General features: G+C 39.4%; 2 protein-coding genes and 2 pseudogenes across 2 annotated transcripts; 3 read left to right on the top strand and 1 right to left on the bottom strand.

The window, feature by feature from the left end:
• Positions 1-9,610: 9,610 nt before the first annotated feature.
• Positions 9,611-11,232, bottom strand: LOC143440774 (cone-rod homeobox protein pseudogene; annotated as a pseudogene).
• A 5,035-nt stretch (positions 11,233-16,267) lies between these two features.
• On the top strand, positions 16,268-17,209 carry LOC143440571 (vomeronasal type-1 receptor 4-like). Its single transcript, XM_076927394.1, has one exon. The coding sequence runs from the start codon at positions 16,268-16,270 to the stop codon at positions 17,207-17,209; it is 942 nt and encodes a 313-aa protein (XP_076783509.1).
• Positions 17,210-22,643: 5,434 nt separating this feature from the next.
• On the top strand, positions 22,644-29,136 carry LOC143440570 (zinc finger protein 431-like; annotated as a pseudogene).
• A 188-nt stretch (positions 29,137-29,324) lies between these two features.
• On the top strand, positions 29,325-30,266 carry LOC143440569 (vomeronasal type-1 receptor 4-like). The gene has a single exon (XM_076927393.1). The coding sequence runs from the start codon at positions 29,325-29,327 to the stop codon at positions 30,264-30,266; it is 942 nt and encodes a 313-aa protein (XP_076783508.1).
• Positions 30,267-63,396: the final 33,130 nt, after the last annotated feature.

Genomic DNA, 63,396 nt, shown 5'->3' with positions numbered 1-63,396 from the left:
TCTGGGGGGGTCTGGTTGGTTGATAATATTTTTCTTCCTATGGGGTTGCAAACCCCTTCAGCTCCTTCAGTTCTTTCTTTAACTCCTCCACTGGGAAAGCCATTGGGTTAGTCCAATTTGGTTGTAAGCATCTGCGTCTGTATTTGTCAGGCTCTGGCAGAGCCTCTCAGGAGACAAGTATATCAGGTTGTCTGAGACCCACAGACAAGCAATGGATGGAGCTTTGGAACTCTTATGGAAGAGTTAGGGAAATTATAGCAGGCCTGAAATTAGATAGTAACTCCATGGGAAGAACAACAGTGTCAATTAACCTCAATCCTTCAGCGTTTCAGAGACTGAACCCACCACTGAAAATCATAGAGGGGCCAGACCTAGGCTCCCCTGTGCTTATACACTCGATGTACAGGTTGGATGTCATGTGAGTCTTGAACATCTGGAACCAAGGCTACCCTAAAAGCTGTTTCATGTCTGTAACATATTCTTCTAGTGTAGTGGGGCTGCCTTGACTGTCTTCAGTAGGAAAGGATTTGCCTATTCTCACAAAGAGTTGATGTTCCAGAGTGGGAAGATAGGCGGTGGTTACTCCCTTCTCAGAGGAGATAGGAAGTAGGGTGTGGGGAAAGATTGTGGGAGGGGCTGATTTGCAGGGGGGCAAAGAACAGAATGTAAAATGAATAAATAAAAATAAATAAATAATTAAATGTAAGAATTTGCCAAGCATAAAGAGACTGGAATATGATGGCAGGGTCCACCCTTCTACACACATCTGTAGGACTGTCTCACAGACACGCCTACCACCAGGAACAGATTTACTGTATTGCCTGGGGTAGACACTATGTCTGTTCTCCAGATTGCTACAGGTGGTGAGAGATGTGGTCCACTCCCCCAAGCATTGCGTCCAGTGATGTGTAGGGCCTGTTAAACACAGACCCTGTACATCTCTGTGGTGCCCAGACAGTGATAACACCATATTCTCTAGTGGTACTAGGAGCCATAAACATTGATTGACACTGACTCCTGGTGCTTTGTAGCCCTGACTTCAGACATGGCTTTCAGTGGTAGCTCAGACTGGGACTTACCATGGCCCCAGATGGTGGGGTTTGACTCTCACCTCATGTTTCTCCTTTCCATCCTTCAATCTCCAGTTCCATGTTTCTTCATAATTCTCAGGCTGCTCATGTTTTTCTCTCTCATCTGACCATATTTGAATATTGCAGTGGTTCCTGTTGCAGGCTTGCCATGATGTTACATGCTGGTGCCATCCTCTATCCATGGCCCATGTATACCATATACTTAAATATGGCATTTTTAAAAATTTAATTTGGAGTATTCCAGTTAGGCTAGACTTTATATTCAGGAAGCTGCTGTGATATCTTTTCTCTGACACCCCAAAATAGGGTTATATGTACACATTTCCTCCGTGACTGGTGTGTAACTTGTGTGTGTTGAAGATTCCAACTGATATCCTCTTGCTTATATAGCCAACACTAAGTACAAAGAGCCACCTTATTTGTAAACGGGATTTTCAAACCATGAAGTACATTTACTGTGTAGCTCTGGCCACCCTGTAATTTGCTGTGTATACCAAGCTTCATCCCAGCCCCAACTTACAGAAATCCACTCGGATCTACATCCTGAATGCTGAGATTCAAGGCTGGTGTTACCACAAGTGAATTCAATAAGATTTAAGTAGAACAAGTGTCAGTTAAATTTGACAAAGACAGATAATAAAGAATCACAGTGTATTGGATTGAATGAATTGATAATATCCCCAAATTACCCAAATGTGTCAGGGTCACATTAAAGAAAAGCAATTAAGAATCACATTCCTTGTGTATTTAACCAAGAGTAAGCACAGATTTGAATTGTGCTGCATCTCTCTCCATGTGGGGATTAAGTCACTGACTCCAACTGTTCCCCAAGTGACCCAGACAACATGTTGCAAACATCACTACACATAGATTTATCAACTCCTTATAATTTTTCCTCAAAAATTATGGTGAAATTTTGTTTAAAAAGCTGGGTACCAAAATACTTGCTGTTTTAGGTTTGATTACCAGAAAACTCACAGACACCTGAACTAGACATTTATCAGGGGCATGGAAGACTACATATTTTAGCATGAAAACATGCCTTAGGTTAGACCATAAAAGCTGATGACATCAGAAATCTAAGGCCAGTATGTTTGGTTGTTACACTGTTTGCTTGAAAGTGAGTTGAACAAGCAGGATGAGTGTACACAGTAGGACAGCAGTCTTGAATCTGAAATACCTACAAGGTGCATTAATTATGCCTGTGAGGTCCATCAACACTTCCAGTCTGTTAGAATGTAAGAGATATTTTTCTAGTGATGCAGCCCCCAGTAGAGTAGATTGGCAACTCTACCCTCTGGTATCAGTCTCTGTTCCATAAAATGTAGTCTCTGTCTGGTTCTCCTAACTGGATTCTCAGCTTCTGACACCACAAGAGAAAAGAGTTCTATTAATTTCCAGCTTGTCCCTCTGTGATGCTCACTATTCAATTAAAAGTTTTCCTTTCTTATTAGTGGGAAGAAGTTTTGTTTTTGTTTTTTAGAGATGCCAACATCCTTGTTAAATTGTCATTTTCCTTTCTGTGACATGACCACGCCATCCTCTTGTGGTCTGAGCTTTGAGAACATTCAGTCTTCATCTTGGGGATTGCTGTTAACTTCATAGCTATGTGAGGGTTGAAAGCCCCACTGGCCACTGAGTCTCCATCTAGTAGCCAGCATCACAACTGCATCCTACCTGCACAGGTGAGTTGCCCTCCTTCAGGTCACTCGTGTGCAGAGGGCAGGCTGTCATCTGGAAGATGTGTGAGTGCAGCTCTCTGAAATGGTTCTCCTCTTTCAGGGAAAGCCTGCACAGGTTGAATGCTCAGAGTGGGGAGATTCATCCAAAGACTTGAATCCAACCTGATTTGTCAAAGGCTTCAGAGAAAATGCTACTTTGAGTATTATGCTACTTTCAGTATTATGGGTTTCTGATGACTAAAACTGTTTGTGATTATTTCTCAGAATAAACTTGCACTTATTTTTTTCCTGGGAACCTAAGATTGTTTTCACTCGGGTGGTAAAATCTCTTGCAGAATTATTGTGTTGCAAGAGTTATTTGAGATGTGTTTGATGACCTCTTCATACTTACAACTCAATTTATGATTTGCACAGTTTCTCATGTAGATGTAAACTATTCCTTTCCATTTACAGAAAATATCCGTGTAGAGTGACATACTGAGAAGTTAATATCCTTCTGTGAGGCCTATATGATTGGGACTATGAAAAGATGATCAACCATTAATCAGATGCTTCAAAAATGGAAATTCCAAGTCCAATCATGTTTGACTAACTGAATAACTCCAACCTCATGTTACCCAAACATCAGAAGTCACATTCTGCTGTTTCAACTTCCTCAGACACAGAAGCCCATGAACAAGACCAAGAACCTCAGAGCTTATTTTTTGTTTGTTTTTATGAGATAGGTTTTCTTTATGTATTCCTGGCTGTCCTGGAGCTTGTTATGTAGACTAGATTAGCCTGAACCTGACAGTGGTTTCTGGCCTCTGTCTACCAGATGCCAGGATAAGAGACACGTTCCAATATTCTCTGCCCAGATATTGCTTTCAAATTGATCAGTGATATCAATTGTGGCATGCTTTATGTACCCGTCGCTGTGCCATGTCTTTAGTGCCTACTTGGTAAACCTTATGTCCCACAGAAAAGATGCTACTATTGCTAAATATTTCTATGCTGTATCTAATGTACTTTAATTTCATTACACAAAAGGTTAAGTATCACACCAGCAATCCTCTTATGGAATAAATACATTTCTTGGATACTGTTTTAAACACATTCACAACTACTTTGCTATTTCTCTTTTTGTAGACATAATTATCTGTGATAGAGTTATATTTTAAATACTGTTCACCAAAGTAAACATTAGAATGTGTTTGTGAAAACACTTAAACGTAAGATAAATACATTTATTTACTTGAGACATAAGTAACTAGATTTATATGTGATTGTAACGACACAGGAGAATTCAAATGTTTTTTTCTTGATATCTGATTGTCCCTATATTCTCACCTTACTTTTAATTACTCTTTGTTCTTATTCTCAGAATTTATTATGCTTTTATTATTCTTTATTATTTATTGTCATGGTTTACCTTTGAGAAATTCTAGTAATGTATTTTCATCATTTCCATGACTTCCCCACTTCTTCATCCACCCCCTCTACCTGATAAACTTTGTATGTTTTTGAGATTTTAACTCATATGACACAATTTGTATGGGCCATATGCTCTTGGGTGGGTGGACATCCACTGAAGAATTTTCAATCAACCTATTAGGAGCCATATATTTAAAGGAAGCTGACTTGCCCTCTCTGGTAGCTATACAATGTCAAGAGCATCTTAGTGGTTAGTATTTTCTCTGGAGACAGAGCGTGTCCTTACTGGTAAGTGCCTGCTTTTCCTAGTGGCAGGGACATTGGAAACCAGTTAGGACACTCTTCTGATTGTGGTTTCATCATTATACCCTCTCAACAGTGCACTTGTTGATATTAAACCAGCCATTAATTGTAAAGCATTTGAGAAATGACAACCCTTAATGTACTGGCTGGTTTTGTGTATCAACTTCATATAAGCTAGAGTTATTATAGAGAACAGAGCTTCCTTTGAGGAAATGTCTCAATGAGATCCTGCTGTAAGTCACTTTCTCAATTAATGACAAGCGGGGGGTGGGGGGCATTGTGGGTGGTGCCATCCCTGGCCTGGTATTCCTGGGTTCTATAAGAAAGCAAGCTAAGCAAGCCAGGAAAGCAATCCAGTAAGCAGCACCCCTTCATGGCCCTCTGTATCAGCTCCCGCCTTCAGGTTCCTGCCCTGTGTGAGTTCCAGTCCTGACTTCCTTTTTTGATGAACAAAATTTGGAAGTGTAAGTGGAATAACCCTATTTTCCCCCAGTTAGCTTCTTGGTCTTGATATTCTGTGTAGGAAAAGAACCCCTGACTAAGACTCTCATGAATCAATTAAAGTCAACTCCTTATTATAAGTCCATGTTAAATACCTCTATTAAACAGCAGGAAATCATGAAATTTAGTCCTTTCAAAGTGAAAGACTTTTAATATATGAACTTATGACATATGGTGATGAATTCAGGCAGTCCGTGGGGTCAGCATGAAGGACATAGCCTTCACTTAAAATTGTCCTGGAACTTATATGCATGTCTAGCCCTCTGAGGTTTGTCTTCCAGAGACTAGCCACAGAGATCTTCTTCCTGTTTATCCCAGATGCTGTTTACTGGGAATTCTGGGGAATTCAAACTTTGCTTGCTGGATTTATCATTCTGTTCACTTTTCAGGCAAAGCCCACAGGTTGAATGTTCAAAGTGGGGACCTCATCCCAGACATGGTTCTTCTCTTTCCAGAGGCATCCCTATTTAAATGCTGGTTTGGTCAAATATTTCTATTAGATCTTTATGTTTCTTTTTTTTATTTTGATAGATTTTGCCAGAGGTGTATCCCTTGGCTAAAACTTGACCTCCAGTTGAACCAGCACCATTTGCTGAAATGCTGTCCTTTTTCTATTGGCTGGTTTTAGCTTCCTTGTCAAAGATCCAGTGATCATAGGTGTGTGGGCTTATTTCTGGATCTTCAATTCTATTCCATTGATCTTCCTGCCTGTCTCTGTACCAATACCATGCAGTTTTCATTATTATTGCCCCTGTAGTACAGTTTGAGATTAGGGATGGTGTTTCCCCCAGAAGTTCTTTGTTGAGAATATTCCTCGTTATCCTGGGTTTTTTGTTATTCCAAATAAATTTGCAAATTGGCTCTTTCTATCCCTATGAAGGATTGGTTTGGAATTTTGATGGGGATTGCATGGAATCTATAGATTGCTTTTGGCAAGATGGCCATTTTTACTATGGCTAATCCTGCCAATCCAGGAGCATGGGAGATCTCTCCATCTTCTGAGATCTTCTTCTATTTCTTCTTCAGAGACTTGAAGTTGTTTGTCATACAGATCTTTCACTTGGTAGATTCACTCCAAGATATTTTATATTATTTGTAACTATTTTGAAGTGTGTCATTTCCCTAATTTCTATCTCAGCCTGTTTATCTTTTGAGTAGAGGAAGGCTACTGATTTGTTTTGAGTTGATTTTATATCCAGGCACTTTACTGAAGTCATTTATCAGGTTTAGGACGTTCTCTGGTGGAAGTTTTAGGGTCACTTAAGTATACTATCATATCATCTGGCAAATAGTAAAAATTTTGACTTCTTTCCTTTCCTATTTGTATCCCTTTGACTTCCTTTTGTTGTCTAATTGCTCTAGCTAGGACTTCCAGTACTATATTGAATAGGTAGGGTGAGAGTGGGCAGCCTTGTCTAGTCCCTGATCTTACTGGGATTGCTTCAAGTTTCTCTCCATTTAGTTTGATGTTGGCTACTGGCTTGCTGTATGTTGCTTTTACTATGTTTAGGTATGTGCCTTGAATTTCTGATCTTTTCAAGTCTTTTAAACATGAAGAGATGTTGAAATTTTGTCAAATGCTTTCTCAGCATCTAGTGAGATGATCATGTGGTTTTTTTTCTTTGAGTTTATTTATGTAGTGGATTACATTAATAGATTTCTGAATATTGAACCATCCCTGCATTCCTGGGACAAAGCCTACTTAATCATGATGGATGATTGTTTTGATGTGTTCTTGGATTTGGTTTTTGAGAATTTTATTGAGTATTTTTGCATCAGTATTCATAAGCGGATTGTTCTGTAGTTCTCTTTCTTTGTTGGGTCTTTGTGAGGCTTAGGTATGGGCATAATTGTAGCTTCATAGAACAAATTGAGTAGTGTTCCTTCTGTTTCTATTTTGTGGAATAGTTTGAAGAGAATTGGTATTAGGTCTTCCTGGAAGGTCTGATAGAATTCTGCACTAAAACCATCTGGTCCCGGACTTTTTTTGGTGAGAAGGTTTTTAATGACTGTTTCTATTTCTTTAGGGGTTATGGGACTGTTTAGATGGTTTATCTGCTCCTCGTTTAAATTTGGTACCTAGTATCTGTCTAGAAAATTGTCCATTTCATTCAGATTTTCCAATTTTGTTGAGTATAGGCCTTTGTAGTTGGATCTGACGATTTTTTAAAATTTCCTCTGTTTCTGTTGTTATGTCTTCCTTTTCAGTTCTGATTTTATTAATTTGAGTACTCTCTCTGCACCCTTTGGTTAGTCTGGCTAAGGGTTTGTCTATCTTGTTGATTTTCTCAAAGAACCAGCTCCTGGTTTTGTTGATATTTTGTATAGTTCTTTCTGTTTCAACTTGGTTGATTTCATCCCTGTGTTTGATTATTTCCTGCTGTCTACTCCTCTTGGGTGTATTAGCTTCTTTTTGTTCTAACTCTTTCAGGTGTGCTGTCAAGTTGTTAATGTATACTCTTTCCATTTACTTTTTGTGGGCACTTAGAGCTATGAGTTTTCCTCTTAGTACTGCTTTCATGGAGTCCCACAAGTTTTGATATGATGTGTCCTCATTTTCATTAAATTCTAAAAATCTTTAATTTCTTTCTTTATTTCTTCCTTAACCAAGTTATCATTGAGTAGAGCATTGTTCAGTTTCCAAGTGTATGTGGGCTTTCCGTTGTTTTTGTCCATATCAAAGATGAGTCTTAGTACATGATAGTCTGATAGGGTACAAGGGATTATTTCAATCTTTTTGTATCTGTTGAGGCCTGTTTTTTGACCAGTCATATGGTCTATTTTGGAGAAGGTACCATGAGGTGCTGAGAAAAAGGTATATTCTTTTGTTTTAGGATGGAATGTTCTATAGATGTCAGTTAAGTCCAGTTGGTTCATAACTTCTGTTAGTTTCATTGTGTCTCAGTTCAGTTTCTGTTTCCATGATCTGTCCATAGCTGAGAGTAGGGTGTTGAAATCTCCCACTATTATTGTGTGAGGTGCAATATATGCTTTAAGCTTCAGTAAAGTTTCTTTTATGTATGTGGGTGCCCTTGCATTTGGGGCATAGATGTTGAGAATTGCGAGTTTCTCTTGGTACATTTTTCCTTTGATGAATATGAAGTTTCCTTCTTTATCTTTTTTGATTACTTTTGGTTGAAAAACGATTTTATTTGATATTAGAATCGCTACTCCTGCTTGTTTCTTGGGGCCATTTGCTTGGAAGATTGTTTTCCAACCTTTTACTCTGAGGTAGTGTCTGTCTTTGTCACAGAGGTGCATTTCCTGTATGCAGCAGAATGTTGGGTCCTCTTTATGTAACCAGTCTGATAGTCTGCGTCTTTTTATTGGTGAATTGAGTCCATTGATATTAAGAGATATTAAGGAAAAATGATTGTTGCTTCCTGTTATTTTTGTTATTAGAGGTGGAATTATGTTTGTGTAGCTATCTTCTTTTGGGGTTGCTGGAAGACTACTTTCTTGCTCTTTCTTGGTTGTAGTTTCCCTCCTTGTGTTGGAGTTTTTCATCCATTATTCTTTGATGTGCTGGATTTGTGGGAAGATATTGTGTAAATTTGGTTTTGTCATGGAATATCTTGGTTTCTCCATCAATAGTGATTGAGAGTTTTGCTGGGATTTGTGATCCCTTAAGGTCTGTATAATATCATTCCTGGATCTTCTGGCTTTTATAGTCTCTGGTGAGAAATCTGGTGTAATTCTTATAGGCCTGCCTTTATATGGTACTTTGGTACTTTACCTTTTTCCCTTACTGCTTTTAGTATCTTCTTTTTTTTTTTTTTCAGATCCAACATTTTTAATCAGTTTCACTCTGGGTAGCCAGGGAAGGGAGACCTGCAAGGCTAGTAAGTAGGAAAGGAGAGAACAAAGATGCTAACATTAAACAAGGGGAACTCCTGGCCTTGTCATTCTATGTCCATTTGCCTTATCAGCCTTGTGGCTTGGCTAGTAAGATTTGCAGGGGTCAGAGTGCAACAGAGTTTTATGTAGCCCAGGCTGGCCTCAAATTTGCATTGTAGCCTAGAATGATCTTGAAGTCATAATCCTTCTGCCTCCACCTCCCTCGTGTTGAGATCACAAGCATGTGCCACCACTCCTGGCTTATGAAATAGAATATTGTCCATGAGCTGTCAAGATGGCTCAGCAGTTAAGAGCACTGACTACTCTTCCAGAGGTCCTGAGTTCAATTCCCAGCAACCACATGGAGGCTCACAACCATCTGTAACGGGATCCAATGCCCTTTCCTGGTGTGTCTGGAGATAGCTAATGTGCACTCATATAAATAAAATAAATCTTTTTTTAAAAAAAGAATATTGAACATAGTCTATGGATGTCTAAAAGACCTCTACCCAGGTTTGCCCATGAATAGGACTTCCAGCCTCTTGAGATTCAACTCCTATAGGCATCTGGAATTCCTTAATCTGACCCTAGGAACCTCTGCCTGGGGCACCTTATCTTTCAAGTCCTCCCCACTATTCACATCAAGCTTCTTTTAAAATTTTTAATACAAGCTGCAGCATCCCAGCTCAGTTTGGTGTCTCATGCCTGTAATACATACAGACACATAGATCATATATACATTTAAATCATATATACATGTTCAAATGAACAATCCCCTAAACCTACCAGGTAAACCTGATGATTATTAACTTTAACTGTATAAATTTTCCAAATGAATTTAGAGGTCTCACTTCACAGTCCAGATTTGAGGCCAGATTTGCTGGCCTCAAATTCCCAGCCATCCTCCTGCCTCAACTTCTTCCATGCTGGGATTATGAACATTGAGTCACCACACCTGGCTTAGCGCACCACGAGTTCTAACCCAAACATTCTCCAAGTCACTTGCAAGACAGATTTCCTTTCTCTCCAGAGCAAGTTCTCAGCACCTTTACTGAAGACTGGGGGGAAAGCATCAGATATGCACACCATGACACAACCATGGCTGCTGCTGGGCTGTCTTGAGAGAGGAAGAAGTCTCTTTCATTGCTTGGGGTAGACTATAAATGGGCTAAGCTCTCTCATGGAGCTGAGGGAGGACTACACCTGAAGCTGGATTGTTCACAGCCTTTGGCAGGACTGCTACTTGTTGTTGCCTGCTGAGGGCTGCTCTCCTGGAATCTAAGCTGGAGGAGGCAGCTGGAGTCCACAGAGGGTGATTCCACTGGAAGTGGGAGTATAAAGCCTCTTCTACAAGATCTGAAACTTCCAGGCACTCTGATCTTTGTAGTCCAGAGGGTCCATGGGATTGTAGGTAAATTTCCAGGTGCCTGTGGGGTCCTTGAATTCCAGGCTGTCCACAGGGCTGTAGGTGCTGTAGCTCTGGCCTGACAAGGAGGTCGGAGACTGGGCCAAGGATGGCCCTACAGAGGGGCCTGAGAGGGGGCTGAGAGCCGGACCACCTAGCTGGGGCACCATGGGAGAAAGGTAGGGATCCAACCCACTGAAGTAGGAACTTGGAGATGCATAAGCTGAAGGGGAAGAACAGAAAGCAGAGGCAGGGGCATAGGTCATGGCATAAGGGGCTGGGGTGAGAGAGGACCCTGAGGCCACTAGGCCAGCTCTCTGGGCCTCAGGCAAAGGAGACTCTGAAGCTGGACTCCAAATGGATACAAGTGGCTACTGCTGTGGTAGGTGAGCCTGAGGGGCCAGGCAGAGATGGGCTGTAGGCATCTGAGATGCCCAAAGGATCTGTACAAACATCTGTAGAGGGTCTGGGAGATGTGCCTGCCTTCCTTTTCGCAGGACGAGCCTTGGCCTGTCCCCCTGGAGGCTGCTGCTGCTGTTTCTGCTGTTGTCGCTGCTGCCTGCATTTTGCCCTGTGATTCTTGAACCAGACCTGGACCCTGGATTCAGGCAGGTTTATTTTGAGAGCAACCTCCTCACGTGCATACACATCTGGGTACTGGGTCTTGGCGAACATGGCCTCCAGCTCCTCCAGCTGGCTTCTGGTGAACGTGGTCCGCTCCCGACGCTGCTTCCTAGGGGCACTTGAGTATGGGACAGCCTGGTGCATCAGGTCCACACTGGGGCCACTCAGAGCCAAGGCATTGACAGAATAGTGAGGCCCCGGGTTCATATATGCCATCATGATCTTCAGAGACTGGGGCCCAGATGAGGGCACCTTTTTCAACGGCAGATTCCCCGCGGTGATCACCTTAGTTTCACTTCTGAATTTTCAGCAGATCCTTCTTCCAATAAGATCCCTCACTGGGTCTCTCGTTCTTGCTGCCCCACGTTAAGCGCCAAAGTGTCAAGGACCAAGGACCGTTCTTGCTGCCCCACGTTAAGAGCCAAAGTGTCAAGGACCAAGGACCAATATGCCAAATGTTGGAACCAGCACTGCCAAAAGCTTAAGGGCCAAAACTGTTAGAGCCCTAAGCTTTGGGGGCTAAATTGTCCCGGCTAGTACCAGTATCTTCTCTTTGTTTTGTATATTTGATGCTTTGATTATTATGTGACGGGAGGTATTTCTCTTTTGGTCTAGTCTATTTGGGGTTCTGTAGGCTTCTTGTATATTTAAGGACATCTCTTTCTTTAGGTTAGGGAAGTTTTCATCTATAATTATGTTGAAGATATTTATTGGCCCTTTAAGTTGGGAGTCTTCACCCTCATCTATACCTATTATCCTTAGGCTTGGTCTTCTCATTGTGTCCTGGATTTCCTGGATGTTTTGTGTTAGGAGCTTTTTGCATTTCGCATTTTCTTTGATTGTTTTGTCTATGTTTTCCATGGTATCTTCTGCACATAAAATTCTCTCTTCTATCTCTTGTATTCTGTTGGTGATGCTTGTGTCTATGACTCTTGATCTTTTTCCTAGGTTTTCTATCTCCAGGGTAGTGTCCCCCTTTGAGATTTCTTTATTGTTTCTATTTCCATTTTTAGATCCTGGACAGTTTTGTGTAATTCCTTCACCCGTTTGGTTGTGTTTTCTTGCATTTCTTTAAGGGCTTCTACATGCTTACCTGTGTTCTCCTCAAATTCTTTGTGAGTGTTGTTTATGTCCTTTTTAAAGTCCTCTATCATGATCATGAGTATGATTTTAATTCTGATTCCTGCTTTTCTGGTGTGATGTGGTGTTCAGGACTTGCTATGTTGGGGGGACTGGGTTCTGGAGATGCCAAGTAACTTTAGTTTTTGTTGTTTACATTCTTGTGCTTACCTTTTGCCATTTGGTTAGCTGTAGTGCAACTCGAACTTACTGGTTCTGACTGGAGTCTGCCTTTCCAGTTATCTTGGTTGTGTCAGAGCTCCTCCGGGTCCAGATGTCTGTATGATCCTGAGCTCCAGCTGTTCTGGGTACTGTGGCTCCTCTAGGTTATCTTAGGATATGGTGTCTCCATGGTAGTAGACCAGCTATTTGTTTGCTGCTCTGGATGTAGTCGATCCTCTAGGATGCTTTAGGATATGGTGTCCCCTGCTCTGCAGTTCCGTGGTCTGTGACCACTCTAGGATGCCTGCAGCTCTTTGTTTCATGACCTCTTTAGGATGCCTCCGGATGCAGTTCCCAAAGGGGAGCAGATCAGCTGTTTGACTGCTCCAGCCACCTGGATCCAGGAAAGAGCCGGAAGGGGAGTGGTTTTTCCGCAGGGGTGGGTTCTGGATGCCAGGTGCTCTCTGGGGGCTCCCTACTGCCAGTTGTGCTTCTGGGGCCTGGGGCAGTGTGCCTGTGCTCCTACCTGCAGCTCTGCTTTCCATCACCTCTCTAGGATGCCTCTGGGTGCAGTTTTTAAAGGGGAGCAGATCAGCTGTGTGACTGCTCCAGTCACTGGGATCCGGGCGAGGGAAATTTAATAAGATTTAAATAGAACAAGTGTCAGTTAAATTTGACAAAAACAGATAGTAAAGAATCACGGTGTATTGGATTGAATGAATCAATAATATCCCCAAATGACGCAAAATGTATCAGGGTCACATTAAAGAAAAGAAATTAAGAATCACATTCCTTGTGTATTTAACCAAGTGTAAGTACAGATTTGAATTGTGCTGCATCTCTCTCCCTGTGGGGATTAAGTCACTGACTCCAACTGCTCCCCAAGTGACCCAGGCAACATGTTGCAAACATCACTATACACATATTTATCAACTCATTATTATTTCTCCCCCAAACCTTATGGTAAAATTTTGTTTACAAAGATGGCTACCAAAATACTTGCTGTTTCAGGTTTGATTACCACAAAACTTACAGACACCTGAACTACACATTTATCAGGGGCATGGAAGACTACATATTTTAGGATGATACCATAGGCAAGGTTTTGACCATAAAAGCTGATGACATCAGAAACTAAAGCAAGTATGTTTGGTTGTAACACTGTTTGCTTGAAAGTGAGTTGAACATCTGGTATCAGTCTCTGTTCCATAGAATGTAGTCTCTGTCTGGTTCTCCTAACTGGATTCTCAGCTTCTGACACCACAAGAGAAAAGAGTTCCATTAATTTCCAGCTTGTCCCTCTGTGATGCTCACTATTCAATTATAAGTTTTCTTTTCTTATTAGTGGGAAGAAGTTTTGTTTTTGTTTTGTTTTTGTTTTGTTTTTTAGAGATGTCAGCTCCCTTGGTAAATTGTCATTTTCCTTTCTGTGACATGACCATGTCATCCTCTTGGGGTCTGAGCTCTGAGAACATTCAGCCTTCACTTGGGGATTGCTGCTAACTTCATAGCTATGTGAGGGTTGAAAGCCCCACTGGCCACTGAGTCCCCATCTAGTAGCCAGCATCACAACTGCATCCTACCTGCACAGGTGAGTTGCTCTCCTTCAGGTCACTCGTGTGCAGAGGGCAGGCTGTCATCTGGAAGATGTGTGAGTGCAGCTCTCTGAAATGGTTCTCCTCTTTCAGGGAAAGCCTGCACAGGTTGAATGCTCAGAGTGGGGAGGTTCATCCCAAGATGTGAATCCAACATGATTTGACAGAGGCTTTAGAGAAAATGCTACTTTGATTATTATATTACTAGTATTATTTTTTGTTGCTCTTTCCCAAGACAGTGACAGCATAATTGTTTCCAGCATTATGGGGTCCTGATGGCTAAAATTGTTTGTGATTATTTCTCAGAATAAACTTGCACTTATTTTTTCCCAGGGAACCTAAGGTTATTTTCACATGGGTGGTAAAATCTCTTCCAGAGTTTAGGGAGTTGCAAGCGTTATTTGAGATGTGTTTGATGACCGTTTCATACTTACAACTCAAATCATGATTTGTGCAGTTTCTCATGTAGATGCGAATTATTTCTTTCCATTTGCAGAAAATATCAGTGTAGAGTGTCATACTGAGAAGTTAATATCCTTCTGTGAGGCCTGTATGATTGGGACTATGAAAAGATGATCAACCAGTAACCAGATGCTTCAATATGGAAATTCCAAGTCCAATCATGTTTGACTAACTGAATAACTCCAACCTCATGTTACCCAAACATCAGAAGTCACATTCTGCTGTTTCAAGTTCCTCAGACACAGAAGCCCATGAACAAGACCAAGAACCTCAGAGCTTACTTTTTTGTTTGTTTTTATGAGATACTTTCTCTTTATGTATTCCTGGCTGTCCTGGAGATTGTTATGTAGACTAGATTAGCCTGAAACTGACAGGGATCTACCAGATGCCAGGATAAGATGAGTGTTCCAATATTCTCTGCCCAGATAATGCTTTCAAATTGATCAGTGATGTCAATTGTGCCATGTATTATGGTCTAGTCACTTTGCCATGTCTTTAGTGCCTACTTGGTAAACATTATGTCCCACAGAAAACATGCTACTATTGCTAAATATTTCTATGCTGTATCTAATGTACTTTAATTTCATTACACAAAAGGTTAAGTATCACACCAGCAATCCTCCTATAGAATAAATACATTTCTTGGATACTGTTTTAAACACATTCACAAGTACTTTGCTATTTCTCTTTTTTTGTAGACATAATTATTTGTGATAGAGTTATATTTTAAATACTGTTCACCAAAGTAAACATTAGAATGTGTTTGTGAAAACACTTAAAAGTAAGATAAATACATTTATTTACTTGAGACATAAGTAACTAGATTTACATGTGACTGTAACGACACAGGAGAATTCAAATGTTTTTTCTTGATATGTGATTGTCCCTATATTCCTTCCTTATTTTTAATTACTCTTTGTTCTTATTCTCAGAATTTATTATGTTTTTATTATTCTTTATTATTTATTGTCATGGTTTACCTTTGAGAAATTCTAGTAATGTGTTTTCATCATTTCCATGATTTCCCCACTTCTTCATCCACCCTTCTCTACCTGATAAACTTTGTATCTTTTTGAGATTTTTAACTCATATGACACAATTTGTATGGGCCATATGATCTTAGGTGGGTGGACATCCACTGAAGCATTGTCAATCAACGTATTAGGAGCCATATATTTAAAGGAAGCTGACTTGCCCTCTCTGGTAGCTATACAATGTCAAGAGCATCTTAGTGGTTAGTATTTTCTCTGGAGACAGAGCGTGTCCTTACTGGTAAGTGCCTGCTTTTCCTAGTTGCAGGGACATTGGAAACCAGTTAGGACACTCTTCTGAATGTGGCTTCATCATTATACCCTCTCTACAGTGCACTTGTTGATATTAAACCAGCAATTAGTTGTAAAGCATTTGAGAAATGAAAACCCTTAATGTACTGGCTGGTTTTGTGTGTCAACTACATATAAGCTAGAGTTATTACAGAGAATAGAGCCTCATTTGAGAAAATGTCTCAATGATATCCTGCTGTAAGTCACTTTCTCAATTAATGACAAGCGGGGGTGTTGTGGGTGGTGCCATTCCTAGCCTGATATTCCTGGGTTCTATAAGAAAGCAAGCTAAGCAAGCCAGGAAAAGCAATCCAGTAAGCAGCACCCCTTCATGGCCTCTGCATCAGCTCCCGCCTTCAGGTTCCTGCCCTGTGTGAGTTCCAGTCCTGACTTCCTTTGGTGATGAACAAAATTTGGAAGTGTAAATTGAATAACCCAATTTTCCCCAGTTAGCTTCTTGGTCTTAATGTTCTGTGCAGGAAAAGAACCCCTGACTAAGACTCTCACGAATGGCAATATAAAGTTCAACTCTTACTATAATGTCCAAGTTAATTACCTGTAATTAAAACAATAGGAAATCATTGAAATCTAGGAATCTCAAACTAGAAAGACATTTTAATATATGAACTTATGAACATATGGCGGTGAATTCTAGGCAGCACAGTGGTGGTCATGCTATGAAGGAGATAGTCTAATTTGCTTAACAAGTGTCCTCTGGACTTTATATGCACTGACCTAGGACAGTGATGGTATGGCTTCCAGAGACTTGGCCACAGGGATGTTCTTTCTGTTCCAGACTGCACTGGGAATTCTGGGGAATTCAACCTTGCTTTGCTGTTTTATCATTTCTAACTTCACTGGGATCAAGGCAAAGCCCACAGACCTGATTGTCAAACACCTGACCTGTTCCAGCATCATGGTTCTTCTCTTCAAAGGCATCCCTCAGACAATGACTGCATTTGGTCAGACATATTTTCTAGATGACTTTACATGTAAACTTGTGTTTTATTTTCATAGAGTTGCCAGAGGTGTATCCCTTGGCTCCACATCTCTGCTTAGTGTCTTTCAGTTCATCACCATCAGCCCTGGGAATTCCAAGTGGGCACAGCTCAAGGTCAGAATTCCCAGGATAGTTGGTCCTTCCCTGGGCCTGTGCTGGACAATCCAGCTGTTGGTATATGTCTTCATTCCTATATACACAACTGACATATGGAGTGTAAAAAATGTTACTGGTGTAAAAGAATTTGGATACTGCGCTTTTGTTAATTCCTGGAGAATCATCAGCATTCTTAATGTAATGTTTTTGACATTCAATGATGTCATGTTTTTGGGACTGATGATGTGGGCCAGTGGCTCCATGGTGTTTATTCTGATCAAACACAAGCAGAGGGTTGAACACATTCACAAATCTCTATCACCTAGGTCATCCCTTGAGACCAGAGCCACCCAAAGCATCCTCATCTTAGTGAGTACCTTTGTGGTGTTCTATGTAATCTCTATTGTCTTGACATTTTATCTGTCTGTGATAGATGTAACATTTATGTGGCTGTCAAATGCAAATTTAGCCATGAGTGCATGCTTTCCAGCATTCTGTCCCTTTCTGCTCCTAAGACACTACATCTCAGTTTTCAGGCTCTGCTGTTCCTGTTCTTACCAGACAACACACTGTGCTTGTGGAGCCAGAGAACACTAAATGCCATAATGTCTGTATCCTTCTTTCCCTTTCTTGTACTCTGTTGTTTTCTGTGAACACATGGCCAACATGAACCTTCAAAGTAGACACACAATATGTACAATGTTTCCTTCCAATACAGTTTGTAATTTAGCCTGGGAGAAGTGCAATTCATAGTATATGATGTGAGTGCTGAAACAATTGCTGTTCTTTTTTTCCATGGAGAGTGTCACAGTAGTAGAATCATTGAAGCCATTGGTCTCTATTGATTATAGTTTAAAATGATCTTCTACAAGGATGGTGATTTTAATCAACAGTCTCAGTTACAGAACAAAAGTTAATCGGGTCTCTCTCTGGATCCTGCTTGTGCATCAAGATATAAACTATCAGGTTGTAGTCCAGCCCTAGGTCTGCCTGCCTTAAGCCACAGTCCCTACTGAGATGGAAATGGACTAATCCTTTGAGACTGTAAGCTAGCCCTCAAATAGCTGTATTTGTTCCAAAATTTCTGTGCAAATTGTGTTACATCACACAAAACTAACTGTAACTAAATTTGTACTTGAGAATGGAGCCTTTCTCCAGGATAAACTATGCAACATGATCAGACTGAGATAGGTCTGAACATTCTATCATTTGGACCTTTGGACCAGATATGCAGTTGACAACCAGACTCGCCAGAGCTCCTAGAGACCAAACCACCAAACAAAGTATAAACATGGAGGGACCCATGGCTCCAGTTGCATATGTAGCAGAGGATGTCCTTATCTGGCATCAATGGGAGGGGAGACCCTTGTTCCTGTGATGGCTCAGTGCCCCAGAATAGGGGAATGTTAGGGCAGAAAGGCAGGAGTCGATGTGTGGGTGGGGGAGCATTCTCATAGAATCAGGGCTGCAGGCAGAATAGGATAGTGAGTTTATTTTGGGAAAATCGGGATGGGGTGCAACATTGAAAATATAAATAAATAAAACAACAAATAAAAATTAAAACAAAATAAATAATAGCAAAATTTTTGGGTCTTCAAATAGCCACATTCATGCAACCAGGCACATGTGTAGTTCGGGATGATGAAAGTTGTTATATCACCTGTTATATAAAATAAGATTGATTGGCTTTTCACTTAAAATTGAATTAGAGGTATTTGACTATCATAACTATTTTACAGTAAGTGATGAAATTTCAGGAATAATTGAAGAAATATATTAATATGATATAGTATTTAAAAAATTTTATCTGTTGGAAAAAAAGAAATGCAGTTGAACTGTATAAGTAGACCTTACCATGCACTCATTGTAGGAACTCAGACTACAGAAATGCTGAGTGCAGCGAGGACCATGGTGGCTCAAGAGATTCCAGAAGAAATAATCCTGAAGACAACTATTATGGTATTTTGGCAAAAATGTGGCTGCTCTTTGCCCTTGTCCTAAAACACCAGCCAGAGGCCAAACTGAAGAGTTTTGGATAAATGTAGTTGAGAGAGAAAAATTTCAGTACAGTGGTTATTAGTGATCACCTTTGTAGCAGCATATTTCCCTGCAAGTTGGGAGGAGCTGAGGTGGGAGAAGTAAGGAGAGTAAGAGGAGGAGTAAGGAGAGGAAGAGGGAAGGAGGAGGAGGAGCTGAGGAGAGAGATGTAGGAGCCATGGATGGCCACACACGTATTGGGAGAAGTCCTGGATAACAACTTATATCTAGGTCAGTTAATTGGTTAACACTTCCAATTGTGTGGGCTTCTTGTTATTTGAGCATTGCTAAATATATAAAGCTATTGGATAATCTTTAAACATCAGAGTCTTTTTTCTATTGGGTACCGAAAAATTGTGGGATGGTGTGTGCTCAGCCCAGCCTTGTGAAGACAGCATGGAAGATTGGTAGAGCCATCTCCCATGCTGGTGTCTCGTGGGTGACGGGCTGGTGTCTTTGTCCCTCCAGAGCCAGTGGGCTGAACCGAGCAGCAGTGTTGTATTTTCAGGCCTAGGCTAGTTAGGAAGATGATGGCTGACTAAGAACATGCACGACTGGGTGCTGCCCTAGGCTTCTTTTGGTTGGCTTCTTCTATTTCTTATTGAGATATGGGCTTGTTTAGATATTTTACCTGCTCTTGTTTTAACTTTGGTATGTTGTTGCTGTTTAGAAAACCATCCATTTCATCTAGACTCTCCAGTTTTGTTGAGTATAGTCTTTTGTAGTAAGATCTGATGATTTTCTTTTGAATTTCCTTGGTTTCTGTTGTTATGTCTTCTTTTCTTATTTTGTTAATTTGGATAATGCCTCTGGGCCCTTTTATTTAGTTTTACTAGGGGCTTTTTCTATCTTGTTGATTCACTCAAAGAATCAGCTTTTTGATTTGTTGCTTTTTTGTATTGTTCTCTTTATTTCTATTGGTTGATTTCTGCTCTGATTTTGATTATTTCCTGCCTACAACTCCTCTTACTTATGTTTTCTTTTTTTTTTTTGTTCTAGAGCTCCTGGTGTGTCATTATGTTTCTAGTGTAAGATGTCTCCAGTTTTTTAACCAGGGTGCTTAGTGCTATGAACTTTCCTCATAGGACTGCTTTCACTGTGTCCAATAAGTTTGGTATGATGTGTGAGCATTTTCATTAAATTCTAGTCATTAATTTCTTTCTTTATATCTTCTTTGACCTAGTTATCATTGAGTAGAGAGAGTTGTTCAGCTTCTATGTGTATGTTGGCTTTCTGTTGGTTTTGCTGTTATTGAAGACCAGCCATAGTCAGTGATGATCTGATAGGATGCATGGGATTATTTCAATCTTCTTGCATCTGTTGAGTGTTGTTTTGTGAAAAATTATATGATCAATTTTGGGGAAGGTACCATGATGTGCTGAGAAGAAGGTGTATTTTTTTTGTTGTTTTAGGATGAAATGTTCATAGATATCTTTTAAATCCTTTTGGTTCATAACCTCGATTAGTTTCCTTCTGTCTCTATTTAGTTTCTGTTTCAATGTCCTGTCCATTGGTGGGAGTAGGGTGTTACGTCTCCCACTCTTATCGTGTTTGTTAAGTGTGTGTTTTGTGCTTTAGTAAAGTTTCCTTTATGAATGTGGGTGCTTTTGCATTTGGGGCCTAGATGTTTAGAATTGAGACTTTGTCTTGGTCAGTTTTGCCTTGATGAACATGAAGCTCTTTCTCATCATGCTTGATAACTTTTAATTAAAAGTCTATTTTATCGGATATTAGGATGGCAACTCCAGCCTTTGTCTTATGACCAAATTCTTGAAAGACCTTTTTCCATTCTTTTACTCTGAAAGCAGTGTTGTTATTGAGGTGGGCTTCTTGCATGCAGAAAATGCTGGTTCTTGTTTGCATATCCAGTCTATTAGCTTATATCTTTTTTTGTCATAATAGAATTATCTTCTTTTTATCTTTTTTAATGTATATATTCTTTATTTACATTTCAAATGTTATCACCTTTTCATTTTCTTTGTTAATTCAGCTATCCCACCACCCATCTCCTGCTTCTATGAGGGTGTTCTTTTTCCAACCCCCCATTCTTGCCTCCCAGCCCTCAAAATCCCCTACATTGGGGAATGGAGCCATCACAGGACCAAGGGCCTTTCCTCCCATTGATGACCGACAAGCCTTCTTTTGGTACATATGGGGCTGGAGCTATGGGTCCCTCTATGTGTACTCCTTGATTGGTGGTTTAGTCTCTTGGGAGCTCTGGGGGGGGGTCTGGTTGGTTGATTCTATTTTTCTTCCTATGGGGTTGCAAACTGCTTCAGCTCCTTCAGTTTTTTCTGTAACTCCTCCACTAGGGACCCCATGCTCAGTCCAATTGTTGGCTGCCAGCATCTGCCTGTGTATTTGTCAGGCTCTTGCAGAGCCTCTCAGGAGACAGCTATATCAGGTTGTCTGAGACCCACAGACAAGCAATGGATTGAGCTTTGTAACTCTTATGGAAGAGTTAGGAAAATTATAGCAGGCCTCAAATTAGATAGTAACTCCACAGGAATCAACAGTGTCAATTAACCTCGACCCTTTAGAGTTTCAGAGACTGAACCTATCACTGAAAATCATAAGAGGGGCCAGACCTAGGCTCCCCCTGTGCTTATACACTCGATATACAGGTTGGAAGTCATGTGAGTCTTGAACAACTGGAGCCAAGGCTACCCCAAAAGCTGTCTCATGTCTGTAACATATGTTCTTCTATTGTAGTAGGGCTGCCTTGACTGGCTTCAGTAGGAGAAGTTGTGTCTTTTCCCACAAAGAGTTGATGTTCCAGAGTGGGAAGATAGGTGGGGCGTTACTCCCTTTTCAGAGGAAATAGGAAGTAGGGTGTGGGGAAAGATTGTGGGAGGGCTGATTTGGAGGGGGGCAAAGAACAGGATGTAAAATGAATAAATAAAAATAAATAAAAAATTAAATATAAGAATTTTCCAAACATAAGGAGACTGGAATATGATGGCAGGGTCCACTCTTCTACACACATCTCTATGGCTGTCTCACACACACCTACCACCAGGACCAGGTCTACTGTATTGCCTGGGGTAGGCACTATGTCTGTTCTCCAGATTGCTGCAGGTGGCGAGAGATGTGGTCAACTCCCCAGAGCATTGCGTCCAGTGATGGGTGGGGCCTGTTAAACACAGACCCTGTACATCCCTGTGATGCCCAGACAGTGATAACACCATATTCTCTAGTGGTACTAGGAGCCATGAACATTGATTGACACTGACTCCTGGTGTTTTGTAGCCCTGACTTCAGACATGGCTTTCAGTGGTAGGTCAGACTGGGACTTACCATGACCCCAGATGGTGGGGTTTGACATTTTACAGTGTCCAGTTCCATGTTTCTTCATAATTCTTAGGCTGCTCTTGTTTTTCTCTCTCATCTGACCATATTTGAATACTGCAGTGGCTCCTGTTGCAGGATTTCCATGATGTTACATGCTGGTGACATCCTCTATCCATGGTCCATGTATACCATATACTTAAATATGGCATTTTTAAAAATTTAATTTGGAGTATTCCCGTTAGGCTAGACTTTATATTTAGGAAGCCGCTGTGATATCTTTTCTCTGATACCCCATAATAGGGTTATATGTACACATTTCCTCTGTGACTTGTGTGTAACTTGTGTGTATTTAATATTCCAACTGATATCCTCTTGCTTATATAGCCAACACTAAGTATAAAGAGCTATCTCCTTTTTAATGTGATTTTTTAAACCATGAAGTACATTTACTGTGTAGCTCTAGCCACCCTGTAATTTGCTGTGTATACCAAGCTTCATCCCAGCCCCAACTCACAGAAATCCACTTGGATCTACATCCTGAATGCTGAGATTCAAGGCTTGTGCTACCACAAGTGAATTTAATAAGAATTAAGATTCTGAATGTTCACTGTGCCTGTGCAGGATTGAATGGTAATTTGTAACCTGCTCTGAGCTTTGTTTTGGATGTTGTGTGGAGACCTTAGGGAAGCTCTGAAATCGAGTTATGGATGCAGTAACTTGTGATGATTTGCATGTGAACTTCACTGCGGAAGAGTGGAATTTGCTGGATCCTTCCCAGAAAAATCTCTACAAAGATGTGGTGCTTGAGACCTACTGGAACCTTACTGCTATAGGCTATAATTTGGAAGTCCATCATACTGAATAACAACATCAAAATTCTAAAAGTCATGAATGGCATGAAAAAAGTTGTACTCCAGAGAAACCTTATGAATGTAACCAATGTGGTAAAGCCTTTTCAAGTCACAATCATCTCCAACATCATAGAAAAACACATATTGGAGAGAAACCTTATGAATGTAATCAATGTGGTAAAGGCTTTACACAACAAAGTTGTCTCCAAATCCATAAAAGAATCCATAGTGGAGAGAAACCTTATGAATGTAACCAATGTGGTAAAGCTTTTTCATATCACAATAATCTTCAATATCATAAAAGAACCCATACCAGAGAGAAACCTTAGTTATGTAATCAATGTGGAAAAACCCATTTATAAGTGAAAAGGTTCCAAAGACATAAATGATCAAATACTGGAGAGAAACTTTATGAATGTAATTAATATAGTAAAAGCCTTTTCACAAAGTTTTTGTCTCCAAAACCATAAATGAACCCATATTGGAAAGAAACCTATGAATGTAATCATTGTGGTAAAAGCCTTTCCATAAGGATTTTTCCCAACACATAAAAGAACCCATATTGGACAGAACTATGGATGTAATCAATGTGCTAAAGCCTTTGCATGTCCCACTAGTCTCAAAAACATAAAAGATCCCATATTGGAAGAAACTTTATGAATGTGATCAACGTGGTAAAGACTTTTCACAACTTTAGCATCTCCATTATTATAAAAGAACAGGTACAGGACAGAAACCTCATGAATGTAATCAGTGTTGTAAAGCATTTGCAAGTCACAGTCATCTGCAGTGACAGGAGAGATCACATACCAGAGAGAAACCTGCTTGAATATTAACAAGGTGGTAAAGCCTTTGCATGTCAGAGTTCTTTACACACACACAAAGAAATCACACTGGAGAGAAGCCTCATTAATGTAATCATTGTGGAAATACTGACAATTCACTTTTATCTGTGACTACATAATAGAACACATTCAAGAGAGTGACTCAGTGTCATCAAGGTGTTAAGCCCTTGCATGTCACAGGCATCGCCTGATACATAAAAGAACACATACTGTAGAGAAGCTGCATGAATGCCATGAATGAGGTAAAGTCTTTGCATGACAATGTACTCTCCAAATACTTCAAGTAACACACTTTTTAGAGAAACCTTACGAATGTAACAAACGTGGAGAAGCCTGCGCCTATCACTGTAGTCTCCAAAGACATAAAAGACCACAAATTGGACAGAAATCTTGTGAACGTACTCAAGTTGGAAAATCCTTTACATGTCACAGTATTCTCTGAATACAAAAATCAACACATACTAGAGAGAAACCTTCTGAAAGTAATCAATGTGGTAAAGCATCTGCATGTCCTAATTGTATTTAAATGCATGAAAGAATTTATAGTAGGAATAAACTGTGGTGATTTGAATAGTCTTGTGCCTAAGAAGTGATAACATTAATATGTTTGGCCTTGTGGGAGTAGATATTACTGTTTTGAAAGAGGTGAACTCCTAGGGTGGTGCTCTTTGGAGCTCAGGCCAGTAAAAAACAGACTCTTCTACCACTCAGCTGGAAGACAGTCTCTTCCTGACTGCCTTCTCATGAAAATGGAAAACCCTCAGCTCCTTCTCCAGCATCATGGCTGCCTGCATGCTGACATTCTTCCTGCTATGTTGGTCATGAACTAAACACTTGAAAGTGTAAGACAGACCGAATTAACTATTTGCCTTTAAAACAGTTGCCTTGGTCATAGCGTCTCTTCTTTTGTTTTTTTTTTTTGTTTATTTGTTTTTGTTTATTTGTTTGTTTGTTTTTGGTTTTTTGTTTGTTTGTTTGTTTGTTTTTGGTTTTTTGAGACAGGGTTTCTCTGTGTAGTTCTGGCTGTCCTGGAACTCACTCTGTAGACCAGGCTGGCCTCGAACTCAGAAATCCACCTGCCTCTGCCTCCCAAGTGCTGGGATTAAAGGTGTGTGCCACCATTGCCCGGCATAGCGTCTCTTCTTAGCAATGGAAATTCTAAGACAGAAGTTGGTACCCCAGACTTAAGTATTCTTATTGGTAGGCCTGATGCTTTTGTTGGAAGCAATGTGGATTTTTAGACTTTGGATTTGTACATGCATTAAGTGGAACTTCATGGGCCGTCCTAGTAGAACACGTATGTGCTAAGGGTGGTTTGAATTTTGTATATAATTTTTATAATGTTTTGCTGAAGAATGTTACTGTCATTTGCTCTCATCTGAAGGTAAAGAGGTTTATTTTGTTAACTGCATTGACAAAGAAAGTCTCAGGAAAGCCAAGCATAGCCTTTGGCCTGTGTTTACTCTCATGGTGATTGTTTTGATTATGCTTAGTAATCTTAGAAAGGAAAAATATGAAATGTTAGCTTCAAAGAGAAGGGGGGAGGCAGGGAGGCATACGTTCACATATCTCCACCTGTCAAACATAGTTGATATATCTAGGTTGGGTAGTGGGTTACACCTCTGATTGAGCATTACCAAACTTATAAAGCCTTTGATTAACATTTAAAAAAAAAGTGTATAAATGCAAAAAGGAAAGGGGGGCATGGGATAGGGGCTTTCTAAGGGGGGAGGGATAGGGAAAGGGAATGGCGTCTGAAGTGTAAATAAAATATCCAGTAAAAAAAAGAAATCTCACCTTGAAAAAAAAAGAAAATCTCACCAGGAAGTTGAATGAAGGTATATCCTGTGATCAAAGATACACAATGGTATTAAAGAAATGGTGATATGGCAAGATTCTATCCACCTAAAAAAAGATTTAAATAGAACAAGTGCCAGGTAATTTGACAAAGACAGATAATAAAGAATCATAGTGCATTGCGTTGAATGAATCAACAATATCCCCAAATTACCCAAAATGTGTCAGGGTCACATTAAAGAAATTTAATTAAGAATCACATTCCTTGTGTATTTAACCAAGAGTAAGTACAGATTTGAATTGTGCTGCATCTCTCTCCCTGTGGGGATTAAGTCACTGACTCCAACTGCTCCCCAAGTGACCCAGACAACATGTTGCAAACATCACTACACATAGATTTATCAACTCAGTATTATATCCTCTCCAAAACTTATGGTAAAATTTAGTTTATGAAGATGGCTACCAAAATACTTGCTGTTTCAGGTTTGATTACCATAAAATTCACAGACACCTGTACTACACATTTATCAGGGGCATGGAAGACTACATATTTTAGGATGAAACCATGCCTTAGGTTTGACCATAAAAGCTGATGAAATCAGAAATCTAAGGAAAGTATGTTTGGTTGTTATACTGTTTGCTTGAAAATGAATTGAACAAGCAGGATGAGTGCACAGTAGGACAGCAGTCTTGAATCTGAAATACCTACAAGGTGCATTAATTATGGCTGTGAGGTCCATCAACACTTCTAGTCTGTTAGAATGTAAGAGATATTTTTCTAGTGATGCAGCCCCCAGGAGAGTGGATTAGCAACTCTACCCTCTGGCATCAGTCTCTGTTCCACAGAATGCAGTCTTTATCTGGTTCTCCTAACTGGATTCTCAGCTTCTGACACCACAGGAGAAAAGAGTCCCATTAATTTTCAGCTTCTCCCTCTATGATACTTACTATTCAATTAAAAGTTTTCCTTTCTTATTAGTGGGAAGGAGTTTTGTTTTTTCGAGATGTCAACTACCTTGACAAATTGTCATTTTCATTTCTGTGAAATGACCAAGTCATCCTCTTGGGGTCTGAGCTCTGAGAACATTCAGCCTTCACTTGGGGATTGCTGTTAACTTCATAGCTATGTGAGGGTTGAAAGCCCCACTGGCCACTGAGTCCCCATCTAGTAGCCAGCATCACAACTGCATCCTACCTGCACAGGTGAGTTGCCCTCCTTCAGGTCACTCGTGTGCAGAGGGCAGGCTGTCATCTGGAAGATGTGTGAGTGCAGCTCTCTGAAATGGTTCTCCTCTTTCAGGGAAAGCCTGCACAGGTTGAATGCTCAGAGTGGGGAGGTTCATCCCAAGACGTGAATCCAACATGATTTGACAGAGGCTTCATAATTTAAATGCTATCCTGTATTATAATTATGTCTATTATTATCTTTTTGTTTCTCTTTACAAGACAGTGACTGTGTATTTCTGTCCAGTATTATGGGGTTCTGATGGCTAAAACAGTTTGTGACATTCTCAGAATTCACTTGCACTTATTTTTTCTTGGGAATCTAAGACTCTGTTCACATGGGTGGTAAAATCTCTTCTAGAATTTAATGAGTCACAAGAGTTGTGTCTGATGACCTCTGCATATTTACAATTCAAATTATGGTTCGCACAGTTTCTCATGTGTATGTGATCTATTTCTTTCCATTTGCAGAAAATATCTGTTTAGAGTGGCACATTGAGAAGGTAATATCCTTTTTTTTAATATCACATATAGTCATGTCTACAAAAAAGCAAAATAGAAAACAACTTGTATTTAAAACAGGGTCTAATAAATTCACTTATTCCATAAGAGGATTGCTGCTGAAATTCTTACCATTACTATATGTGATATTAAAAAAAGGCATGTATGATTGGAACTGTGAAATGTGGATCAAACAGTATAGAAATTGATATAGAAATTCCAAGTCCACTGATATTTGAGTAACTGAATAACTCCAATCTCATGTTATCCAAACATCAGAACTCACATTCTGCAGTTTCAACTCTCCCAGATGAAAAAGCCTATGAGTCCCATAGCTTACTCTTTGTTTTTTCTTTTTTTGTTTTTTCTTTGTTTTGTACATATAAGTGTTCTTTTTGTAGTCTTGGCTGTCCTGGAGCTTGTTTTGTAGATCAGGTTAACCTCAAATTACAGGAATCCTCTGGCCTCTGACTACCAGGTGTTGGGATTACAACTATGTGTCAAAATCCCCAGCCCAGATATTGCTTTTCAATCAAACATTGATGTCATTTGTGGTATGTATTATGTAGTGATTATTGTTCTATGTCTTAAATACCTATTTGTTAAACTCTATGTACCACAGTCTAGAAGGGATGCTACTCTTGTTAATTATTTTCATTCAGTGTCTAATGTGCTTTAATTTCATTATCAAAAATGGTAAGAATTTCAGCAGCAATCCTCTTATGGAATAAGTGAATTTATTAGACCCTGTTTTAAATACAAGTTGTTTTCTATTTTGCTTTTTTGTAGACATGACTATATGTGATATATTTTAAATACTGTTCACCAAATGAAAAGATTAGAGCGTATTTGTGAAAACACTTAAAAGCAAACATATAAATATTTATTTACACAAAGACTTAAGTAACTAAAAGTACATGTGACTGATGACAAAGGAGAAGTAAAATGTTTTTTCCTTGATATCTGATGTTCTGTATCTATATTCCTTCCTCATTTAAAATACTATTTATTCTTTCTCAAATTTTATTATGTTTTTATTAGTCTCTATTATTTATTCGCATGTTTTATCTTTGGGAAATTTGTGTAATGTGTTTTTATTATTTCTATGCCTTCCTGACTCCTATAGATTCATCACCCTTGTCTACCTGATAAACTTTGTATCTTTTCAAGATTTTAAGTCATATAGCACAATTTGTATGGCCCATATGATTTTGGGTGTGTAGACATCCTCTGAGCATGGTCAACCAACCTACTAGGAGCCATATATTTAAATGAAGCTGATACCCACTCTCTGGTAGCTGTAAGCTGTCAAAAGCATCTTAGTTAGTGGTTAGTATTTACTCCTTTCTGGTAAGTGTGTACTTTTCATAGTTGCTGGGATATTGGAAATAGGCAGTGTGTCTGCATGCAGGACACTCATCTGAATGTAGTTTGATCATTAGACCCTCTCAACAGTGCTGTTGTGAATATTAAACCAGCCATTAATTTTAACTCATTTGAAAAATAAAAACACTGAACAGGCTGGTTTTGTTGTCAACTTGATATAAGCTGTAGTTATCACAGAGAAGAAGTGTCCCTTGAGGAAGTGCCTCTGTGAGGAACCACTGTAGGACCTTTTCTCAATTAGTAATCAAGGAAGGGAGGTATACTGTGGGTGGTGCCATATCCAGGTTAGTAGTTCTGGTTTCTATAAGAAAGCAAGCTGATCAAGCCAGGAAAAGCAAATCAGTAAGAAGCACCACTTCATGGCCTCTGCATCCACTCTTGCCTCCAGGTTTTTGCCCTGTGTGAGTTCCAGTGATGACTTCCTTTGGTGATGAACAGAAATTTGGAAGTGTAAGCTGAATAAACCCTTTCCTTTCCAACTAGCTTCTTGGTCATGATGTTTTATGCAGGAAAAAGCCTCACCGAGACTCTTAAGAATGACAGTATAAAGTTCAGCTTTTACTACAATGTCATGGTATTTATCTGTAATTAAAACAATTGGAAATCAATGAACTTTAGAAAACTTCATACTAGAAAGACACATGTAAATATTTAAACTTATGAACATAAAGTGATGATTTCTAGGCAATACAGTGATGGACATGCTCTGAAGGAGATAGTCTAATTTGTTTGACAAGCATCTGCTGTACCTGATGTACACTGACCTAGGACCATTACCAAATGGCCTCTAGAGACATGGTCATGGGGATCTTCTTCCTGTTTCAGACTACACTGGGAATTCTGGGGAACTCAGCCTTGCTTTGCTGTTTTATCATTTCTGACTTCACTGGGATCAAGGCAAAGCCCACAGACCTGATTGTCAAACACCTGACCTGTTCCAGCTCTATGGTTCTTCTCTGCAGAGGCATCCCTCAGACAATGACTGCATTTGGTCAGACATATTTTCTAGATGACTTTACATGTAAACTTGTGTTTTATTTTCATAGAGTTGCCAGAGGTGTATCCCTTGGCTCCACGTCTCTGCTGAGTGTCTTTCAGTTCATCACTATCAGCCCTGGGAATTCCAAGTGGGCACAGCTCAAGGTCAGAATCCCCAGGATAGTTGGTCCTTCCTTGGGCCTGTGCTGGACAATCCAGCTGTTGGTATATGTCTTCATTCCTATATACACAACTGACATATGGAGTGTACAAAATGTTAGTGGTGTAAAAGAATTTGGATACTGTGCTGTTGTTAATCCTGGGAGAGTCATCAACATTCTTAATGTAATGTTTTTGACATTCAATGATGTCATGTTTTTGGGACTGATGATGTGGGCCAGTGGCTCCATGGTGTTTATACTGATCAAACACAAGCAGATGGTTGAATACATTCACAAATCTCTATCACCTAGGTCATCCCTTGAGACCAGAGCCACCCAAAGCATCCTCATCTTAGTGAGTACCTTTGTGGTGTTCTATGTAATCTCTATTGTCTTGACATTTTATCTGTCTGTGATAGATGTAACATTTATGTGGCTGTCAAATGCAAATTTAGCCATGAGTGCATGCTTTCCAGCATTCTGTCCCTTTCTGCTCCTAAGACACTACATTTCAGTTTTCAGGCTCTGCTGTGCCTGTTCTTACCAGACAACACACTGTGCTTGTGGAGTCAGAGAACACTAAATGCCATAATGTCTGTATCCTTCTTTCCCTTTCTTGTACTCTGTTGTTTTCTGTGAACACATGGCCAACATGAACCTTCAAAGTAGACACACAATATGTACAATGTTTCCTTCCAATACAGTTTGTAATTTAGCCTGGGTGAAGTACAATTCATAGTATATAATCTCAATGCTGAAAAATTTGTTGCCCTTTGTTTCCATGGCAAATATCACAATAGCAGAGATATGGGATTATATTGATTATTGTTTAAATTGGTATTTTGTGAGGATGGAAATTTTAATTAGCAATCTCTGCTACAGTCCAAAACTTAATCAGTTATTTCTTTGCCTCCTTCTTGTGCAGTAAGATATATGCTCTCAGCTACCACTCCAGTCACATGTCTGCCTGCTTGAACTTACAGTCCTTGCTGAGATTTAATTTTCCTACTTCTCTGAGACTTTAAGTAAGTTGTCAATTAAATTTACTCATAAATTTCTATGAACAAGGTGTTTCATCACTAAAATACTAAGTGTAACCCAGCTGGTACTGGAGACTCGGTTTTTTCCCCAGGATAAGGTGTACAACATGATCAGGATTAGACAGGCCTGAAAATGCTATTATTTATGTCTTTGGAACAGAATGCATTTAAATGCATTTAAATGCATTTAAACCCTCCAAGCATATCTTGCCAAATCAACATAGTAGGAACTTGGACAACAGAAATACTGAGAGTAGTAAGGACTATGGGAGCCCAGAAAATAATACTAGAGACCACTATCATGATAGTCTGGCAAAAATGTGGCTGCTCTTTGCTCATGTTCTAAAAACCAGCCAGAGGGCAAATTGATGAGTGTTGGATAAATGTAGTTGACAGAGAAAAAAGTCAAGATGGCGGTTATTAGTGATCACCTTTATGCAGATTTATTGAAAAACAGATGACAGAAAAAGAGATGTAGTTTGGAGAGAAATAGAGGTGCACAAGAAGGTAATGTTGGAGTCAAGTCCTGTTTCCAAAGAAATAAAAAACACAGAGAAAGACTTGTTGCTAAATGCAATAAAGAGATTGGTACTCTCTGTGTGAGACCCAAACCAGATAAGCCTTGAACCTCTGATAGAAAAAGGTTGAGGGATTTCCTTGTTCTAAAGAACAAGAGAAAGCTTATCCAGATGTAATACAAGGGAGGAGACAGTTTCCTGCTCCAGCAGGTGCGATTTCTTGGCAGCTTTAGTTATGTAGTTCTAGCTTTAGAGTCAAGAAGGATACAGGAGTAAGTGGGTTGTGTAATTTTCCTCTGAGATTAGGGAAAGGCCAAATGTGTGGTGTGGGAGGCTCTGCATGGAGCCCTGGAAAGCCAGGGCTTGAAACTATGAAGGCAAAGTCTGTATTGTGTTGGAAATCTCAAGATATTAGAGATGACAGAGGGGTTGGTTACCTGCTGAGAAAAGCTACAGACAAGTTGTAAAGTCAAGAGAGATGAATGTGCTTCCACCAGCAAAACTGTAAGGAGTAGGAAATATGAAAAGCCATATATAAAGGTTTGTGACATTGTGCATTGAGATAGAGAATTTAGATTTTGGCCTGATGGATTTTGTTCGTCCTTTGGTATAATATTTCCTTACTCTGTTTCTTTCCTTCCTGTTTTTAAAGGTAATATATACTCAGTGCCATTGTATGTTGGAATGGCATAATTTACTTATTTATTTATTATTTTTTATTTATTACAGTGGAATAATTTACTTTTTTTTTTTTATGTTAGAGGATGATCCAGCTCAGAGATGATTTGTATTTCAGAATACAGTTTGGACTTCTAAATAGCATTGAGATTCTGAAAGAGCACAGGGAGTTGAAATTTTACTGATCATATTTTATGTTATCATATGGCCTCAAACCTGGGAGGTGGCAGGGAGTAAAATCTGGTGGTTTTAATGAAAATGGCTCACATAACCTTATAGTTGAATAACTTGCTTTTACTTCTGTTGTGGAAATTCTTAGGAAAGATTAGGTCATGTGTTCTCGCTGTAGAAAGTATGTCAATGGTAGTGGGCTTTAAGATTTCAAAAGCTCATACCAGAGCTATGCATTCCTTGCTTCTGCCTGCTGCCTGTGCAGTTGGATCTAACCTCTTGTATACTGACATAGTTCTGTACCTGTTTGCTTAATGCTGAATTCCCTGTCCAAATGGAAATGTACTCCAATGCTCTGAAAGTATAAGCAAGTCCACAACTCAATGCTTTTTATGATTTAAAAAATAGTTCAGCTGGATAGATGGCTCAATGTTGAAGAGAATTGGATGACTTTCGGAGTACCAGGGTTCAGTACCCAGCACCCATATAGCAGCTCAGGACTGTGAGAACTACAGCTACATGGGATCTGACATCCATACACAGACATAGATGCAAGCAAACACTAATAAACATAAAGTCCCTTGAGAAGGCAAAGTAGAATAAATTTTGTGTGTAGATTGGAGGTTGATGGGATAGAAACAGGAGGGATCAGGGAGAAGGTAGGAGTACTTGGAGAAACAACTGGGTATTGGGCAGGTGTGTGATATAGAAACCTAGGTCAGTGGAATCTTTTTGAAATCTACCAAAGTGACTCTAGTGATGTCTCTTTACAATGTGGGGATATGAAACCCACAAATGAGTATCTCATATAGCAGGTATGAGCATGAGGCATTAACCTAATCACAGAATTTTAACCTACAATGTTTTCTTTGTAAGATGCACTGGGGTAGTGCTATCACAGAATCTGTGAGAGTGGCCAACCAACAACTGGTCCAACTCCAGGCCCACTCCACAAGATGGAAGTCATGCATGGCACTGCCTGAATGATAAGGAACCAGAGGCTGGCCAGTTCAGAGACTCAGGAGAGGATCAAACATGACTGAAAAAATTTAATGAAATGATACCAAAAGATGGCATGCAATACTCATATATTGGTGCCTAGTTCAATTGTCATCAAAGAGGCTTCACCTAGCAACTGATGGAAACTGTTGGAGAGACTCCCAGTCAAACACTAGGAAGCACTTGGAGGAATTCAGCAGAAGAGTGGAATAAAGGACTGTAGGAGTCAGAGTGATTAAGGACACTATAGCAAGACCCACAGAATCAACTAACCTGAGGTCATAGGGGTTCATAGAGGAGCTAGGTCCTCTGCATATAAGGTATTGTTATTAGCTTGGGGTTTATGTGGAACTCCTAATAGAGGGAGTGGGGAGCTCTCTGACTCCATGCTTTAGACCCTTTTCCTCCTAATGGGTTGTCATGCCCAGCCTTGATGTGAGGGTTTGTACTCAGGCTTATTTTAAATTTAATAAGAAGCAGTTGATATCCTTGGGAGGACAACTCTGTTTATTTGAAGAGAAGAGGACGAAGAGTAGATGTGAGTAAGAGGAAGTGTGTGTGTGTGTGGGGGGGGGGAGGGAAGGGTAGAAGTCAATAGAAGGGAAACTGTGTTCAAGGTGTAATATGTGGGAGAATAATATACATTAACCAGTGTGTGTCTGTGTGTAGATCACCCTAAGTTGAGGAATCAGGGTTTCTGGTTGTCAGCAAATAGCTAGAATTATAAAGATCCAAAGCCTGAGTGTGTTGCATAAGACTTAAAAACTATATGGCACTGTAGGGAATGGAGAGTAAGTAGGTATCATGTTTCTTAAGTCTCAAGTCTATTTCCCACCACGGGAAAGGTGAAACGTAGGAGTGACATATATTTTCAAAATCATCTTCAGACAAACTTTCAAATGACAATGTTCAGAATCGAACTGTAGAAACTGCATACAATATAATAATTTCTTCTTATTATTAATAATTAATTATTATCTGCATATAAGGTATTGTTATTAGCTTGGGGTTTATGTGGAGCTCCTAATACAGGGAGTGGGGAGCTCTCTGACTCCATGCTTTAGACCCTTTTCCTTTTAATGGATTGTCATGCCCAGCCTTGATGTGAGGGTTTGTACTCAGGCTTATTTTAAATTTAATAAGAAGCAGTTGATATCCTTGGGAGGACAACTCTGTTTATTTGAAGAGAAGAGGACGAAGAGTAGATGTGAGTAAGAGAAAGTGTGTGTGGGGGGGAGGGAAGGGTAGAAGTCAATAGAAGGGAAACTGTGTTCAAGGTGTAATGTGTGGGAGAATAATATACATTAACCATAATAATAATTAATATACATTAATTATTAATTATTAATAATTATTATTGTAATAATAATTATTATTACAATATAATAATTTCATTTGCACATGGAAGAATCTTTTTGAAAATTTAAACAAAATTCAGTGACAGATGGGAAAATACAAGTGAGTTTGTGGTTAGCACAAACCTGTAGTTCAAGATCTTGTCAGGTAGAGGTGGGAAGATAATGTGTTTGAGTAGAGCCTGGTTGACACAGTTAAACTCTTGTTTTGTGGAATATAATAAATCCCAGGCTGAGGCTTCCACTCTGCCTTAAGTATTTAAGTTCCTGCATGAGATACACAACCTTTATATTTATAACATGCCTTAAACTGCACAATACCTGGACAGATACTACTGTTCATATTATTAGAATTTACTTTCTTATCAATATCTCCAAGTTATTACTTACTATGCTTCATCTTAGCTGTTCTTTTTTTTTTTTCAACTGGCCACTTCCCAGGTCCATGTTTTCTTGATCCCTAACCCAGGGCAGCTTCTTTTTCCTCTTGACTTCAGTTAAGCCCTAAACTTTCTCAACAAATAAAGATGGGACAACAAATAATGCAGACTAGCTTTATTTTGTCTCAATCATTGTTTTCAATTTCTTTTTGCGATAACATTAATATAGATAGTTAAGCATCTCATTTATGTTACAAAATACAGACTAGGCTTTTAAAGTAATTTATACCTAAGCATTTTCATAATTCTGTCAAAGTAGTTCCTGCTATATATTTTTTGTTACTTTAAAAAGAGACATTTAATTAACCAAAAATATAAAGGCTATCCTATTTGCTCCTTATATTTTAATGCTAATATTACCCAAGAACTGAGAGAGTCCACACATAAGAGGCTAAATGACCTTGCTCCAAGTTATTTCTGACCAGTAAATAAAGATGCTAACAGCCAATAGTTGGGTCTAAGAGACACAGCTGTGTAGAAGAGACAGAGGCAGGGTTTAAGTTTCACAGACTTGGGTTCAGAGAAAGACCTTAAGAAAAAAAAAAGGTGGAGGAGAAGAAATAAAAGCTCCCATGGCATAGGAATAAAGGAAAAATGGCAGTATAGGCTGGCTGATTGGAGTTAAGAGCAGCCCAAATATAACATAGTAAATAACAATTTGGGGTTATGGATAAGAGCTCAGAATACCCAAGATACAATTCACAGACCACATGAGCTCAAGAAGAAAGAAGACCAAAGCGTGGAAGCTTCGGTCCTTCTTAGAAAGGGGAACAAAATACTTACAGGAGGAAATATGGAGACAAAGTGTGGAGCAGAGGCTGAAGAAAAGGCCATCTAGAGACTGGACCACCTGGGGCACCCCACCTGGGGATCCAACTCACATACAGTCACCAAACCCAGACACTATCGCAGATTCTAGGAAGTGCTTCCTGACAGGAGCTAGGTATAGCTGTCTCCTGAGAGGCTATGCTGGAGCCTGACAAATACAGAGACATATGCTCGCAGCCAACCATTGAACTGAGCACAGGGTCTCCAAATGGAGGAGTTAGAGAATAGACTGAAAAAAGCTGAAGTGGTTTGCAATGCCACAGGAAGAACAATAATATCAACCAAACAGAACCCCCCCCCCCCCCAGAGCTCTCAGGGACTAAACCACCAACCAAAGAGTACACATGAAGCAGCCACATATGTCTCAGAGGATGGCCTTGTGGGGCATCAGTGAGAGGAGAGGCTCTTGGTCCTGTGAAGGCTTGATGCCCCAGTGTAGGGGAATGCCAGGGCAGAGACTCAGGAGTGGGTGAGTTGGTGGGGGAACACTATCATAGAAGCAAGGGGAGTGGAGATAGGATAGGGGGGTCTCTGGAGGGGAAACCTGGAAAGAGGATGACATTTGAAATGTAAATAAAATATCCAATAAAAAAGAAAAGAAAGTAGATTCTTATAACTAGAGGGTAGGTATTATTTTATTTAAGACTTATTATAAACATAAAAGTTACATATGTGTTTTAATCTGAGATCTAAATGGTCTATTTTGGGGTAGAAACCTTGGGTCAGGATTAAATACTTGGACAACATCGTTGTCTCCAAAGAACAAAGATGGAGTGTTTGGAGTCATATCTGAGTGAAATTGTGATGTAGCATCTAAAGAGAATAGTTAAGTGAACTATTGTGCTACAAAATGTCTCTGAGGAGTAGCTTCACTTGCTTAATTTTGAAGTTGTTGTTTGCGTTACACATTAAATTTCAAACCCTCACGACTTAAAACCCTGACCTACTCTAAAAGAAAGGGAAATCTTCCAGCATATTGTATAGGGGCACAGAATGCAGTACTCATGCCTCCTGGGTCTCCAGGCTACAAGCCCATCGAACAGAAGTCGTACTTGCAGCCACAGTACAAATATAAATTGTCTTATTTGCCTCTGTTTGAATCCCCACTTTAAAAAGCGGTATGCACTTGCCCCTTCAAATATGTAATCTGTCATTCCACAATTCCTGTTTCAGTCTAAATTTGCATTTGAGTTCTATCAATATATGTGCATGTTTTGAATTAGGAAAGAGCCATGGTTGCCATGGTTTCAGTTCTGAAGGTGTGAGTTCATAGAGTTCAAAGCCGGCATCAGTAAACAGATAATACAGCAACCAGCAGGAAGGCAGTAAAGTACCTGATCAGGCAGATGCTCACAGCATCCAGTAGATGATGTCAGGCAAAGTTCAGCAAACTAGTCAGCAAGAGACACTGTGAGACACATAGGCTCTCAGATGATCTGTCCCTGGGAGAGCCTCCCCATGATCCCTTAAAAGCACAGGCCTGCTTACACTTCTGGATTCACAGTAGCTGAACCTTCTGCTTCTGTAAATGATTTAGGAATGTTTTACCTTCCACTCTGTTCCAGGACAAATTTGGTTTACTGTATCATTTCACTTCCATTCTCAAGGACATGGTGTGTACACCTTTGTGCTACTTTATTGTTCTGTTTTCCTTGTGCCAAGGCCTGAGGTGTGGGTAGCATCAGGGGACACCAGTACAAACATGCGGGAGTATAAAGTGGGAGGTAACCCCATCTCTACAGCTGTTTTGTTAGTGAGCTTAATCAGTACCTAAATACTCAATAGTATGTACAGCACATAAACACACACACAGAGAGAGAGAGAGAGAGAGAGAGAGAGAGAGAGAGAGAGAGAGAGAGAGAGAGAGAGAGGGAGGGGTAGGGAGGGAGGGAGGGAGGGAGGGAGAGAGAGAGAGGGATGGAGGGAGGGAGGGAGGGAGGGAGGGAGGGAGAGAGAGAGAGAGAGAGAGAGAGAGAGAGAGAGAGAGAGAGAACAGGTGTGCATGTTGTGACCAGAAGTTTACTTGTTGTTTTCTCAGTTTATCTCTCTCTCTTACTGTTTTGAGACTGAGTCTTTAACGGAACCTCTAATTTCCCTATTCTGCCAATTGGCATGGCCAGAAAGAGTTAATTAATAGTCTTTACTCTGCCATTCTAGTGCTGATATTATTGGCACTGGAACATCTGGCTTTTAAAATTTTAATAATTTATTATTTTGTAAGTTGTCTTACATGCATGTATCATATACTTCTATCCAACCATCATTATTTTTTATCATCTTTGCACTCCAACAGACCTGTTCTTTACTCCAACATCTGCATGTCCTGCGTTCATTTCTATATTTTTTTGTGCCTCAAGGCTTGTTGCATGGGTGAAGTTTACTTACTTTTTTAAGGACAGTGTGCTAGTAACTAAACCATTTAGTACTTTGAGTGCCTTTCTATAATTACCAGAAAGTGCCTTCAAGCACCTTGAGAGGGCTGGGCTCTTATAAGTCTCATATTTATTCATGATGCAGTGCTGATGAGGATGATTCTGTGCAGGTACTCACAGCTGTTTAAAGTACACTGATGCGTGACTTATGCAGCAGAAAGGATGTCACTGCCGAGCATACTTCTGTCCCTTAATATTAAAAATCACTTGATACTTTTATATATTCATGTTGTCAGTTTTAGTTATTCCAATGCCCCATTCTATGCTTCCATCCAGCTCCCTTTCCCAGTGAAACTGTGCTTCTCTATATGTCTCCCTATTACTTTCATATCTTGTATTGTGTGTGAATCACAGTGTTCAGGGTTTATCCAAACATTGTAAACCCTCTCATCTAACTCTCAAAGGCAAATAGTTCCTCAGAGAAGAGTAGGGTCCAGTGGAGCCCCCCTCCTCATCCATGATATACTGTTGAAATACCCCCTCACAGAAAGACAAATGCTCTATTTTTCATCTCATATGTGGCTCATAGCTTTGACTCTTTAGCTTTTTTTTTTCTTGGAGTATTTGTAGAATTGAGGAAACTAGAAATGGACAGTTAATATAAGGAATACCTTTAAGGTACAGGCATAATGGAACGTGCTTTATATAAAAGTAGTAGGAGGAAACTAGAGGTGTAAAGTTTTAAGCAACGATGGAGTTTTGGATTGGTATGAATATAAATGTTAGGAGGAAGGTTGGTACCATGTCATTTTAGCAAAACTCTTGCAGAAAGTTGGTTTAGGGTTTAAGACCCCATTAATTATGACTTTTTGACAGACCATAAAGCATCATCAATTACTTTTTGTGCTGTCCCCTTCAAGATCAAACAGAATGGTTGGTTATTATAAGAACCATGCCACTAATTCTGGGTATAATCATCATCACCTTCTTCTTCTCCTTCTCCTTCTCCTTCTCCTTCTCCTTCTCCTTCTCCTTCTCCTTCTCCTTCTCCTTCTCCTTCTCCTTCTCCTTCTCCTTCTCCTCCTCCTCCTCCTCCTCCTCCTCCTCCTCCTCCTCCTCCTCCTCCTCCTCCTCCTCCTCCTCCTCCTCCTTCTTCTTCTTCTTCTTCTTCCCTTCTTCCTCTCTGTCTTTCTCTTCTCATCTTCTCATCTTCCTCCTATCTGCCTCCTCTTCCTCTTTGTTCCTTCCATCACATTTATTATCTGTCATTAGTTCCCCAGGTTCATTGAGAGTTAAAAATCATACTTCTTTTGACTAAGTCATCACTGAAGTTTTATATCAATAAACACAGTCAATATTTTATCTTCTTTCCTTGCACCTACAATAATAATAAATTATTAGTGTCCTTTTATGACCGTTGGTTAGTTGTTTTAAAACCCTTTGGAATGTGTTCTAAGTTGTAAATGCCTGTTTTCTATCTCAGAAGAAATTAACTCATTACACTTGAAGACTGGGAGAGTTCTAAAACATGTGAACATCTCTGTTGTAAACTTCTTATTCATTTTATTATTTGAATTTATATTTCAAATTTAGTAAGCTTTTGCATAAAAAGAATGTTTAGAAAAAAAAACATGTGATCTACTTCCCCATGAAAGTTAAAAAGAATTTACATTGTTAAAAAAAGAAGATTGATTGGAAAAAACATGTGATCTATTTCCCTAGAAAAGATACAAATAAAACTAGGAATGATTGCATTTCATTAGATCAGAAGGAGTTATAATTGGAGTTTTCCTATCAGAAATGACTTTAATAGCAGTCCTATTATATAGGGCTTAGCAATTACTAGTATAAGCTAGGAATTCTTATGGAATCATCATTAAGGATTAAGAAATCATTTATTTGTCTATATAGCACCACTACAAGACTGTACATCATTATTGATTTGCTGAAATCTGACCAAAAAGGTGGGATAATACCTAGTGATTGTTATACATATTTAATAATAACAATGAAGGAATATTAGGAGCAGGATTCCTTCCTAAGATGTATTCCCTTTTGATATTGCCTGAAAAGGAATCATCCATTGTGGTTGACAGTCCATTGTGAAATCATCTTACTAGAAACCTCTGGTAATTTTTAGCCTCTCCTAGAAGACTCCTGGTAGGGTACAACAATGACACATTCCTAAGAAACTTCTCTATTAGTGATTGGTCAAATAACCTGGCACAAATGTTTATAGATTTCAGGCACTAAAGCCCCACAGTCTCTAGACTCTAGATCACAGTCAGCTCCTGAGACTGATCTGGGTCCTGATTGATCAGTCTTGGGGTATGACATTCAATAAACTTTCTCTGCCTGATTGAGATTGGTGTTTGAGTGGTTTGTGCTATGATTTCCAGACCCAAACAAAAGGTAAAAAATATTGAAGACCCAGAAATGAACCCTATACCTATGGTCACTTGATCTTTGACAAGGGAGCTAAAACCATCCAGTGAAAAAAAGACAGCATTTTCAACAAATGGTGTTGGTTCAACTGGAGGTCAGCATGTAGAAGAATGCAAATTGATCCATTCTTATCTCCTGTGCAAAGCTCAAGTCCAAGTGGATCAAGGACCTCCACATGAAACCATATACACTGAAACTGGGGAAAGAAAAGAAATGGGGAAAAAGCCTCAAACACATGGGCACAGGGGAAATTTTCCTGAACAGAACACCAGTGACTTATGCTCTAAGATCAAGAATTGACAAATGGGACCTCATAAAATTGCAAAGCTTCTGTAAAGCAAAAGACACCTTCAATAGGACAAAACGGCAACCAACAGATTGGGAAAAAATCTTTAGGTGTTACATTTGTGGTGGATATTGCACATTATGAATCATTTATGACTTTTTCCAAGAAAAGTGTATCTGTTCTCAAGAAGTAACTTTATCTGGGATTACTCAAGAGTCTTCCTTGCCATGGAGATTTTGAAAATCTTAAAAAAAAAAAAAAAAAGTCGGATGGCCATAGAGTTCTCTACACACACCTGCCAATAAGCAAACTCAGAAACAGATTTGGGAACCCATCAGATTACAGGTGACTTCCTATATGTAGGCTACAGGACATTGCCCCTATAAAATAAAAACAAAAGTTTGTGGGCCTAAAATAACAACCTTTTATATTACAAAGACACATACACACACACAATACAATATATAATATAATATAATATAATATAATATAATATAATATAATATAATGACATATAAGGATCATACCTGCAGATCCTGAACCTTGCAGGTTAGCATCCCTTCCCTCACCTATCTCCCCTGTGTTGGGATACTCCAGATTCTCTGAGAAGTCTTCTATTCCTAGTGAACTTCCATTCTATTGTAACCTCTCTGCCAACCTTCATCACACCTGTGACTCCTGAATAATACAGACCAGCTGATCCCCAAAATACTCATCAGAGGCCCACTCTTCAGGTACATCAAGGTTAATCCCCCTCCCAGTACCTACTACAAGAAGAACATGCAGGAACCACAGTCTCCCAGATGGCTAAAAACCCTTAAAAGAACACAGTCAACAAATGCCAGGGCAATATGACAACTTCAGTGCACAGCAACCATACTACAGCAAGCCCTAGATATCTTAACACAACTAAAAAACAAGAAAAAGACCTGCAATATAATCTTTCTTCAACACTTCATTTATTTATGTTATTTAGTCAATAGTAAATTGCTTTTAGCAGTTTTTTATTGGATATGTCCTTTATTTACATTTCAAATGTTATTCCCTTTCCCTGTTTCCACAACCCCCTGAAAATCCCTATCCCATCCTCCTCCCCCTGCTTCTATGAGGGTGTTTCCCCACCCAACTACCCACCCACTCCTTCCTCCCCACACTGGCATTTCCCTACACTGAGGCATTGAGCCTTCACAGCACCAAGGGCCTCTACTACCATTGATACCCTACAAGGCAGTCCTCTGTTACATATGTGGCTGGAGCCATGGGTCCTTCCATGTGTACTCTTTGGTTGGTGGTTTAGTCCCTGGGAGCTCTGGTTGGTTGATATTGTTCTTCCTATGAGTTGCAAACCAGTTCAGCTGCTTCAGTCCTTGCTCTAACTCTCTACTGGGGACCCTTGCTCAGTCCAATGGTTAGATCCAGGCATATACCTCTGTATTTCTCAGGCTCTGGCAGAGCCTCTCAAAAGACAACTATATTCAACTCCTATCAGGAGGCACTTCTTGGAATCTGCAATAATGTCTGGGTTTGGTGTCTGTATATGGGGTGGATCCCCAGGTGTGCAGTCTCCAGATGGCCTTTCCTTCAGTCTCTGCTCCACACTTTTTCTTTGTATTTCCTCCCATGAGTATTTTCTTCCTCCTTCTAAAAAGAACTGAAGCTTCCACACTTTGGTCTTCTTTCTTCTTGAGCTCACGTGGTCTGTAAATTGTTTCTTGGGTATTCTTAGCTTTTGGGTTAATATCCACTTATCAGTGAGTGCATAACATGTGTGGTCTTTTGGAATTGGGTTACTTCATTCAGGATGATATTTTCTGATTCTATCCATTTGCCTAGGAATTTCATGAAGTCATTTTTTAAAATTTGATATGTTATTTATTTATATTTCAGATGACATCTGCCTTCCCCATTCCCCTCCCCCTATTAATCCCCTTTCTCATCTCTCCTCCTCCTTTTTTGCCTTTATACTGTTTAAATTACATACAAGTATTAAGGCCAGTTCTAGGTTGAGGAATTAGCAATAAAATAGATGCAAATAGCCAAGGAACAAGCAAGACAATAAACCCAGATAGTCAAAGAACTTGCATAACAATAAGCAGAGTCCCATGATCACTCCTATGATCACTATTTCTAAGGGCTTATTAGGATGACCAGAATATCTGAGCCTACTTCCCTGTTCTAGCCCAGAGTCATTTTCATGCCTTTTTTTTGTTCTAGCCTAAGATTTAGATTCCTCTCTGAAATTTCTTCTTTGTTCTAGCCTAGAATTTAGATTTCTGCCTGAAATTACTTCTTTGTTCCAGCCTAATGTCAGATTCCTTCCAAGCAGCTCATTTCCTTGTCTTTGGCCAATGTCAGATTCTTGCCAGGAAGCCCCAAAGTATCTCCACATCTCCCCCTTTTTATTGCATAAACCAGACTGAGCCTGTATTAGGTCATTCTGACAAGAAGGCCTTCCTTATCTTCCTTATCATGGAATATGTATTATCATAAGCAGTGTACTTCTGTCTTAGGTTGGTAAGGCTCTGTGTAGAATCTTACCTGTCCCTGGCTTGCCAGCTTGTTAGATTAATAACTGTCTGGAAGTCCATTTTCAGTTCCAAGTCATGTACTTTGGCTGCCAGTCTGTTGATGTAGTTAGACAAGTGTTAACACAATGGGCAGGAATAAAAGTATTCCCAAGACAAGAAGGGCTGTGGGGAGCCAATAGAAGGCGGCTATCACCCTCACAGCCATCTTGAGTTATATACCCTGATAAGAGACTTGATTACATCAGCCTACAACAGCTGAGCACACTCTGATAACATCTTGCTTTAGATACCCAGGATTTTCCCTTGGGTGTGTGAGACTTAAAGGTGTGTGACTTAAGGGCGTGACTTAGAGATCAGATTTAGAGACAAAACCTAAGGGCATGATTAAAGGTGTGACTTAGAGGCATGGCTTAGAAGTGAGACATATAAAAGATGAGAGGCAAACAGAAGAGTAACAGAGAATCAGACACTTCAGAGAGTACAACTTGGAACTAGGAATTACGTTAGAGAGTACAACTTAGAGTACAACTTGGAGTAGGAATTAGGCATTGAGGAAGAAGACACTTGGACTAGAGAACTCAGAAGAAAAATTATTAGTTATTAGGCACTTGGCACTTGGAGAAAGAACTTGGAACTTGGAGGCACTAGAGACTAGGAACTGAAGACTTGGGACTTGGAGAGAAGAAGAGAGACTGAAGAATAAATGGGATTGAATCACAGTCTGTTTGCTCTCCATTCCACCCATCTGTCTTCACTCTCTCTCTTGCTGAACCCCAACCTGAGGACTGGAGCAGCTTGGGGCAGTGCGAACTCTAACAATCTAGCTCCCAAGGCTTTGGCAGTGTGGGTCCAACATTGACAGAAAGGTCCGAGACATTTTGGCCCCCAGATGTGGGCTAGAGCAGCTCTCAACATTTCTGGCCCCCCAAGTGTGGAGCAGAGTGGTCCTCAACAAAGGGCTAGCATGATCAAGCTATATATGCCATTCCTGAGGTTTGACCAAAATGGAAATAGTGAGCTCAGGCCATGGATAATTTTATCTGCATTATCTGCAACATCAAAGCTCAACAGAGCAGCATTCTTTAAATTCATAATCTCACTATGCAAAGTTAACACACCCAGAGAGGTGTTAGGATTATGCCAAATATCCTATAGGTGTCTTTTAACTTTTTCTAATTATAATGATAAACATTGTAAATTTTAGAAGTAACACTACTTCAGTGATATTTGTCATGACACTTGGGATGGCTGCTAACTCTTGAAACCTGAACCTCCTTCAGATAATTTGAATAGGTTATAGACCATCAATCTGTTGTTTCAGATACCACTATAAATCCTTTTGTATGCTCAATACATTAGTAACATTTTTTGTTAGATGGTTAACAAAAATAGTTGTCTTAACTCCCTGTGTCAATGCTATTGCATAAGCAGTGGTGCTAGCAATTAATTAAATTAAAGATGTTATACCAGCAATAATCAAGCCCACTATCCACTTGCTTCTGCTTAAAGCCTAACTCACTTCTTCTTCCAGCACTTTCAAGCTTTTTTCAGAGAATCAAGGTTTTCTAGGGCAGTGAGACAAAAGCTGGTTGATTGACCTCTGTAACAGATATGCCAGGTTTCAACACACTAACACAGTTAGAAATTATACAGTTAATGCAACTTACAATAAATACTGTAGAAGAGACAAAACAAATTTTAGTGTGACAATTAAAAGAGTCTTAAAACATGCACTAACTGTTGTTTGAAATCCAGATACTGTCCCAACTTTATCTCTTAGTATCATAACATGATAGAGAACTGCAGCTAACTTCCAAATATGTCTCTGACAAAGTCCAGATCCAGTTTTCCAAAAGTAGACTGTTATTTCCCATATTGGATTGATTTCTAGACCAGTACATGATTGAATCCTAATAGCTGGTCACATTTAAGAAAAATATAAGAGACATTATAATTTCTCTTTTTGATTTTCTGTCCCACAAGGTTTAAAAACTTGAGGCAAGGCAGCTTGTTCCATTTGGGACATATGTAAGCAAAGGTGGGTCAGGAAAATATGTCCAGTATAGCTTCCCGGTCACCCTTGTCAGGGAACTCAGCAAGCTCACAGGTCAGCATCATTCTTTTTCCCAGCATCAGTGTGTCTCACTAATCATTCTGGAAGTCACCATGTTTCTATAGCATCCTGCAGAAAAATACACAAACATGCCCTCTTCCCCATATTAGATATCTGGTCAGGACCATGCCATATGCCTGTAAGTGGATCCTTCCTTTTCACCTAGGCAAAAGTATGCCTAGTTGAAGGGTTCCTGAGTCCCTCCCTTTGTGTTCTCAGGCTGGAGGTTTAGACCCTTGGAGCTATGGTTGAGTATTTTGTTACTCCTAAGAAGAACCAAAGCACCCACACTCTGTTTTCTTCTTCTTCTTCTTGAGCTTCATATGGTCTATGCATTGTATCTTAGGTACTGTGAGCTTTTGAGCTAATATCCACCTATCAGTGAGTGCAAAGCATGTGAGTTATTTTGTGGTTGGGTTACCTCACTCAGGATGATATTTTCTCGTCCCATCCATTTGCCCAAGAATTTTATGAACTCACTGTTTTTAGTAGCTGAGTAGTACTCATTGTGTGAATGTACCACAATTTCTGTATCCATTCATCTGTTGAAGGACATCTGGGATCTTTCCAGCTTCTGGCTATTATAAATAAGGCTGCTATGAACACAGTGGAGCATGTGTCTCTGCTGTATGTTGAGGCGTCTTTTGTGTTTATGCCCAGGAGTGGTATAGCTGGGTCCTCAGGTAATACTATGTTCAATTTTCTGAGGAACCACCAGATTGCTTTCCAGAGTGATTGTACCAGCTTGCAGTACCACCAACATTGGAGGAGTGTTCTTTCTCCACATCCTTGCCAGCATTTACTATTATCTGAGTTTTGTTCTTAGCCATTCTGATTGGTGTGAGATGGAATCTCAGGGTTATTTTGATTTGCATTTCCCTGATGACTAAGAATGTTGAACACTTCTGTAGGTGCTTCTCAGCCATTCAAGTTTCCTCAGTTGAGAATTCTTTGTTTAGTTCTGTACCTCATTTTTAATCAGGTTGTTTGATTGTCTAGAGTTTAATTTCTTTAGTTCTTTGTATACCTTGGATATTTGCCCTCTATTGGATGTAGGATTGGTAAAGATCTTTTCCCAATCTGTTGGTTTGTCCTATTGATGGTGTCATTTGCTTTACAGAAGCTTTGCAGTTTTATGAGGTCCCATTTGTCAATTCTTGATCTTAGAGCATAAGCCATTGGTGTTCTGTCCAGGAAGGTTTCTCCACTCCTTCTCATGCCTCATGTGTTTGAGGATTTCCTTCATTTTCTCTTTTACTAGTTTCAGTATATGTAGGAAAAAATATGACTGGGGAAACCCAGGGTTCCTCCCACCATGCTGTGGGCAGTCAGCTGGGAACGTTCTGGTTCCTTCACCTGGAAGTTGGGCCCAGCTTCTCATTAACTAAAGGTCTCCCTTTAAGATACTGCAGCAGTATCTTAGGTAATAAGATAGTAACACCCACCCAAAACAGGGAGTAACTGGGACCCATTGAGACCCAGAAATTCGCTCCTGGCCCAGAGCACTGGTTCCTTCTGGTCTGTGCCCCAAGCATTGAGCAGATCTTGAATTCTAGCTCTAAACCCAACAGCAACATCCACCCCAAACATTTCTGACAAAACCAAGATAATAGAAAAAACAGGCTCCAGTCACAGACAGCACAGGTAGCACTAAAGTTAACCAGATGGTGAAAGGCAAGTTCAAAAACATAAACATCATCAACACAGGGTACTTGGCATCTTCAGAACCAAATTCTCCCACACTAAAAAGTCCTGAATTCACCACATCACCAGGAAAGCAAGATTCAGAGTTAAAATCACTTCTAATGATGATGATAGAGGACTTTAAGAAGGACATAAATAACACTCTCAAAGAAATTGAAGAGAACACAGGTAAGCAGGTAGAAGCCCTTAAAGAGGAAACACAAAAATCCCTTAAAGAGTTACAAGAAAACACAACCAAACAGGTGAAGGAATTGAACAAAACCATCCAGGACATAAAAATGGAAGTATAAACAATCAAGAAATCACAAAGGGAGATAGAAAACCTAGGAAAGAAATCAGGAGTCATAGACACAAACATCACCAACAGGAAACACGAGATAGAAGAGAGAATTTCAGGTGCAAAAGATACCATAGAAAATATTGACACAACTGTCAAAGAAAACACAAAATGCAAAAAGTTCTTAACACAAAACATCAAGGAAATCCAGGACACAATAAGAAGACCAAACCTAAGGATAATAGGTATAGATGAGAGTGAAGATTCCCAACTTAAAGGGCCAATAAATATCTTCAACAAAATTATAGAAGAAAACTTCCCTAATCTAAAGAATGAGATGCCCATAAACATTCAAGAAGCCTACAGAATGACAAATAGGCTAAACCAGAAAAGAGATACCTCCCGTCACATAATAATCAAAACACCAAGTGCACAAAACAAAGAAAGAATATTAAAAGCAATAAGGGGAAAAGGCCAAGTAACATATAAAGGCAGACCTAGCAGAATTACACCAGACATCTCAAGAGCTACTATAAAAACCACAAGATCCTGGACAGATGTCATACAGATTCTAAGAGAACACAAATGCAAGCCCAGGCTACTATACCCAGCAAAACTCTCAATCTATTCTATTATTCTCATCTATTACCATAGGTGGAGAAACCAAGATATTTCATGACAAAACCAAATTTATACAATATCTTTCCACAAACCCAGAACTAAAAGGATAATAAAGGGAAAGCTCCAATACAAGGAGGGAAATTATACCCTAGAGAGAGCAAGAAAGTAACCCTCTTTCAACAAATCCAAAAGAAAATAGCCACACAAAGATAACTTCACCTCTAATAACAAAAATAAGAGGAAGCAACAATCACTGTTCCTTAATATCTCTTAATATCAATGGACTCAATTCCCCAATAAAAAGACATAGGCTAATGGACTGGATACTTAAACAGGGCCCAGCATTTGCTGCATACAGGAAACCCACCTCAGTGATAAAGACAGACACTACCTTAGAGTAAAAGTCTGGAAAACAATTTTTCAAGCAAATGGTCCTAAGAAACAAGCTGGAGTAGCCATTCTGAAATCTCTAGCCTGAGAACACAAAGATATGGAATCGTGGCTCCACCTCTATAGGTAGTTGAGGGTGGCCTTGTCAGGTGTCAGTGGAAGTGGAGGGCCTTGGTGCCTGAAAGTTTGTATTTCCTAGTGTTGGGGAATTCAAGAGCAGGGAGGTGGGAATGAGAGGATGGTGGGAGCACACCCTCACAGAAATAGGAGGAGGGGGGATGGGATAAGGGTTTTTTGGGGAAATGGGAGAGGTGATAACATTGAAAGGTAAATAAATAAAATATCCAATTTAAAAAAAAAAACAGTTAATGGGTCTGGCAATTGTAGTTGAGCAGTCGAGACTTTTTGTCAACAATTTATTATGGGGATTTTGTTTAAGCCTCAAGGACAAGGTATTGTGGAAGAGGCCCATGAAACTTTAAAAAGATTGGTGAGACATACTGTTGCGGAGACAAAGAATGGTGCCGGTCTGTGAGCTTGCTGAGTGCCCTGAGAAGGGTGACTGGGGAGCGTTATTGGACATATGTTTGTGACCCACCTTTGCTTTACTATATCCTAGATGGGACAAGCTGCCTTGCCTCAAGGTTTTAGATCTTGTGGGATAGAAAATATAAAAGAAAAATTATGTCTTTTATATTCTTAAAGGTGCCCAGCTACTAGGACTCAATCATGTACTGGTCTAGAAATCAATCCAATATGGGAAATAACAGTCTACTTTTGGAAGACTGGATCTGGACTTTGTCAGAGACATATTTGGAAGCTAGCTGTAGCTCACTATGATGTTATGATATCAAGAGATAAAGTTGGGGCAAGATCAGAATTTCAGACAAGGGTTAGTGCATGTTTTTAGGTTCTTTTAATTGTCAAGCCAAAATTGGTTTTGTCTCTTCTACAGCATTTATTGTAAGTTGCATTGACTGTATAATTTCCAATTATGTTAGTGTGTTGAAACCTGGCATGTCTGTTCTGGGGGTCTATCAACCAGCTTTCATCTCAATGCCCTGAATATTAGAAAACATTGATTCTCTGAAAAAAGCTTGAAAGTGCTGGAAGAAGAAGTGAGTTAGGCTTTAAGCAGAAGCAAGAGGGTAACAGGCTTAATTATTGCTGGTATAACAGCTTTAAGTTAATTAATTGCTAGGACTACTGCTTATGCAATAGTACTGCCACAAGGAGTTAAGACAACTATTTTTGTTAACCATCTAGCAAAAAAAGGTTGCTAATGTATTGAGTATACAAATGGATTTATATAGGTATCTGTAACAATGAATGATGCTCCATAACCCATTCAAATTATCTGAAGGAAGTTCAGGGTTCAAGAGTTAGGAGCCATCCCAAGTGTCATGACAAATATCATTGGAGTAGTGTTACTTTTGAAATTCACAATGATTGTAATTATAATTAGAAAAAGTTTAGAGACACCTGTAGGATATTTGGCATGATCCTATCACCTCTCTGGGTGTGTTAACTTTGCATGGTGAGATTATGAATTCAAATAATACTGCTCTGTTGAGTTTTGATGCTGCAGATAATGCCAATAAAATTATCCATGGTCTATGGTCAGTATTTCCATTTTGGACAAACTTCAGGAATGGCATATATAGGTTGATGAGGCTAGCCCTTCTTGTCCTGGGAATACTTTTATTCCTGCTCATTGTGTTCAAGCTTATCTTTAACAACATCAACATGTTGGCAGCCAAAATGCATGGCTTAAGCCTGGAAATGGACCCCTAGAATGAGTTATTAAATTAACAGGCTGGCAAGCCAAGGACGGGTAAGATTTGGCACAGAGTTTTACCAACCTAAGACATAAGTGCATTGACTTTGATAATAATTATTATTATTATTCCATGATGGATAACAAAGGAATTCTTGTTAGAACAACCTAAACAGGCTCAGTCTTGTTAATGAAATAAAAAGGGGGAGAGGTGGAGAGCCTTTGGGGCTGCTTGGCAAGAAGCTGACATGGGCCAAGGACAAGGAAAGGGGCTGCTTGGCAGGGATATGACATTGCCCAAGGACAAGGAAGTAGGGTTCAAGCAGGAATATGACATTAGACTAGAACAAAGAAATAATTTCAGGTAGGAGTCTAAATCGTAGGCTACAACAAAGAAGTAATCTCAGGTAGGAGTCTAAATATTAGGCCAGAACAAAGAAGTAATTTCAGATAGGAATCTACATTTTAGGCTAGAAAAAGGAAGTAGGCTTCAGACATGAAAATGGCCTTGGGCTAGGATAGGAAAGTAGGCTCAGATACTTTCGTCATCCTGATAAGCCCTTAGAAACAGTGATCATGGAAGTGATCACATAACTCGGTTTAATGCCTTGCTTTTTCTTTGACTATTTGTGTTTATTTTATTGCTTGTTCCTTGGCTACTTGCATCTATTGTATTGCTAGTTCCTCAACCTAGAACTGACCTTAATACATGCATGTAATCAAAATGGTATAAAAGCATAAAGGAAGAGGGAGTATAGAATAGGGGGGTCTAGGTAGGGGAAATGGGGAAAGGGGATGACATCTGTATTCTAAACAAATAAAATATCCAATAAAAAAAGAAAAAATTCTTGATAGGTCTACTTTTGTATGTTACTTGGCCATTTTCCTTTGCAGCTTTTAATACTCTTTCTTTGTTCTGTGCATTTAGTGTTTTGAAAAGAGGATTTTCTTTTCTGGTCCCATTGATTGGATGTTCTATAGGCTTCTTGTACCTTATGGACATCTCTTTTTTTTTAGGTTGGGGATGTTTTCTTCTATAATTTTGTTAAAGACCTTTTCAGGTCCTTTGAGCTGGGAATCTTTATTCTTCTCTATTCTAATTATTCCTAGATTTGGTTTTTCAGTGTGTCTTGGATTTCTTGGATGTTTTGGGTTAGTAGTTTTTCATGTTTTGAATTTTCTTTGACAGTTGTGTCTGTCTCTTCTGTGATATCTTCTATGCCTAAGATTTTCTGTTCTATTTTTTGTATTATGTTGGTGATACTTACATCTGTAGTTTCTAACCTCTTTCCTAGCTTTTCCATTTCCAGGGTTGTCTCCATTTGTGTTTCTTTGTTTCTATTTCCACCCTGCTTCTATGAGGGTGCTTCCACACCCACCTACCCACTCCTACCTCACCACCCTCGCATTCCTCTATACTGGGGCATCAAGCCTTCACAGGACAAAGGGCTTCCCCTCCTATTGATGCCAGATAAGGCCCATTTAGCTCTTTCAGTCCTTCACTTAACTCCTCTATTGGTGTCCCTGTGCACAGTCATATGGTTGGCTTCGAGCATATGCATCTATATTGGTCAGGATCTGTAGAGCCTCTCAGAAGACACCTGTATCAGGCTCCTGTCAACAGCACTTCTTGGCATCAATGATAGCATCAGGTTTGGTTACTGTATATGGGATGGATCCTCAGGTGGGGCAGACTCTGGATGGCCATTCCTTCAGTCTCTGCTCCATTCTTTGTCCCTGTATTTCCTTTGGACAGGAGCAATTCTGGGTTAGAATTTTGGAGATGGTTGGGTGGCCCATTCCTCAACAGGGGGGGGGGGGGCATGCCTAACATCTGGATATGGTTTTGACAGGTTCTCCATCCCCTTTGTGTGGTATTTCAGCTAATGTCATGCCATATGGTTCTGGGAGGCTCTTGCTTTCCTGGCAAGAACCATCTGGGACTTTATGGTTGCCCCTCTCAGTTCCCCATCCCCCATTGCTACACACCTTTGTTCAATTGCCTGACTCTCTGTATATCTCTTTCATCTCTTCCCATACCTGATTCTGCCTTTCTTTCCTCCCCTTCTCTTCCTCCCAAGATCCTCCCACCCACTACTTCCCTTGATTATTTTGTTCCCACTTCTAAATAGGACTGAAACAGTCACTCTTTGGCCTTCCTTCCTCTTGAGCTTCATGTGACCTGTGACTTGTATCGTGGGTGTTCCATGCTCTTTGCCTAATATCCACTTATCAGTGAGTATATGCCATGTGGTTTTTTTTTTTTTTTTGTGACTGAGTTACCTCACTCAGGATGTTATTTTCTAGATACATCCATTTGCATGTGAATTTCATAAACTCATTATTTTAAATAACTGAGTAGTATTCCATTGTGTAAATATACAACATTTTCTGTATCCATTCCTCTGTTGAGGGACCTCTGGGTTGTTTCCAGCTTCTGGCTCTTATAAATATGGCTGCTGTGCACATAGTGGAGCATGTGTCCTTATTACATGTTGGAGCACCTTTTGGGTATATGTCCAGGAGTGGTACAGTTGGGTCCTCAGGTACTACTATGTCCAATTTTCTGAGAAATTGCTAGATTGATTTCCAGAGTGTTTGTTTCAGCTTGCAATCCTACCAGCAATGGAGGAGTGTTTGTCTTTCTCCACATCCTCACCAGCGTTTTTGATCTTAGCTATTCTGACTGGTGGAATCTCAGGGTCATTTTGATTTGTATTTCCCTGATAACTAAGGATGTTAAACACTTATTTAGGTACTTCTTGGCCATTTGAGTTTTCTCAGTTGAGAATTCTCTGTTTGTTTTCCCCCATTTTTAATAGGGTTATTTGGTTCTCTGGAGTCTAAATTCATGGGTTCTTTGTATATTTTGAATATTAGCCTTCTGTTGGATACAGGATTGGATATAAGATCTTTTCTGTTAGTTGCCTTTTTGTCCTATTGACAGTGTCCTTTGCTTTATAGAAGCTTTGTGGTTTTATGAGGTTCCATTTGTTTATTCTTAATCTTAGAGCATAAGCCATTGCTGTTCTGTTCAGAACATTTTCTCCTATGCCCAATTGTTCATGGTTTTTCCCCACTTTCTCTTCTATTAGATTCAGTGTATCTGGTTTTATGTGCATGTCCTTGATCCACTTGGACTTGTGCTTTGTACAGGGAGATAAGAATGGATCAATTTGCATTCTTCAACATTCTGACCACCAGTTGAACCAGCACTATTTGTTGAAAATGCTGTCCTTTTTCTACTGGATGGTTTTAGCTCCTTTGTGAAAGATCAAGTGAACATAGGTGTGAGTCCATTTCTGGGTCTTCAGTTCTATTCCATTAATCTACCTGCCTGTCACTGTACCAATACTATACAGTACTATACAGTTTTTACCACTATTGCTTTGTAGTACAGCTTGAGTTCAGAGATGATGGTTCCCCCAGAAGTTTTTTATTGTTAAGAATAGTTTTTGCTATACTGGATTTTTTTGTTATTACAAATGAATTTGTATGCTTTCAGCTGTGCTGTTAAGCTGCTAATACATGCTCTCTCCAGTTTAACTTTGGAGGCACTCAGAGCTATGAGTTTTCCTTTTAGCACTGCTTGCATTATATCCCTTAAGTTTGGGTATGTTGTGCTTTCATTTTCATTAAACTCTAAACAGTCTTTAATTTCTTTCTTTATTTCAAGGCATTTACTGGCCCTTTAAATTGAGAATCTTTGTTCTCTTCTACACCAATTGTCCTTAGGCTTCTTCTTCTCATTGTGTCCTGGATTTCCTGGATGTGTTGTGGTAGGAGCGTTTTGCATTTTACATTTATTTGACAGTTGTGTTAATATTTTCTATGGTATCTTTTGCACCTGAAATTCTCACTTCTATCTCTTGTTTTCTGTTGGTGATGCTTGCGTCTATGGCTCCTGATTTCTTTCCTAGGTTTTCTATCTCCAGGGTAGTCTCCCTTTGTGAATTTTTTATTGTTTTTATTTTCATTTTGAGATCTTGGATGGGTTTGTTCAATTCCTTCACCTGTTTAGTTGTGTTTTTGTAATTCTTTAAGGAATTTTTGTGTTTTCTCTTTAGGACTTCTACCTGTTTACCTGTGTTCTCCTGTATTTCTTTAAGAGAGTTATTTATGACCTTCTTAAAATCCTCTTTCATCATCATGAGATGTGATTTTAAATCAGAATCTTGCTTTTCAAGTGAGTTGGTGTGTCTAGGGCTTGCTGTGGTGGGAGAACTGGGTTCTGATGATGCCATGTAACCTTTATTTCTGTTGTTTATGTTCTTGCCCTTGCTTCTCACCATCTAGTTATCTCTAGTTTTAGCTGGTCTTACTGTCTTTGACTGTGGCTTGTCCCTTCTGCAAGTCTGTGTATCAGCATTCCTGGGAGACCAGTTCTCTCTGGGAGGAATTAGGGTGGGAGATCTATGACACAGGGTCAGCTCTGAGGCACAGACAGAAACCGGAGGGATCCTGTGCCCTGATGTTCCTTGGTTCTTGTGTCCTGATGGCTCTGGGCAGGTCCCTCTTGAGCCAGGAATCTGAACAGAAGTGGTGGTTTTATTTGTACTCACAGGTGTGTCAGCACTTCTGGGAGACCAGCTCTACCCTGGAGGTATTTGTTTATGGTGAGCTGTGGCACAGGGTCTGCTCCTGGAAATGGGAAGGTGGTGTTTTATGTTGTTGTTGTCATTGTAATATTTGTAGAATCCAGAAAACTAGAAATGGATTGTTAATATAGGGAATACCTTTAGGGCACAGGCATAATGAAACATGTGTGATATAAAAATAGTATGGGTGATACTAGAAGTGTCAAATTTTAAGAAATGATGGAGGTTTGGATTGGTACAAACATAAATATTAGGAGGAAGGTTGGTACCATGCCATTTTAGTAAAACTCTTGCAGAGAGTTGGTTAAGGGCTTAAGACCCCATTAATTATGAGTTTTTGATAGACCAGAAAGCATCATCAACAAATTTTTGTGCTGTTGCCTTCAAGATAAATTCATCATAAAAGCCATGCCCCTAATGCAACATTTTGAAAGCTTGTTGTCTTATTTAGTTTCACAGGTTTGTGCCATGTCTATGATTACCCCTTTATTTTTGCAGCTAGAGAATCCTTTTGAAGTTGGCGAGACTTTTAAGATATCCATATGTCATAGATATGGTTGAATATGGTTTCAGAATGATACTTTAGGGCATGATATGCCATAGTCATAGAACAGAACATTGTTAAATTGATGTGAAAGACCTTGCAGGCAAGGATTCTAGAGGTGCTTAATGAGGAACACAGACAAAGAAAACAGTGGTTACATGATATCTGAGGGTTGAATTATGGTTGAAGAAGCCTATAAATATAAGTGGATAAGTTTATAATTCAAATTGATAGGATAACAGAGGAACACTGGTGGAGGAGAGGAGGTATTAGTGAATAGATAAATGAATCAACACACAGTCTCAATATAGGTTTCTAACAACAGTTCCATTAGTTTGGTGCATCATGCCTCTCAAGACTTTTAGGATTCGGATTCTGTTAAGAAAGAACAGACACAGGTTACAACATAGTTTATTTAACATTCTGCATCTCATAGCCTTCTGAATTATTGGGAATATATATCATTTCTCTTTCAAGGGTCAGTCACAGAAGATTCTTTTGATAACATGATTGATAGTAACTGAAGACAAGATTACTGAATTCTTCTTGGCATAGTTCATCGTCTTACTACCATAGCATCTTTGTCTTCAAAGGCCACAGCTAAGCCACCATTTATCTGATCAATGGTATTAGCAGTACTGACTTTTCAGAAGATAGTATTTGCCATGTACTCATTGAAACTCTCCTGTGAGCATTATTAGATATGCATGGTAGAACACCTAGGATATTGAAGTTATGGATCTTGAATGAGAGTCTACTTCTACTGTTGTGTAACACTTTTCTCTGTAATTGAAATCTTCCATACTCCAGAGAATGTGTGTTAGGATTAATTACTGTTAATTACACTCCTGAATGTGTGTTAGGATTAATTACTGTTTCGACTGCTGTGAAGACACACAATGACTAGGGTAACAAATGTTAAAGAAAATATTTAATTGGGGCTAGCTTACAGGTTCAGAGATTCAATTACACTGTCATCAGGGCAAGAATCATGGTAGCACACAGGCAGCATAATGCTAGAGAAAGAGACAAGACTTCTATATCCAGTCTGGTAGGAAGCAGGAATAGAAACATACCCTTGCCTCAGTTGAGCATCTGAATCTTCAAACCCATTCTTAATGACACATTTTCTCCAATAAGGTTACTCCTACTACAAAGCCACAACTCCTAACAGTGCTAATCCCTATGTGTGTATGTGGGCCATTTAGATTCCACCTCAAGAAGGAACTTAAAGAATTCAAAATACCTTCCACACAGACCATATTCAAAATATACCTTCCTTCCAGAGCAAACAGCAAGAGACAAAAGTTTCTTAAAGGCAAGTTAAGATGCAAAGAAGACACTCGAGTCCATACAAACTACCTGGAAGAAACAAAACACAGCGGAGTTGAATGGAGTCAGTTGCAAAGCACACTTAGTAACCTGATGAGCTGCCTGAAGGTTGTGCACTGTGCTTCAGGTTTCTAGTTTTTGGGAGTTCTCACACATGTTGAAATGAGCTTTGGATATGCAGCTGTCTTTGAGTCATTTCTACTCCACTCACCCATTGTGATAATTTTATTAAAAATGGCCCCAATAAATCCAGAAAGATTGTCAATGCTAGGAGGTTTGGCCTTATTGAGCAAGTGTGGCTTTGTTGGGGGAAGTTTGTAATGGGGAGGGGAATTGAACTCTCCAAAAATCAAAGAAGGTTTAGTAGCTCAGAGATCTTTTTCAGTTGCCTACAGATCCAAATATAGAACTCTCAAGTACATTTCCAGCATCACAGTTGCCTGTATGTCATCATGCTTTCGTCCATGATGATAAAGGTTTAAACCTCTGAACTGTAACACAGCCCCATTAAATGCCTTTTTTTTTTAAATAAAAAATTTAATGCCATGATCCTGGGATTTCTTCACAGCAAAGAACCCTAACTAAGGTGTCTATAATCCTGTAGGTAACCCAATAAACCTAAAAGATCTACAACTTGGATTTTGGAGTCATTCATTTATTGGTCTGTCGTGAGATCCTTCTTGGGGTGAGTAGATATTCCTATGTGTTTTCCTAGTAAATGATTTGTCACACAACAAATATCACATTGGTAGACCAGCCTAATGCCCTATTAAGTTTTACCTTTAGACCCACTGATAATTGTAGCTGACACCTTTCATCAAAGAAGCTTCTCTATACTACAAGTGGATAATACCACAGAAACCCACAACTGAACACAATTTAGAGATCAACAGATTTGGGGGAGGCCACTCCAGAGGATTCATCTACAGAACAGGTCATGAACCAAAGCTTCAGGGAGTGTCACAGAAGAGGGAGAATACCCGAATTTTTGCCTTGAATCTAGCTCTTCTAGAAATGTCTGCATAAACTAGGCCTAAACGTTGGAAATATTTATAGACATGCTAATATAGAAAAAAACCAAAACATTCTCTTATAAGACAGTTTCCACAAAAGCACCATATGACACAACTGAGTCTCAAAAGAAACAAAAATTTTCACTTCATATTGCCATTTTTGTTAAAAAAAATGTCTTTTTCCTCTAACATTAACAATCTATACAAAATAGAAACAATTGTAAGAACCACAATGTTTCTTAAGCAAACAGCCTAAGTACAAAATAATCAAACAATAGTCTAACAAAATAACCTTATATTTCTATCAGTATACAATAATTAAGAAAAATGACATTATTTTTTATTGGATATTTTATTTATTTACATTTCAAGTGTTGTTGCCTTTTCCAGTTTCCTTCCTGGAAACCCCCATCCCATGCTCCCTCTCCTTGCTTCTATGAGGGTGCTCACCCACCCACTTCAACCTCCCTGCCCTGGCATTCCCCTGCACTGGGGCATCCAGCCCTCTTAGGACCAAGGGCCTCTCATCCTATTGATGTTCAAGAAGGCTATCCTCTGCTACATATGTGGCTGGAGCCATGATTCCCTCCATGTGTACACTTTGGTTGGTGGTTTAGTCAGTGGAGCTCTGGAGGGGGAGTCTGTTTGGTTGATATTGTGTTCTTTCTATGGGTTGTAAACCTCTTCAGCTCCTTCAGTCTTTTCTTTAACTCCTCCATTGGGGACCCCATGCTCAGTCCAATGGCTGGCTGCCAGCATCCACCTCTGTATTTGTCAGACTCTGGCAGAGCCTCTCAGGAGTTAGCCATATTAGGTTCCTGTCAGCGAGCACTTCTTGGCATCCACAATAAAGTCTGGGTTGGGTGTCTGTATATTGGATGGATCCCCAGGTTGGTTGGGCAGTCTCTAGATGGTCTTTTCTTCAGTCTCTGCTCCACACTTTGCCTCTGTATTTCTTCCCTTGAGTATTTTGTTCCCCTTTCTAAGAAGGACTGAAGATTCCACACTTTGGTCTTTCTTCTTCTTGAGTTTTATGTTGTCTATGAATTGAATCATGGGTATTCCAAGGTTTTGGGCTAATATCCACTTATCAGTGAGTGCATACCATGTGTGTTCTTTTGTGATTGGGTTACCTCACTCAGGATGATATTTTCTAGTTCCATCCATTTACCTAAGTATTTCATGAATTCATTGTTTTTAATAGCTGAGTAGTAAGTACTCCATTATGTAAATGTAACACATCTTCTGTTTCCATTACTCTGTCGAAGGACATCTGTATTCTTTTCAGTTTCTGGCTGTTATAAATAAGGCTGCTATGAACATAGTGGAGTGTGTGTCCTTGTTATATGCTGGAGCATCTTTTGAGTTTATGCCCAGGAGTTGTATAGCTGAGTCCTCAGGTAATACTATGTCCAATTTTCTGAGACTGATTTCCAGAGTGGTTGTATCAGCTGGCAATCCCACCAACAATGGAGGAGTGTTTCTCTTTCTTCACATACTTGCCAGCCTTTACTATCACCTGAGTTTTTGAACTTAGCCACTTTGACAGGTGTGAGAAGAAGTATCTGGGTTATTTTAATTTACATTTCCCTGATGACTAGGGATGTTGAACATTTCTTTAGGTATATCTCAGCCATCAGAATTTCCTCAGTTGAAAATTCTCTGTTAGCTCTGTTTCCCATTTTTAATAGGGTTATTTGGTTCTCTGGAGTCTAACTTCTTTTTTTTTTTTGTATATATTGTATATTATCCCTCTGTTGGATGTAGGATTGGTAAAAATATTTTCCAACTTTGTTGGTTGCTGTTTTGTTCTATTGACAGTGTTCAAGAAAGAGATCTTCAGACCAATCTCCCTTATGAATATCAATGCAAAAATACTCAATAAAATTCTCACAAACTGAATTCAAGCACACCTCAAAACAATCATCCATCATGATCAAGTAGACTTTATCCAAGGAATGTAGGGACTGTTCAATATATGGAAATCCATCAACGTAATCCACTATATAAAGAAACTCAAAGAAAAAAGCCATATGATTAACTCACTAGATACTGAGATAGTAGTTGACAAAATTCATCACCCCTTCATGGTAAAAGTCCTGGGAAGATCAGGAATTAAAGTCCATACCTGCCGGGTGGTGATGGCGCACGCCTTTAATCCCAGTACTTGGGAGGCAGAGGCAGGCAGATTTCTGAGTTCAATTGAGGCCAGCCTGGTCTACAGAGTGAGTGCCAGGACAGCCAGGGCTACACAGAGAAACCCTGTCTCAAAAAAACAAAAAAACAAAAAAACAAAAAAAAAAAAAAGAAAAGAAAAAAAGAAAAAAAACAAAGTCCATACCTAAAAATAGTAAAAACAATTTACAGCAAACCAGTAGCCAACTTCAAACTAAATAGAGAGAAACTTGAAGCAATCCCACTAAAATCACAGACTAGACAAGGCCTCCTGCCCACTCTTTCCCTACTATTTAGTATATTACTTGAAGTCCTAGCCAGAGCAATTAGACAACAAAAGGACGTCAAACTGATACAAGTAGGAGAGAAAGAAATCAAAATATCACTATCTGTAGATGAGGTCATTTTCTTATGTTTCAGTTCTGTTAGGATATCTAGGCCTTGCTGTAGTGGGATAGCTTTTCTTTGAAGGTGTTGTGTTACCTTGTGTCTCATTTGTATTCTTATGCGGTCCTTTAGCTGTCTGGTTGTTCTGATATGTTCCTGGTGTAGCAGGTATCAGGAAGGCAGGCCTAATGTGGATGTTCCCTGTGCAGTAGTCCTCCTGTGGGCAGTCATGAGCTAGATGTTCTTAGTGTAGCAGGCCTGGATGTTCCTTGCATAGTGAGCCTAAATGTTTCTTTTTTCAGTGGACCTGATGGAGACTGGCAGAATGGTGGCCAGACAATGGAGCTTGAGGGATAGTCTACAGCTTGATCAAGGCAGCTAGGTATGCCCATGGAGAGAGACAGAGGAATTGGGGAGAAATATTCTAGCTTGTCTTTTCCTTATTTTGTGGATCTAGATATTCCTTGTTCAGTAAAACTGATGAGGCTAGCATAGCAGTGGCCAAACAATGGGTCTTCAGGAACAGCCAACAAAAATCTCAGCACGCCTGGGCATGCTCCTGGGAATGTGCAAGGCAATGAAATCAACAGAGATCTAATGGATTGCTCCTTGTTCATTGGGACTGGGTGTTCCTTGATCAATTGGCCTAATGGAGGTCAGCAAGGCAGTGGCCAGGCAATGTTTCTGACTCCTTTCTTTTGTTTTTGGGACCCATTTCCTCTACAGAGTGGCCTTCAACAGGCTTGATATGAGGGTTTGTGCCTACTCTTATTTTATCTTATTATACTGTAGTTTTTGACATTTCTTGGAGTCATGCTCTTTTCTGAATGGAAATGGCAGAAGACTGTATTCTGGGAGAGAATATGTGGTGGGAGAATTTGGAAGAGTGGAGGGAGACAAAATTTCAGTTGGGATGTATTAATAGCCAAACAAAATATTAAAAATAAAACAATAAAGTAGTCTATAATTTTTATTTAAATTAGTTTACAATATGATTGATTTTTATATTAGCTAATTTTCATACTCCTAGAGAATTCTATGTAGGCTATTTGGGGAGAAAACTAGTAGTCTTACCCATTTCAAGATATTTCATGTTTCAATACTAACCTCTCAAGGAAAATATGCTCACTGCAATGATGCAATGGTGCAATGGTGGCTTGACTGCTATAGGTATAGCTGCAGATGCTTCCGGTGCAGATTTTAGACATATTCCACAGAAGTGAATTTTATGCCTGGCACTGCATTTGTAGATAAATATCCATGGCTTGGCCAATGATAGCTTTTTGTTAGAATCTGCTGTTGTATTGGTAAATGATCATCCTATCAAATTGCCTTTTGTCCGCTATATTTATACCCATGGACCTGGGCTACCTGCAACCTGGGTCAGAGAAACTACTTTTTGCACTGGGGAGAATTAAATGGAATTAATCACTCAGAGGTCTAAGAGGAAGAGGCTGTGGGTAGTGAATCCTAAGTGAGATATCTGCTCCCTATTCCCTTCAGCCTTACTCCTAGGCACAATTTTGAAATAAAATTTAATTTTACAGTATTTATTAAACAACTGCAGATTTTGGGACATGCAAAATTAAATTCATATGAGCTACTTTACTATAGGAACAAACAAAATAGACAAAAGAACAATTTGATAGGAAATTTATTTTACTGCATATTGAATGACTGCTGTGGATCCAGCTGACTCAAGAAAAGTTCCTAGTTTTTTCATTTCTAAGAGTATTCTCATCATATAATCTTAAAATAAATTTGTATTATACTATGGTAAGTGGTCTAAAGATCTATGATAGCTGTGTATTACGTTTTTAGTTTTAGTTTTTAGTTTTGATACTAGTTCATTAAATATTTTTTTATATTTGATTATTTTCTCTGCTGAGTACTGTAATGTGACAGAATAGGTATTGGAGGTTTAAGAAATAAATTGAAGATAATGAAGATCAATGTTGATAGCCTATAATGTTTAAGAGGTCAATGATCTTTAGAGGGTAATCTTATTCTTAAATATAACATATACTCAAGTGATAGAACATAGAAAAATGAGCTGGTGGTTACCATGAAACACCATGCTTATGGAATAGTTTTCCCAGTGCTGTAAATAATCTTAGCCAGTTGTCCATGCTGAAAGCTATAACAACACCAATATTTGTACAACAGTGTCATGAGCATGATGGGAGTAACCAATGACCAAGGCCCACTTTCAAACGTGGAACCCATACCTGGCACCATTATCAGAGTCAAAAAATGTTTCTAGAAAGCATGGAGACCCACAGGAGGCCTTCCCTTTCCTGAGGAGAAGGGAAGGAGGCATGGATTGTAGACAAGAAAGAACAGAGGGGGAGACTTGGAGCAAAGAGATCAAGATGTACAGTAAATAAATAACTTAATCAAATAAATAAATGAACAAATAAATAAAATATATATAAAGATCCTGGGGAAGAACCTAACACCATTTTCTGCTAAACAGACATAGTAATAAACTGACCTCTAAGCTCTTATCTTTATACTGAGGGATTTGTGTATCTCTCAACCCTCATCAGAGACAATTCTTTTCTTTGTCTATGGTGATTAACTATAGAATCCCAGTATCATTCATGGTGCTGAGAATAATAGACTCTGGAGTGACCAGCTAAGATTGGGACATCTATATCACATATACTGCCCCACCAAGACTCGGATCATCATGGGAGTAGATTGGCAGAGCTTATAAACACCTGAGGTAGATGATTCTAAGGAAATTGTTTTTTAACAGACATAATAGGATACTTGCACATATGAGTTCACTTGTGGCAGTATACACAAAACCTTCAAAGAATAAGGTAGAAAAAAATCACAGCAGATTGCAAGTTGTGAGGATGTCCACTCCTAGCAGAAAAACTATTGATCTGAATGTCTGTCAGATATCTGTGAGGATTCAACAGTTAGGATGCCACCAATGTTTCCATAGATGACCCCACAGTAAGCACATAAATATTACTATGTAGACTCAGTGTTCTTGTTTTTTTTTTTTTTTTACTTCTAGAAATAATTTGGAGGGAATAATGGTAGTTGAATAAGAAAAGACTTAGTAAAGAGATAATGAAGTGTAGAGTTGACTAAAACACATCTATATG

The sequence above is a fragment of the Arvicanthis niloticus genome, chromosome 30 (assembly GCF_011762505.2).
Source record: "Arvicanthis niloticus isolate mArvNil1 chromosome 30, mArvNil1.pat.X, whole genome shotgun sequence".
In the NCBI taxonomy this organism is placed as follows: Eukaryota; Metazoa; Chordata; class Mammalia; order Rodentia; family Muridae; genus Arvicanthis; species Arvicanthis niloticus.
Note: the sequence above shows the minus strand (reverse complement) of the source record. Positions and strands in the feature narration are given on the sequence as shown.

What these genes read in the sequence shown, in the direction of transcription:
- LOC143440569 (XM_076927393.1), top strand. Translation starts at nt 29,325, where the DNA reads ATGGCCTCTAGAGACATGGTCATGGGGATCTTCTTCCTGTTTCAGACT.
- LOC143440571 (XM_076927394.1), top strand. Translation starts at nt 16,268, where the DNA reads ATGGCTTCCAGAGACTTGGCCACAGGGATGTTCTTTCTGTTCCAGACT.